We start from the raw sequence: 72,089 nt of genomic DNA, 5'->3' as shown, positions 1-72,089 counted from the left end.
AATAAAAGTCAACACGAGACCTCAAATGTTTGAACGTCATTTTTTACATTTCAGAAAACTGCAAATTGAAGATCGGAAATATCTGTTATATTTTCGTGATACAAAGAGTCAACTACGACAAAGCAGTTGATATTTGCAAGGAACGTAACGCAAATGTTGGTTTGATTCGAGATGAGGAATCTCACAATGCGATTATGAAATATTTGAGTGTGAATATGCTAAAAGAAAATGAGTGGATCACTATATGGACTGGAATCCGCTTTGATCCAATGGTTTGTGTCCTATGTCTGTTCTATTTATACTCGTAAAATATAGGAATCTGTTATTAGACGGGTAAAGTATGAGCATGCCCAGATCCAATCCAACGACAAAAACTTGAAATTTAGCAAAGGGCAAAATAGACATGTCTTTGTATACATTATTCAGTTGAAATGACTCATCTGTCCAGAAGATTGTGATGAAATTATGTGAGCCAGTTGAATTAGGAATATGCTAAATGTCTGGTCCTTAATGTTCAATACCGCGGGTTGCATCTATTAAAAGGCGGGACACTTTGGTAATCGCCGTGCTTTTAAAACGCCCATACAGAGATATATCCCATTTATAGTTTTGTTTTATAATGAATGTATAGTTTCGGAGAAGCCAATCACAATTTGCTTCACAGCATATGAGAGACGAGTGAGAGTTACAGTTGATCAAGCATAACCCAATGATAATCTTCATGTCATCGTATTTATATTTTGTTCTCAGACCCGTGACGTCACACCTGCTGATTCATTCATTAAATGGGATCAAGGTATTCAATTAACTGGAATTGATTTTAAAGATCACACAAATGTTTATCTTTCTCTCAGTGCTAATTTAAAGGTGATATATCAAGGGATGGAGAATGCGCTTCCTAGAATGATAAGTCATGGGGTTCTTTGTGAGATCCTGATCTAATGAAACTTCTGCCTAGTTGTGTTTTATTTCTCTGGATCTGTCATCAGTGAAAATATAAATCTTTGATTTTATTTTGAAATTCATTTCAATTATCCACTTCAATTACATTGAATTGTTGTTGAAAATTTATTGAGAGTTAGATTAACAATATCAACATTCTGAACAGTCATTCGTCTAATTATTATGTCTTTGTAAATCTACTTTGTTGAATTACGTTATTTTGGAAATTTCAAAAATAAAAATATTACGAACTTGCCTCATGAACTCGAAATAAATTTAGCGTCCATGTGATATACTTACTCTTAGTCGTTTCTACTTCTGTTTTTAAAAAAATGAGCAAGAAATAGTTTCGACATTCGATTGAGATAACTTATCACATGATAATACAGGTGAATCTGTGTCTTTTCGCAAAGATTAGACAATGGCCAATAATTATTTAATATTATTGGGAAAGTGTTTAATACATGGCCACGATAGGAAACTTATGGCAGGATATTGTTTGCTATCGATGAGTAAATAATTGGGGCGCCCATGCAGAATTTAGCTCGAATCCTTTGTATGAATTTCAGATCGATATACTAAGAGTCACGTATTGGAGCGCGAGACGAAAGTAAATCACTGAGATTCGTTAAACATTTTTCCACGAGTGGCCAAATTTTTGATTTATTCAAAATAGTGAGCAATCGTATCGATTCAGCAGTCAATGGTAACAATTCATACTCTCATTCTACAAGAAATGACATATTCATTGAATCGTTGGTACTAAGTATGATAATGTATTGAGTTAAACATTTAGACTTTTGAGGCTACACCCAGTCCCTCCTGGGTGTGACATATTCCAGCATAGTTCCCACGTAAATTACTTTCGCGAAAGTGAGAGCGTGTCTTAGATCCGTATTAAAAGCCATTGTATGGGAATTTTTTAATTTGTGCTTCAAAAAGTGAAAGTCTTGTAAGAAAGGTGGGGCACGTTAGAACATGGGGCACAGTGGAAAATCATCTCTCACACTGATACTTTATCCGCAATCCTGTCCGCGGTTTGATGTTTCAATCCGCCATTCGGTGAGTTACAATGTCCCCGCGAACGGACAACGGACGGGTAGAGCGACGCAAGCTATGAGGTGAAATTGGTTTCGGGAGGTTGACACTAAAATTTCACCGTTCCAGTTTTTCTTTTTTCTACTTTAGCCTGTCCAACATGACAAACCACCGTCTGATATTTTTCAGCTTTAGTCCACTGTAAAGTATTCATAACGTTGGCGAGATGATGTGCCTTCCGAATTTCGCCGCGGGATGGTCTGAAAATATTTGTTTCCTATGGTAACAATGGACCGAGGTTCAGTGGGGCATGCCCTACAGGGCACAATTCGAGAGTGTTTGATACAATGGGTCAGTGGCGGCGCGTGGTCATTTTGACAACCGGGGCAAGCTACTGCGGGACCAAGTCACCCCCATCTACGGGGACAGGATGAGCGCTGTAAGTTCTCCCATCATTTTATGAGAATAAAAACCATTCCATCGGTAACAACCAATCGGCAAAAGCGACAATTTTTAACGATAAGAAAGTGTCTTTAAAACCGGTCCAAGTCAAGGGATTAATAAATATAGTCATAGTTTATTTTGAAACCTCTTTCAAAAGGAAAGGCAATATTTACCCAGATAAATACAATGACATATTAACAGAAACTTCGGGAAAGCAGACAAAACCTAAAATAAGGTTTAAAACGTTACTATGAAGAAAGGAAAGGTAATGCAAAGATAAGGACATGCGTCGGTCACTCATAGATATATATGCTGCTAGACTTCTACTGCTTGAACATATATGCAACACGCCGCGGTTTCTTGGAAGCAAAATGCTCAATAACGCGCTGATTAAAGTCATGCATCCCAGAAATAACGTCTCTGTGAATGGATAAACAGCCAAGGAATTTAATCTATCTTGCTTCATTGTGTTTCTGAGATATGTTTTAATACGCTTCAGCGTGCTGATGTAACTTCTGCTGTCTTTGCTTTCTAATTAAGCGAATTAGATAAGTATCTGACTCCAAAAACAGAATATATAGTAGGTTATGTGTTCAAATTGAGATATCTGTTAATTTTATATAACAGTAAGGATCTGACCAATTTGCCTGTAAAGATTTTTATTTCCACGGATAATATATCACAATAAATTTACTTACAATAAAACACACTCACAATCGTGAAAACCAAGTCGGTGATGAATCAGCATTGTTGTATAGCACGAATTGAAATAAAAAAGCCGTGAAAACCACGATCAAATGTCTATTTAAACGGTAACATCTTTTTCATCTCGCTCGCCAAAAACGGTACCTTTCTTTATTATCCAAAAATCTCGTTTCCCACGGAGCAATTTTTGCTCATATCTAGAATGTTCGGTACCCTTCTTACAATAATTACACTTGTTTATAGGTTACCTGACATGGGAAAATATCCATTTTCTCATACACGAGAAAGATCTAGACTCAATATTTCGAATGATCTAGAAAGATCTCTTCAATATTTCGGTTGTTTATGGGTCACCCGACATGGGAAAATTTCCATTTTCTCATACACGAGAAAGACTAGAAAGATCTCTTCAATATTTCGATTACGTCAATTATTATATAGAATTTGACTTCCATTATCCAAATTATTGGTTAATTTGTTACACATTCCTGGCACCACAAGTGAAATATTTTAAAAGCACATATTAAAAATTAACCGATAATTGTAGAAATATAAGAATGAAATCGAAATTATCATGACAGTAATCAAATCTCGTAACTTTTGAAGATGGCAATTTGAAATGTCAAAGTAATTTGTTTGAAAACTGTCGGATGAAGAGCAAAACATCCACTACGAAGAGCAAGAAAAAATGGTCGAGTGTAATTAATCAATAAGACATAAGACTCAGAAACGACAAGACAAATTCCTTAATTTTGGTTATTTAAAATGGCAATTGAAAGATTTATATACAAGAAGAAAAACATGAAATTTGAGCACTAATTATACATGCAAGAATTAAAAACATACAACTTAAGAACTCATTGTAGCCCCATTTATTATGATTCTGACTTGGGGTCTTTTCAAATTATAAGGATGAGACATTTGTATTGTGAAGGCATTTGAATTGTGCAATTCAGTGCAACAGTAATGGTATTATTATACCTTCTTCTCACTTACACGACTTTCAAAATTGTGAGCACTTGTTTAATGTACGATTTACTATTAGATAAATTAGGCGATAATGACTTTAAAAAATGAAGAAAAGATGGTTTATTGATTCCCAAAAACAATAAAAATCTTACAATATGACTGTATTGTAGGTCTTTACGTTATCAGTGTTAAACCTTATTAAACATAAGGCTTTTTGGTAGGTCGTTACGTTTCAGTGATTGCAACTAGGTAGGTCTTTACGTTTCAGTGATTGCAACTAGTATTGTTACTACTCATTCTACATTTAATTGTCTGTACCATTTGCAATAAAAATGGGGGGGGGGAAAGATTTAGATGTAAAACACAATAATTTGTCATGAAATTTGAAAAATACAACAAATAGACGAGCGTTGTAAAACCAATAAAAGAATGCAACAATAAAATTAATTTTGAGACATCGGTACCGTGATATTTCCTATTAATCTCATAAATTCAATAAACTGCAGAAAGAATTAAGATAACTTTTGTGAAAACTTTGTGCACTTTATTTGGAGATAAAACTTGGTGGAGAAAACAAAAAATGATTGGAGTACTCCATTTGGGGAATCATTGGTTGAAAAAAATGATTGAGGGAAAAAAAAATAAGGCTTAAAAAACTTGTGAGCCTTTGGATCCAAAAAAAAAATGTTAAAAAAAGGTATTTATTTTCTTGATTATAATTTCTTGATTATGTAACCTGTCATTGTCTTTTATCAGGTCATAAGTTTTGTTTATCGCCGCGAGCGCTATAAATTTTTATTTATTCGCTTCCGCTATCCGACACGAGATTTATGACCTCGACATTTCCACCATTGCTTCTGAGGTGTTGCATAGCATTGGCCCTCTCGTTTGCTGGGGGAGCTCTTTGCACCGGTGCCATAGGACGAGCTGTGGATGATTGGCCGATGGGGGTTCAGCTTCTGGCTCCGCCACGGGACGACCAGAGACGGTCCCATCTATCCCTTACTGGGGTACGCGTGACTCTCGGTTGGTGGTGGACATGCGTACGTCTGGAATGATTTCCGTTCGGTTCACGGGAGCGGGTACGTCGATATCTGGGGCCTTCCTGTTCTCTCGGAGTGCTTGTACGTCGGTCGGGAGGAGAGGGACGCCTCCCAAAGATTCTATCCCTTATTCCTCTCCCGACAGAACTTCGGATTCCACTTCCAGCCAAAGTTACAGTCCTGCCGTAAGCAAAAATAATAGACAGAATTAGCCCGATCAGTATTACAATGGCAAGGAATTTATTGCCTATTCCACTAAGAAAAGATATCAATATTTTTTTAATATGTTTAGCTAGTATTTTCAGGGGAAGTGCAGGATTAGCACTAGTTGTTTCCTGTTCGTCATTAAAAGAATTGGCATAGTCAATTAGACTTTTAGTAAATATGGAATTCTGGCTTATGGACATTAGCATTGAATCTATGTCGTTAGAACGCGGTACGTCGTTCTTGAAAAATTTTGACAATGAAGTAAGATAATTTGTATTGTAGGATTTATTTTCTTAGTTGTTAGGTAAGGGTGAATTTTCTTTGGGTTTGTGGTTTTGTTTTGTAGAATTCCCTTTTGATAGCTATAATAAGTGTTATTCATTTTAAAGGTAACGTTTATACCTGGAAGAATTCTTCCCGAAGACAAGTATTGGGCGATAACTGTAGTGTTAGTGTTATCAGTATAGTTAACTAAGGGACGAGTAGAATATAACTCGTTAGGTAATATTAGACTATTTAAGAGACTCGCTTTTATGGGTTGACACAAAAGGGTGCCCAGCACGTCGCCTCTGTTAACCGCAAAGAGATTATTTGTTCCCAAAATTTCGTTCAACACATCCGACGGGTACGTTTTCGCTAAAACTCTATAAATTTTAGATAATATTCGTTCGGTCTCACATTCCAATTTAAAGATTTGGCTCTGTAATTTCGCGGACAGAGCGGTTTGTGAGTCTGCGACATTTTGTATCATCAACGTTAATGCCGTCGAAATGTCTGCGTGATCAGCAAACTTACGTAACACGTTGACTTTCTTTAATAAACTACAATTCTTGACTTGAACCAAAAGTTCGTTTTCAAGGCAGAAAATACTGCCAAAGCAATCAGTCGTTAATTCGTTACACACTGAAAAGGAATGAAAGGTCATATGTAAATCGTTTAGTTCTACCGCATATATGTAATTAGTGTTGTTTACATGTGCAGTTAGCGAAGAGTTTATTTCCTCCGCTTTGTTTGGACATTTTTCGAATTTTGCATCGTCAAATAAAAGTGTTTAACTACCAATTTGGCAGGAAGATTGATTTACAGAGCAATTTGCGCTGTCAGCTAGAGGAAAAACAATTTTTGAGTTTAGATGGTCATACATTACATAGGATGTTATTAGGGCAATATTTTCAGTTGTTCCGGAATCAGTTGTGGGCCATTTATAGTTGATAACCGGTTTATTCTCGGTTACCCATAGATCATTGGTTTTCTGAACAAACTTACCGAATTGATTCGATTCGTGAGTATTAAACCAGTTTCTGCAATTTTGTTCGGACGAAGGTACTCCTGATTTTATTTTAGTAAAGCGAGTCTTAGCTCCAAAGAAATAAAAGTGACTTTTCCATTCAGTTATACTAGTTTGGCAAGCTCTAATTGGAATTTTAGTATGCAATTTAGGTGCGTGATAGACTTTAGCTTGACATTTCACTATATGTTCGGATCTGTGCTGTTTGCAAGACTTATCATCCGATATGTCGTACTCTTGATTGAGTTTGTCATTTTGGCAGATATAGCCATGAACCTCTGGATTTCCAAAACATAGCCATGGTAATTGCATAAAAACTAGAAGTAATAGTATAATGGATAAATACCTGAATTCTTGATAAAATTCTTGTCCCACCATCCTGCCACGTTTCAAATAAATGATTTCTCTATCGGATTTGTCGGTCCGGGTTATTTCGTCATTGTCCGAATTTTCCTCTTCCTTTTCCTCTAGACTTCCGTCTCTGCCTGTCCATACCGGTCTGGCGGACGTACTGTCCGGCCGTATCTGGTCTTGGGCTGGTTCTCCTTCTTCCATAGGATGTCCTTTGTCGTTGGATTCGTGAATTCTGAAATAAAAGGTTCATTGTTATTCTTGGGAGTAATTACTGTTTTTATTGGTGGTTTTTCAATTTCAGTGAGAAAATTTTGGTTTTCCACGCCATGTTTTTGTTCAGGACGTTCTTCCTTATCTGTTTCAAAGATAGTAATTTCAGCAGGTTTTAATTGGTTAATAGAAACTTGTTCTATACCCTTATTTTTTTTTATAGTGAAAGCAGTCTTATTTCGAAATATCACTTCATATGGCCCCTGATAGTTGGGTTGCAAAGACTTTTTTACGTGATCTATTCGTTGAAACACATGACTACAAGTGAACAACTTTGGTGGAATATATACATTAGACCTTAATTTCTTTCTTGTTGGAAGAGCTTTAAAATTTCCAAAAAAACGTTTTAATTTAGAAACATAACTGTAAGGGTCAAAATCTTGGGTTATGTCAGAACTTTCCACTAATTCTCCAGGGAGTCTCAGTGTTCTCCCATATGCAAGTTCGGACAATGAAAATCCGTTTAATTTCGGAATGGACCTCAAACCTAAAAGGACGTATCCCAAGTTTGATGACCATTCACTAGGGTTTTCCTGACACTTCAAACCAAGTTTTAATTCTCTATGAATTCGTTCTATTTGTCCGTTTCCCTGCGGCATATATGGCAATGAAAATTTATGTTTTATTCCTAAAAAATTCATAAATTGAGCCCAATTTTTACTTCTGAAAGAGGAGTAATTGTCACTCTTAAGGAGAGTTGGACACCCAAATCTGGCAACCCAATGCAATAAAAATGTATCTATAAGAGTTGAGGCGGTCAGATCACATATCGGGATCGCCTCTATCCAACGTGTGGTACGGTCAATTATAGTAAAAATATAAGTAAAACCTTTGCTTGGTACAAATGGTCCAACAATATCTATTTGAACCTCTGAAAATCTTTCATTAGGAATAGGAATAGATGACAGTTGAGATACAGTGTGTCTAAAGATCCTGTTTTTTTGACATTTCAAACAAGATTTCACATAATTTGTAATATCTACATGCATTTGTGGCCATACGTAACGTTCTGAAATTAAATTATTGGTGCTTTTAATACCTGGATGACAAAGGTCATGTATTTTGTCGAAAATTCTCCTACGTAAAATCTTGGGTATTATAGGTCTAGCTTTCTTATGTTCCAAGGATACGTCACATAGAATAACTCCACCCATGTTGTCTATGGCTATTTCTGCAAGCTTGAGTGAATGGCCAGAGTTTGCTTTTAAACTTTGTATTTCTTTACAGTTTTCTTGCTCTTTAGCTATTTCCGTTAAAGGAATGGCATCTTGTTGTTGATAAATAATATTTACAGTTTTATTTTCTAGAACATTTCCATTTTCTATCACAGATTTATTCTCTACTCCACACGTATTATCAGTTCCGCGGTTACGTTGCTCAGATGGCGTTATGTCAGACATCGCGTCAACGGTTTTACACGCTTCACGGGTTCCTTGCGTCTGCTGTCTGCTTGCGTCGGCTGACGTTACGTGCGTCTGTGGTTCGGATGACGTTATACGCTTCGCTGCGTCGTTGTCCTTGACGACCGCTGTTTTTGCTTCGCGCGTCTCTATTTCGTCCATTGTATTAGCTTTTTCTGTATTAATTTTATCATTACTTTGGCTATCATTATTTACATAGCGAGAAATAAAATCGGCTACTGGATTACTTGACCCCGGTATGTGAGAAAACGAGTTTGTCATACTTGTGATGTAATCCAGTTGACGATTTTCTCTGTCGCTGGGTCTATTTGTCGGATTATTTAGTGCCTGAATTAACGCTTTGTTATCGGATGATAATTGAAATTGTCGACCGATTAAAAGATTTTTAAAGTACTTAATGGCTAAGTAACAAGCCATTAGTTCTTTGGAGAAAATAGTATAGTTTTTCTCTCGCTTGTATAGAGTTTTTGAAAAGAACCCCAAGGGCTGGTTTATTCCGTCAACATATTGTGTTACGGCCCCTGCAATAGCAGACGAACTTGCATCACATATTACCGTTATTGGCACATCAATTCTTGGGTGTGCTATCATGCATGCGTTAACCAAACACTCTTTGATTTTATGAAAGGCAGCATCACATTCTGCTGTCCAAATTGGTTTTTGACGTTTGCGGTTTTTATCTGAGACTAATTGAGTAATCGGATAAATTATCTCAGAATATCTGGCTATATGTTTCCTATAAAAATTGCACATGCCTATGAATTTGCGACATTCTGTAATTGTTTGTGGTACTCGAAATTTTTTAATAACCTCGACTTTGTCTCTGATTGGTTTTATTCCATTTTCATCAAGTTCGTAGCCTAGATAAGAAAGATTTGACTTTCCAAACTCGCATTTTTTTAGATTTAGTGTTAAACCATAGTGGTTTAGTCGTTTAAATACTTGATCGGTTACTTTCAAGTTTTCCTCTTTTGTTTTAGTGTAAATTAGTAAATCATCAAGATAGACAAAAACATTTTTCAACCCAAACAAAACTTTACTCATGAAGTTAGAGAAGGAACTGGGTGCGGAAGCAATGCCAAATGGCATCATAATGGGAATATACTGAGCATTCGCGACGCTAAATGCACACTTATGTCTATGTAACGGATTAAGTTTGATATTTGAGTAAGCCGATTCAAGGTCGAGTTTAGTAAAGATTGTACATCCGGCGAGTTCCGACGTAAAATCTTCAAGTCTCGGCAATGGGAATCTTGGGATTCTTGTAATCAGATTCAAACGTCTATAATCAAAAGTCAAACGAATTGAATTGTCCTTTTTAGGAACTACGTTCAGCGGGCTACAATACGGGCTAACTCCGCGAATTATATCTCCGTTTTCTAATAATTTATTTATCTCGTCGTCTACTTGCTTCTTATATTTGAACGGAACCGGTCGGTCTTTTGTATAAACTGGAGGTCCAAAAGTTATAATATCGTGTTGATAATTATGATTAATTCCTCGAAATTTTGCATGTTTCCGGATTAAAATTTCTGGATATTTTTGCAATAATAATTGGTATTCCTTATCTATTGTTTCCGGTATTAAGGTTAATATTGGCGCACCACTTAACGTATTATGACACGGAATCGAAAAATCGTCTGCTCTATTAGTTAAACAATTGTTTGCTAAGTCTATTACCAGTTTATTTTTAACAAGAAAGTCTGTTCCAAGTATACCATCAAATTCTATGTTTGCTAACACACAATTATGTGTATATTTCACCTTATCTGCCAAGCAAATTTCAATTTCGGTATTGCCCACTACGGTTAATTTTGTGCCATTTGCCGTAATCAGAGGTTCATATTTTCGGTCACGAATAATATGTGTACCGGGATTATCTTCGGAAAGATTTTTTATGGTTTTAAATTGATGTAACTTTTTGGCATTTAAAATACTATAAGTTGATCCAGTATCAACTAAAAGTCGATTTTTAGAAAGGGAATCATATACAAAAAATAATTTATTGTTGCTTGACAGAGACGGTAAATTATTTTTATTTAAATTTTCACAATTCTTAAATTTATGTACAGCATTTGTTTTACGAGAGGGTAGACCTTCCGGGCTGTTAAAACCAGAAAAGTCTACCCTTCGGCTAAAAAATTCTTCTTTCTAGGAAAGCTGCAAGGGGCATTACATTTGACTGCGTTTTCTCCAAATTTATTATGGAAATAGCAGAAATTTACATCACAATTCCGTCTCCAGTTATAATTGTTCGAATTGAAAGTATTCCTAGGATAACCTCTAGCAAACTTCCTCGTTTCAAATTGACGCCTATCTTGAGAATTGTACTGTCTCGCTTGATGCTGCGGAGGGGCATTGTATCGATGAACCGGGTTAAATTTTGGTTCGAATCTTGGGCTGTTTATTGCTTTGATTTGGGTATTCAAATTATCAACATTTTTAGCCAGAGACGTTACCAGATCTGTTAATTGCTCCAGTTTATTTTGTCCAGAATTGTCTTTTTGATAGGAACTTGTAACATGGTTCGAATTATTATCTGAGGAATCATAAATTTGCATCGCGCGAGCCAGCAATTTCTCGCATGAATATTTTGCTATATCTGAGTATAAGACGTTGGCTATGTAAGCTGGTAACAATGCTACAAACACTTTCTTTATTAGATTTTGAACTTCTATACTGTTTCTATGTCCCCCAATAAAGGAATCTTTCAAATATTTAAGAATAATATCTGGCCTTTCATTTTGTAATTGCCCAGAAAATATTTTCTGTAATTTTTCTCGAGAATCCGGTGCAAAAATGTCCAACAAAATTTGTTTCAGTTTTTCATAATTATTATTATGTTCATCGAGCGGCATCCTTGCCCTGACAAGATCCAGTTGTGGAGAATTTAAACACCTTAGTATATAGTTTTTCTTTTGCGAATCGCTGACTATTTGATTTTCAGCGAATTCGTTTTCCGTTAAAAAGATCCAATTTTTCACCGAATTTTCCCAAAGTGGTCTCGTGGGAATTCTATGCTTTTCATACAATATTGTTCTAGGTTCAGTTATCTGAGAGATTCTGGAATTTATGCCGTAATTCGGTCCGGAATCTTCTACTCTATCTTTATTGGTCAAAAATGGGTTGTTTGTGTCATTAAATTTCCTAACCGACGGCAATTGAAAAGTTATTCTCTGTCCAGAATCACCTCCCAAATCCTCGCACTGCGTAAGCTCCATATCAACAACAGGTTTTGTTTCCCTTGGGGACAAACTTTGCCAATTACAATTGTCATCTTCACGTTCAATTAAATTTGATTCAGAAATATTCAAATTTTCAAGTCCAAATTCTGTTTCGTCTTCAATATCTCGACGTTTTGGTATTTCAGGCGTAATATGTGTTAATTGATATGGATTTACACCTGATTGTTCTGATTTACGAGCTTTGCTTCGCGTAAACATTTTTTGTAATTTGGACATTTATTTACCCAATAATCAATATACCATACAACCTTATACACACTTAAGTAAAACCAGGTACAAAATTACAACAACAATATTTTATTACTACTATCGATAACAGGTACAAAATTGTAAGGAGATATTACAAACCAGGTCAAACAGTTGATAAATCACACAGAATAGTTAATAGAATAAAATGACTTACGATTGTTGACGATCCATAATAATCTCGACATCGGGGTCACCAATGTAACTTCTGCTGTCTTTGCTTTCTAATTAAGCGAATTAGATAAGTATCTGACTCCAAAAACAGAATATATAGTAGATTACGTGTTCAAATTGAGATATCTGTTAATTTTATATAACAGTAAGGATCTGACCAATTTGCCTGTAAAGATTTTTATTTCCACGGATAATATATCACAATAAATTTACTTACAATAAAACACACTCACAATCGTGAAAACCAAGTCGGTGATGAATCAGCATTGTTGTATAGCACGAATTGAAATAAAAAAGCCGTGAAAACCACGATCAAATGTCTATTTAAACGGTAACATCTTTTTCATCTCGCTCGCCAAAAACGGTACCTTTCTTTATTATCCAAAAATCTCGTTTCCCACGGAGCAATTTTTGCTCATATCTAGAATGTTCGGTACCCTTCTTACAATAATTACACTTGTTTATAGGTTACCTGACATGGGAAATATCCATTTTCTCATACACGAGAAAGATCTAGACTCAATATTTCGAATGATCTAGAAAGATCTCTTCAATATTTCGGTTGTTTATGGGTCACCCGACATGGGAAAATATCCATTTTCTCATACACGAGAAAGACTAGAAAGATCTCTTCAATATTTCGATTACGTCAATTATTATATAGAATTTGACTTCCATTATCCAAATTATTGGTTAATTTGTTACACTGAATGTTCGCTCTGCGTCGGCGGAAGAAATAGGCGTCGTCAAAATGATGTCCAGAAATTTTGCAGACGCCACAAAGGTAGTTACTAGAGTGTTATCTATGAGGAACTCATAGAGCGCGCAAGTTGATGTGATGTTCAAAAAAGTTTGATTGGTGTATATACATCGCAATTCATTTTCCAATTTACCCATGTTTATCATGGGGTAAAATTTGGAGACAGTAGCCAACAAATGGATGGGAAATTGACGTGCAAATTTTGAAAAAATTTTGGGGTTCATCAAAGAGAACGCGGCAAGGTGTTCAGTGCGCAGACGATCGCCTATTTGATTCACCAGAATGTCACAGCATTCCTTTGCAGACAAAATCAAACGCTGCGTTGTTTGCCCGCGGCGTAGAGAAGCACTCCATGTGTCGTCGTATTTTATTGTTTCCCGAATACGAGATACAGCATCGCAGAAGTCTGAAATACACGACTGCACAGACGCTCCATTCATTAGCCTTGATCGCAATGCGCCGTATAATACATCCACGTGATAGAATATTGTGGAGAAAAAATGAAAACTCACCATCTTCTAGCAGACGCTTTAGACCTGCCGCCTCCCTCACAGAGCGTTCGTCCCAAACCGGAGAGCTCTGAATGCCATTGAAACACTCAATGAGCTCAGACCTAATTTCGGACACGCCCTGCACCACGCGTGATTGGAAGTTCCAACGTGTTGGTGCACAAGCTGGGAGACGGCGGCTACATATCTGGCGAAGGAGGTCAGAGCGCTTCGGCGAAACGGAAAAAAATGAAGAAAACCCCGAAACATTTGCAAAAAATATACGGACGAGAGGGGTATCAAGACACATATTTTCAATAACGAGGTTAAATTGGTGTGCATAACAATGTAAAAAATGCGCATGAGGAAAATCTTCTTTTATATAAACTTGAATACCATGTTTCGACCCATTCATGACTGTCGCGCCGTCAGAAGTTTGAGCTATCAATTTTGACTTCGCGTTGTAAGGCTGTAACACTTCTTTCAGTACAGCCGATATCCCGCAAGCCGTGCGATCAACGATTGGTACAAAGCTGTGAAATCTCTCGGTAGGTTTACCATCTTTCACAAATCGAAAAATCACAGCCAGTTGGGAAGGAAACGCACGTGATGTCAGTTGTCTCGTCAGTCTGAATCGAAAGTAACTGGCAATCCTCAATTTCCAGAACCAAATGTTGTAAATAAATTTTATACATTGAGTCGAGCAAATCATTTTGGATATCCTTAGATGTCCCTTTCGAAACAGTTGCGGCATCAAGATGATCTCTCAATACTGTATCTAGGGATGCGGTGTATTCCACCATATTCAAAAATATCCCTCTATTAGAAGAGCCAGCCCGTTCATCGTGCCCGCGGAGGGACAGCTCGTGACGACCAATGAACTTCTAAACATCTATCAATCGACCGAGAACATGGCGGTTTTTCTCGACGTTTTGGTTGTGCCGACGAATAGAAACCGCGCGTCCTTCATCCAACTGTGCTGCAATATTAACATTTCCGAATGTTCGGTATTTTACTGCATTGTCCAGATGCTCCATAGATGATTGATGATCCCTGGCACGCTCGGAAAGATGTTTAAGATCTCTAAAACCAAATTTACACCAACGTGAGTCACGGGCGGTAGCAAAAAGTAGGCAATAAAAACAAAAAAGTGCATTTTTGTCCTCGCTGTAACACAACCATTCGTGTTTTTTATACCAAGTTTCTGCGCAGAATGTACGCCGACGCTTTCCTCCGTCATGGGATTGTTCCAGTGAACAATTTTTTGGTTGACAAGGCCCAAGACGTTGTACCTCTAATTTTTGTTCCAGCGGCAGCTGCGAAAACGGAGTGCGAAGTAGTGCATCAACCTTATTCATTATGAGGTCTAAGGCTAAGAAATGCGAAGCCGGAAAGAAGTGAGGAGCTCAAAAGGAATGTGGAAAATCGAAAGCAAATGGACCAAAGGTCTCTAACTGATTCAAATAGCGAAACAAGCGACAAAAAAGAAGGCGAGGAAACTATCAACTCTTCAAGCAACCAACGAACGAGAAGGAATGCGTGAATATGTTAACACGTTGTTGTAAGAAACGTCGGCATTGTGTCGTCATAATTTCGGGGCTAGCCCCGATGATTTAGTAAAAGAAACAGAAAACAAACGCGGCGAGTGGAAGATAAAAGAGAGAATACGATATACAATGAGCAACCGGGGCAAAATCGGCGTCGCCCCGTCGACGTTCGGCGAAGGCTTTGCGAGCGAAAAATGACCATGTCGGGAGAATATGGCTAGTGTAGACAGTCTGTGCAACCGATATTGAGGTATTTTTCGAATATTTTTTATTATACCGAAAAAACAACCGGGGCATTGCCCCGGTTGGCCCTATTGACGCGTCGCCACTGCTATTTTGAATTATTTTTGATGGAGATAATTTTTTTATTTATTTTACCCCCCCTTTTTATTTTTTGGGTTCTTGCATTGACAAGTTCGTTATTTTTATTGGTTTGTTACTGTGTTTATCCTTTCAATTGTTTTTGGAAGTCAAGCAAACCTTTCTTGTTTTTTGAAAATCATTTTCCTTGTTATCGATATAACAAGTCCATTTGCTCCATTTTCAACAACAATATTTAGTCCATTTGCTTTCGATTTTCCACATTCCTTTTGAGCTCCTCACTTCTTTCCGGCTTCGCATTTCTTAGCCTTAGACCTCATAATGAATAAGGTTGATGCACTACTTCGCACTCCGTTTACGCAGCTGCCGCTGGAACAAAAATTAGAGGTACAACGTCTTGGGCCTTATCAACCAAAAAATTGTTCACTGGAACAATCCCATGACGGAGGAAAGCGTCGGCGTAGATTCTGCGCAGAAACTTGGTATAAAAAACACGAATGGTTGTGTTACAGCGAGGACAAAAATGCACTTTTTTGTTTTTATTGCCTACTTTTTGCTACCGCCCGTGACTCACGTTGGTGTACATTTGGTTTTTAGAGATCTTAAACATCTTTCCGAGCGTGCCAGGGATCATCAATCTTCTATGGAGCATCTGGACAATGCAGTAAAATACCGAACATTCGGAAATGTTAAGGAAGGACGCGCGGTTTCTATTTGTCGGCACAACCAAAACGTCGAGAAAAACCGCAATGTTCTCGGTCGATTGATAGATGTTTTGAAGTTCATTGGTTGTCACGAGCTGTCCCTCCGTGGGCACGATGAACGGGCTGGCTCTTCTAATAGAGGGTTTTTTGGATATGGTGGAATACACCGCATCCCTAGATACAGTATTGAGAGATCATCTTGATGCCGCAACTGTTTCGAAAGGGACATCTAAGGATATCCAAAATTATTTGCTCGACTCAATGTATAAAATTTATTTACAACATTTGGCTCTGGAAATTGAGAATTGCCAGTTCCTTTCGATTTAGTCTGACGAGACAACTGACATCACGTGCGTTTCCCAACTGGCTGTGATTTTTCGGTTTGTGAAAGATGGTAAACCTACCGAGAGATTTCACAGCTTTGTACCAATCGTTGATTGCACGGCTTGCGGGATATCGGCTGTACTGAAAGAAGTGTTACAGCCTTACAACGCGAAGTCAAAATTGATAGCTCAAACTTATGACGGCGCGGCAGTCATGAGTGGGTCGAAACATGGTGTTCAAGTTTATATAAAAGAAGATTTTCCTCATGCGCATTTTTTACATTGTTGTGCACACCAATTTAACCTCGTTATTAAAAATATGTGTCTTGATACCCCTCTCGTCCGTATATTTTTTGCAAATGTTTCGGGGTTTTCTTCATTTTTTTTCCGTCTCGCCGAAGCGCTCTGACCTCATTCGCCAGATATGTAGCCGCCGTCTCCCAGCTTGTGCACCAACACGTTGGAACTTCCAATCACGCGTGGTGCAGGGCGTGTCCGAAATTAGGTCTGAGCTCATTGAGTGTTTCAATGGCATTCAGAGCTCTCCGGTTTGGGACGAACGCTCTGTGAGGGAGGCGGCAGGTCTAAAGCGTCTGCTAGAAGATGGTGAGTTTTCATTTTTTCTCGCTTTTTTCTCCCCAATATTCTATCACGTGGATGTATTATACAGCGCATTGCAGTCAAGGCTAATGGATGGAGCGTCTGTGCAGTCGTGTATTTCAGACTTCTGCGATGCTGTATCTCGTATCCGGGAAACAATAAAATACGACGACACATGGAGTGCTTCTTTACGCCGCGGGCAAACAACGCAGCGTTTGATTTTGTCTGCAAAGGAATGCTGTGACATTATGGTGAATCAAATAGGCGATCGTCTGCGCACTGAACACCTTGCCGCGTTCTCTTTGATGAACCCCAAAAATTTTTCAAAATTTGCACGTCAATTTCCCATCCATTTGTTGACTACCGTCTCCAAATTTAACCCCATGATAAACGTGGGTAAATTGGAAAATGAATTGCGATGTATATACACCAATCAAACTTTTTTGAACATCACATCAACTTGCGCGCTCTATGAGTTCCTCATAGATAACACTCTAGTAACTACCTTTGCGGCGTCTGCAAAATTTCTGGACATCATTTTGACGACGCCTATTTCTTCCGCCGACGCAGAGCGAACATTCAGCACGCTGAAGCGTATTAAAACGTATCTCAGAAACACAATGGAGCAAGATAGATTAAATTCCTTGGCTGTTTTATCCATTCACAGAGACGTTATTTCTGGGATGCATGACTTTAATCAGCGCGTTATTGAGCATTTTGCTTCCAAGAAACCGCGGCGTGTTGCATATATGTTCAAGCAGTAGAAGTCTAGCAGCATATATATCTATGAGTGAGCGACGCATGTCCTTATCTTTGCATTAATTTTCCTTTCTTCATAGTAACGTTTTAAACCTTATTTTAGGTTTTGTCTGCTTTCCCGAAGTTTCTGTTAATATGTCATTGTATTTATCTGGGTAAATATTGCCTTTCCTTTTGAAAGAGGTTTCAAAATAAACTATGTCTATATTTATTTTTCCCTTGACTTGGACCGGTTTTAAAGACACTTTCTTATCGTTAAAAATTGTCGCTTTTGCCGATTGGTTGTTACCGATGGGATGGTTTTTATACTCATAAAATGATGGGAGAACTTACAGCGCTCATCCTGTCCCCGTAGATGGGGTGACTTGGTCCCGTAGTAGCTTGCCCCGGTTGTCAAAATGACCACGCGCCGCCACTGATCGCCACAATAGGAAACTTAGAGAAGAAATTAAGTAAATGGCTTCTCGGTTGATCATCAGACTACTTAGACGACAAAGCACGTTAATAGCCGTGGAACGATTTTGAAGCAAGAAAACAGAATGAATTATGTTGAGCATACAGGCGACCGTGTCAAAATTCCATGGAAACAAATTATACTCGATGAAGAAGCAATGGCTTACTCAATAAATCGGTATTACTAAGTATGTTTACTTCATGGAGTCAAAGATGTAGAGTGCAAGCTTTCACCGAGTCTATAATATCATAGATCCCACACTATACTACTGACTTCAGGTAGATCTCAGGCTAGAATACTAATTGCGATAGACCTCATCCTATAGTGCTAGCTTAACAATACTTAACCTAACTTCATAGCTTGAGATGGACCTCACGCTATAATGTTAGCTTGGGGTAGATCTCATGATATAGTCGCAGAGTGGTCCAAAGCCAGGCCCGCGGACCAAATGTGGCCCGCCGCTTAATTATCTGTGGCCCTCGTCACATCCGGAGAGTAATCAAAAAACGCATTTTGTGTTGTTCCGTCATAAAATTAATCAGAAAAATCTTTTGGCATATTGTCATCACTAATGTCACTGAATTAAATAGTGTTATGGCTAGCTGGGGAAACTAGAGAATTTAAATGATGTGCTTGACAGTCTAAATTGTTATCTAGCTTTATAAATTTTTGGTCGGGAATATATGCTAACAATATAGGCATCATACAAAACTAAAAATCGAATGCGGATTCTATCAGCCTAGGATGGCTATGCCTGATAACTATGTGTTTGTACAATAAAGGTGTTTGTTTTGTATTACACTGTTTACCTATTCTTGGCACTATTGTGGCCCGCTAATAATGCAAAAATTATTTTGTGGCCCGCGGAGCCGACAACCTTGGACCACGCTGATATGGTCTATGAAACCTCACGTTATAGTACTAAGATGTACTAGCATGAGGTACATCTTCTGCTATGGTGTGGTAGTCTTCACGCGATACTACTTGCTTGAGGAAGATCCACGTTATGGTGCGGTAGATATCACGCTATAGCAGGGCTACTCAAATGGCGGACGCGGTCCGAATCCGGACCTTTCGGGTATTCGATTCGGACCGCGCATAATTCTTTATTTTGGATCATTAGCCCCACCTTCGAAGTTTACTTTTATAAAATCACTATTATGGATTTAAAAATATATATGAAAAGAACTATAACGCCATAACAAACAATTTTGATTAGCTATTAATCATTAGTCAGCTGAGGAATTGCATGTTTAAGGATGCCGAAAATAATGTCTGGAAAGTCCGGTCCCAAATATTTTTGAAGTTTTGTAAGCGGACCTTCGATAAAAATAGTTGAGTAGCTCTGCGCTATAGTACTAGCATGGGGTAGATTTCACAACTATTTTTTCTGGCACTTCAACGACTATCATCCTAGTTTAAATACGCTGATGTTTCTGGGACTGAAAACACGAATGTAACAACTTGAAAATACTACCAGTCTAAGATTGAGATTCTTTAGGATTGTGTGTCTCTTGCTACCGGTTGTTTTGCATTCCGCATGCGGTTTAGATTTATGCTCGACTGGTGCAATTTCACCAAAAAGGTAACGTTGGTGGTATAAAGCAAGTCTGCCTTTTAGTTTAAATTCTACAAATTTCTGATTAATTTCTAAATGTTGAATTTTTATAAAAATCAAAATGTTCGTTATTGCTGGAATCAAAAACGATATTAAGTAGTTACAGCGCAATGTACATTTGTGATAAGTGTGGTCGAAATAATATACAAAGATATAATCGTATGTTGGCATAAGTATGTTATTCAGCAATTTATTGAAATTGGGCACCGCCCCCCGGCTTTTCTAACTCGATCTACCCCATATCCCCTTCAGCCCTCTTATCCACGACTCACTCGTCTATCCCTCAGCCTTTCTATTCCCAACCCACTGCCCAGTCCTCCCATCCTCGACCCACTGCCCTATCCCCTCATTCTTGAACCACTTTCCTAAACTCCCTCATTCTACCTATTATCGACCCACTGTTCTCAGTCTCTCACCCTCGACCCAATGCCTCATGTCTCTCAGCCTTCCTATCCTGGACCCAATGTCCCGTCTTTCTCAGCTACCCTATTTTCGACCTACCGCCCTATCTTTGCACCCGACTGCCCACATCTAATCCAACTGGTTGCTTTGCACGGTTACCACGGTTCACCGCGATGTTACCTTTCAGCCCACCTTAAGCCTTCCTATCCCATTGTTACCACAGGACCCGTTCTGAATCTAGATGCGCCTTGTCTTCAAAAACAACCTTCCCTGTTAGAGATTGTCAATACTTTCAGGCTCCAAACGCCTCAACAATGCCAAAAAGATTTCGTCGTAAAAACATGCCAATAAGATTGACTAAAACAAATTTATAGATCCAGTGAGTGTGAAACGATGATAAAATATTCGAAATATTAAAATGGCGTCTTGATTACATCATATTCCAACCTATTCAATCTAGGCTTTATTGTTTGGAATCTCAAATGGTAATCGACCATTATAATTGGTAGCTTTGAAAATGCGCTACTTTTACTTTACTAGGTTGCCATATTTACCACTCGTTCCACCATGTGTAGCCGAATATAATAATGTGTAACCGAAGTGTGAAAAAATTAAGCGGGTAGATAAGCGTCGCAAGAACTCACAGCAATCCGGATGTGGGGAAAACTGCTCCATGTTTAGGTGTAAGTAGTCTAGTGGTGCCCTAATCTACACATCCGTCAAATAGATAAGGCTGTTTGGTTTAAGAGAATGTAAGCATCTGTGATAAGTAATGATACGATAAGGATGAATAATGTTGTAAAGAGATAGAAAATAAATATAAGTAAATTGATACATATATTATAAAATAGATGTAAGTCATCTATCGGCTTGCGTAACGTCTCCAAAATATACTACCAGTACCAATGGACAACTACCAGGTTCAAAAATACCGTTTACAAAATGGAGAAGTGTAAATGAATTTGTGTACATTTTTAGCAAAAAGAAAAGCAGTTCATTTTTTAAAAGTTAATATCCGTGTGGATAATTCCCTGACCCTTGAACGCTGAAAAATAGAGTAGCTAATGACGTTTGCAATTGCATTTTATTTAAATATCCGATTGTTTTCGTCAGCGTGACATGTTATTTAAGCCTTAAAAATCTTTATTTCGATGTTTATTCTCCCTATATTACAAATTTCCTTAAGTATATGTTTTGTGTCGCGAATCGGAAGATAATTATTTTTTGTACTTGCGTGGAACCATGACACCTGTGGGAAAATCGAAGTTGGTTTTTATTACATAATCATCAGCGACGAGATTTTGAAGATAGAATAAAGAAGTGAATCCGCAACCAAAAATTTTCTAATTGAAAAAGCGGCATTATAAAATACTAAAAATAAAACGGGAAACGCCTTGAGTTTGTTTCGGATGGACCGCGACAGATTAAAACACTTTCTTAAACATTGCAAACCTCATAAATTCCTTGTGCCTGCGTCACACATGTAGTGTTTTAGAACTATCGACTTAAAATAAATTTTATTGCAAACTTGGGAATTTCTCTAACAGTGATATATATTCAGTGGCGTAGTCGGGGGGGGGGGGGGGGGGGGGGGGGGGGGGGGTTTGCGGGTCGAACCCCCCCTTTCGAAATGTAAATTATAATCAATTTTCTGTATCATAGATAGCATCCGTAGCTTTTAAATGCTTTTTAGACCCTCAAGACTCATAAAAACAATCGTTATTTCAGCGTTCGAGCAGACCCGCAAGCTGATTCAATCTAACTTGGCAAAAAAAAATCAGAACCCCGCTTTGAAAATTTCTGGCTACGTCCTTGTATATCCAGTAATCAATCATTTGCAGCATTGCGATGGAGCGGAGTAAGAGTTGCAGGGACAGCTCATATTGGTCTGGTTTGCAAGAATATGAATGAGAAAAAAGCAATCGGGCAGTTCAAAACACATTTTTATGTCCGCGGATTGTCGTGGTATTTCGAAGCAATGGTGCTTTTATTTTATCGATGCAATCGCGAATTTAATTTATCACAATTAAATAAATAAATAAACCAATTGGAATATGTATATCGGCCATTTTATTCAACCATTGCATATCCGTTGAAAAAGTCGGCTCTTTTAACGACTGGCGTCTGGCGACTGCTAATAAAATCTCGAGTATGGCTGTTCATATTCTCATTATTACAAACTTTCTTTCAACTTGCAGAACTCCTCGTCATTTTAATTTATCTCGGCTATTCGATTTATTTCTTGTATATTCGTATTCGGTTATATCTGCTTTTACAATGCAATTACTCGGACTTGAGATGTGATTGTAAATGAAAACGAGTTTTTGACAGAATCGCTTAGTCAATTTTTTTATTATAAGAAATTCAAAGCACTTTGCAAAATAGCATTTTGTGCTGAACTTTAGAAAATATGTCACTGAAATGTGATGAAAAAAACACACTCCAAACTATTCTATTTTGGTGAAATTGCACACGCTAAACCTCGTGTAGTATGAATTTTTCATCCTCCGAATCAATTAAAAGACGCATTCGGGTTGACTAAAATTTTGACTGCGATTTCAATACTGTAATTTCAATACAATAATTTCACGGTAGGTTCAGAAACTTTGGAATTGAAATCTCCGTGAAGTCTCGTTCCGGTGACTTACTAGTTAACTTAACGCTGCGATTTACACAGAGAGTTCAAAAGCAACTATAGAATTGAAATGATATATTACCTAAAAATTTGTGTAATTAAATTTAATCAATAAAGTCATGGTCACAAACTATAGCCAAACTAGCCATTTATGTCTGATTTGGCAGTATACGTCAGCTTGTATAAACAACATTTTCCATTCTCTCTAAACTTGGAATTTTTTGTTGAGTTTCAATAGCACACGTGAACTTCTATTTTTAAACTCATTGCGATTTAAATAAAAATAATATATTGCAAAATGCTAACGTTAATTCGGCGATGTCATCGTTTACTATATAATGAAGTCACGCCTAACCGCTAATCCGATTAGAATCTGAAACTGCGTCACTACCCGATTGCGGTAAATTACAGGCATAAAAGCGAGGCGACGAAAAAATATCGGTATACTTTGATATCGATTGCATAGAATCAAATATCCAATAAAATAGTTAGCTGAATTTTCAGAGTTTGAAAGAATTATTGAAAGATTTATTCTACGTGATTAGACATTTCTCATAGCAGAATTGTAGCTGTTTTATTTGATCAGCTAATTTCAAAGCGTAAAAGACTGAATTAAGAGTTTATATATAGCATATATGCTATACAAAAATATGAGACAATAAGAATAGACAAACTTGGTTAAAAATTCAGACCAAAAATTGGAAAGAGCCGTAGCGTTTTTTATTTCCTATCTTATTTGGCGTTTGCATAAGGCGACGACGTCGAACGAAACGATCGGCGTCGTGGTGTACGGCAAAGATAGACAGCTGTTTCAATTTATCATTGCTCACATGGCCAGGCCTATAAATGGTCAGGGCCGGCCTTAATAAAAGCGAAACACCATGTACGATACGAATTGTTTTTTACCTAAATACAAAATTACAATGAAACATACTTCCCTCCTCCACGAGTCTAGTTATTATCAGTATAAGAAGGTAAACCCATATGAATATGACAGCAAAAGTTTGAAATTGTTAAACAAGCGATATTAAAAGGACTGAACGATGAAAAACACCTGCTCAAAAGTTTGTCATGGAATTATTAGAGCCAATAGAATTAGGAGTATGCTGAATGTATGGTTTCTTCTTGTTCATTAATGTAGGTTTTATCTATTAACATCAGAATTCTGTGGTAATTGCCGTACGCATAAATATATATATTCCATTCATACATTAGTTTTATAATAAATAAGTCGCGGTCCAGCAAATCCCCAGCGGGGCAACATGGAATTTTACTCGACAGCAAATGAATTTTAAAATACAAGTTTACATATACTATAAAAATAAACGCAGGGTGGTTCACGTAAGCGCTTGTCGTTTATGGCTTCCTCCGCTATCAAGTCCATGCATTTATTTTTGAAAACAAATAGGCCTACCTGGCTAATTCCATAACCCGACTTGAACTGGTTTTCTGGACGAAAGGCCGTGGTTCGCCATATGATTAAGCCATCTTATTGGCTTTCCTCTGTCTGGGATAGGTAAAACTACTGAAAGATATTAGCTCTGACAAGTCTAACTCTTCTTACTACTGTACTAAGTAGTCCCTGATCTATTAATAAAGATTTATAATAAATAGGAGCAGTTTATATGCGGGTAGAAGAGTTTCAAAATATCTAAGGTGGAGTAGCCTATGTCTCAAAAACACACTTCCAGACTGTTTCTTTGCTTTTCTTCAGACTAATGTATTTATATAACATTACGCTATCTCACGCTATATTACTAGCTTGAGTTAGATCTCATTCTATAGTGCGGTAGATCTCACGATTCAGTACCAGCTTATCGTAGACATCACGCTATACCAGCACTATGGCTGTTTGCACTGAGTTTTTTGGGGAGGTGCAGAATACTATACAGTTTTAAAATATCTGAATGATATGCTACGAATGATAGTTTAAGTAATTACAATGTAGACATTTGGAAGTATTTGGCACACGTTTTTATAAACAACAGTTTCCATCGTATTTTGAATTCCAGATAATTCCGATTACATTTACTGTCGACTTTTAATAGCTTATATAAACTTATATTCTATAATTCATTACGATTTCTCTATAAATAGAATATTGCAAAAAAACTAAAATTAATTCCGCGATGTCATTGTTTATCCAATAATGAACGTCACGCGACATCGCTAATCCGATTAAGATTTGAAACTACGTTACTGCATAACAAGCGTCTGCTTCTATAAATATCCGAATGCGGTAAATTCTCAAGCATAAATGCGATGCGACGAAAACATATTAGTATAGTTTGATATCGATTTTCTAATGGGAGAGTTTGCTGAATTTCCAAAGGTTTTTGAAAAAGAAGTTTTAAACCTTGTAATTTATGGACGTGATTCAATACGATAAGACATTTCTTGAAGCATAATTGTAGCTGTTTAATTTATTCGGCTAATTTCAAAGCGTAAAAGATCGAACTATTTTTTTTATATATGTTCTACATATGTATGCTACAGCAAGAATGTGAGACAAAAAGAATAGTTTAACTTGGTTAAAAATTTAGTCCATAACTCAGAAAGAGCCGTAGCGTTTTTTATTATGTTTTTTTTTTTGGGCCTTTGCCTCAGGCGACGACGTCAAATGAAGCCTCGTGGTGTGGTGTACGGTAAAGATAAACGGCTGTTTTAATTTATCATTGCTTACATGGCCTGGCCTATGAATTGTCAGGGCCGGTCTTAACAAAAGCGAGACATCTTGTACGATTCGGATTGCTTTTTACCAAAATACTAAATTACAATGGAACATACTTTCTTCTACGAGTCTAGTATGACAGTAAAAGTTGATAATCAAGCGTTATTAAGAGGACTGACTGAAGAAAACCACCTGGCCAAAAGTTTGTCATGAAATTATGTGAGCCAATTGAATCAGGAGTATGCTAACTGTATGGTTTCTTCTTGTTCATTAATATAGGTTCCATCTATTAACATCGGAGTTTTGTGGCATTTGCCGTAAATTTGAAAAGTCCAAACAGAGATATATTCCCTGCCTACATCAGTTGTATACCCGACTCGAACTGGTAACCCGACGAAAGGCCGTGGCTCGCCATATGATTAAGCTAACTTATAGGCTTCCCACTGTACGGGATAAATACCTAAACCCTATCCCATTACTAAATAGTCCCTTATCTATTAATAAACATTTACAACTAATAAAAGCAGTTTTTTTGCATTGGTTAGGGGGGGGGGGGGGGGTCGGTACAAGGGTTTTAAAATACCTAAGAGGAAGTAGGCTATGTATCAAAATCACACTTCAAGACTGTTTCTTTTCTTTTTTATCAGACGAATTTATTTATATAACATTATAGTATATTAGCATAATATACCATAAATACGGGAGTCAAAATCATTTCAACCTCAGTTTTTTCATCAAAGAAGATTTATTGACTTGGCTGGAGTTATCAAGCAAATTTGGATTTATTTGTGAAATTAGTAAAATGCTTCTCAATAAGAAGATTGTAGCTGTAGTTATACTGATATGTGGTGAGTGTTCTGTTTTATAATATAACCACAATCTATTACTTAACATTCCAAGCAACTGTGGAATCTAATTAATTTTGTTAAAAGTGTAGTGACAGTAATTGTTTTATGTTTTTTTATGGAAAAGATCCTTGAATTTCATTGTACTGCATTTATTTCACCGAAAAACTAAAATTTTACCCATTTATTGGGTGATTTACCCGAAGTGGTTTGAAGTGTAGAAATATAATGTGATCGACATGTTTTGTAATGACTCATTGCCGGGTACACTTGTTTAATTTTAAATAGACGCACTGGACTTGCTACATCGCAGTGTAGGCAATTTAAAATTATTTTTAATTATCTTGTCATCTTTTTCTGGTCTTGAATAGCATCAATGAAAATTGCCCTGTAGTGTCATAAAAAGTGGTTTGTTTTAGTTTTAGAAATGTAGACTTCAGCAGTATTTTACAAAAAAAATTTGGTATGTCAAATTTACCGTTCACCTTCGTTGTGTGTCAGGCAACCTAATTATCTTTGCTCATCAGTTTAATATTTACTGACATTGCAAATTTGTACCGCAGAGTCGCACTTTTGAATATGCCGACTTGTCCCGTAGATTCATCAAAATCCAGGAACTGTAATTTTCAGTTCTAGATGCTTCTGTACAAAATGTTCGATAAGGAAATAGACTGCAGTATTTAGAACTGCAATTATGGAATGCTTGTAGCAGTATAACAGCATTTTTGTGGTGTCATATCTTGCACAGGTGTAATTAATTGATTTTGTACTTTTGTAGTTTATATTGTCACATCCTGTGTAATATTGTGATTGCTTTTAGATTAGTTTACTTCAGTAAACATGGAATACTTGTCTGATTCCAAGACTGTCGTGGTATATAAGTATAATAAAAACACACTTCACACCTCTAAAACGACGGGCTTACCCATGCTAAAAAAATTCGAATTTACTGCAACCTTAGTTGTGAATCTTCACTGTTTAGCGTTCTGTAACCTGATATACCAGCATGCCACTTCTGAACGGCAGATCGGTGGAAGTCAACTAAGAAAAAAATTTTGTGTTTCCGTCTCGTTATTTGAAGTTCCGCACTAACGCAATTGGCAGGGCACCGCCGATAACAACGACGAATGAACATTCAATGTTTTTTTGCTGGATATCGCTATCTTTTTCTGGATCGCGTAAATCTGATTCGAATTGCTTTGAATAAGATTCGATTCCTAAATCCAAAAGTGTCATCCCTAATACCAGCATAGAAGAAAATTTACAACGCTTTGACCCCTAGGCCATCACGAACTGGACCCCTGGAACATCACGATTTTGCGTTAAACTATGAGTGTGGTGGACATGGTGTTTGAATCCAAGATGTTTGAACCACGTTGGCAAATTTAAGTCCAATTCTTCAACCACTAGGCCATCGTGTTTACTTTAGTAAATTCACCTTTTTTTTATTCAAAGTCGTTTGCCTGGCAACTTCTCAAGATTGTCAAGCAAGGTATGAGGTCGCGGCGAAGTGGGAAGATCCGACGAGAGTGTGCAGAAAAGGTTGTGTAAATGATGCAGATTGTTCGAATGCTAACCATTCTTGCCTGTGTGATGATCTATGTGGATTGTCTTGTTTTAACCCTGGTAGGTAATAGGTATACTTAAATTATGAATCGGTGCTACTGTAGCGTGAACTGCTCCCCAAATTTTCTGAAATATAAATTTTGTCTCTCGACCAATGGCTCAAATTCTAAATGGGATGTCGTATGCTACTTGTCCGAAATTGGATGACTAATATAAAACAATGTGAGAAAGCTGCGCAAGTTTTCTCTCAGCAAGGTTTTGGATTACAACTTCACTTCAATGCGACCGCAGTCGAACATTCTTTTTCCAACTTTCTCTTTCATCCATTTCACTGGCAGGATTCGCCCCTGATATTCCCTTGTCCTGTTGAAGTTGATTAAAGTATGTACGTCGCTGTCTGCCCACGTTTCGTTCCCCATGTTTTGGTTCCCATAGGATCAGTCCATGTACGATTTCTTTCTCGTTTCTATAGCAGTGGCCATTGAATCTAAAGCGTCTCTTCTTTATTATGGTTGTGATGCTTGGTAATTTACCATATAGTGTTTTGTTTGGAATTTTGTCCTGCCATGTTACTCTTTCAACTATTCTAGGCATTTTTGTGTATGCGCCGTTCAGCTTATTGCATGCTGCCTTTGTCAGAGTCCACGTTTCTGATCCATATAAGAGGACAGTTTTTACTGCAACTCTGAAAAACATTATCTTTATTTCTTCCTTCAATCCTGATTTCCAAATTTTTTCTAGTTTGGACAGTGCTGACCAGGCCGTTCCAATTCTGGTATTTATATCCTTTGAGCAGGTATTTACCCATCCTCCCAAATATGGAATACAAAACAAAATAATTGCTGCAACATTTTACGCTGTGATACAATTATTATTGAGCAATACTTTAATATCAAATGACAAGCAAACAATAGCATTAATTAGAAAACGAAATTAGTAACTTTCATGTTTTTGTTGAAAAAACAAGCGAATAATTTAGCGACTCGTGAGTTCAGTGTCAAAGCAAATTGTGGTAGGACACAAATATTGGATATTCAATATTTTGGATATTCAAACAGTAAAATATTTTTAGCATGCTTCATAATTCGATTGTTATTCTCTGTTCTATACGTTATTTAATAGTATATTTTCATTTTTTCAGATGATGAATGTCCCGACTTAACCGGCACCTTGGCTAATGGAGTAGTATGGATGCCAGATGGCCGCAAATATTATGCTAAGGCCAAGCATACTTGCAATGATGGATATTACAGAGTAGGGATAGAAAAGAGAATTTGTAGATCTACAAGGAAATGGAGCCACGTTCAAACTAATTGCACAAGTGAGTATTTTTTGTGTAAATTGAACTACCGTGTATCCTCGCATATAAGCCGACCGTTAAAACGATCAATTTATGAAAATGTGCATATGAGCCGACCCTAGAAATTGCAACATGTCGACTTAGTTGTAGCTTTTGGAATTAAGATAGCATAATGTGGTTTTGTTCAAGTGCGATCAGAGTTATGCGTGTATATACCAAATTTTTAGTTTGATCAGAGTTATGTGCGTATAAGCAGACCACTTCGTTTGTCTTTTATCAGTTTCCAACTCGTCTTACATGCCAGAATTTACAATAACTTATTCCTTCAATAAAATATAGGTTGTTGTACTCTGTTGGCTTTAATCGTGCTAAGCGTTAGGAAAACTCTTGCCACCGGGAAGTGTTGAATGAGTTATATTTTCACTGTTGTATCTATCTTATTATAATGACTAACGATGTGCAAAACGAATTGAAAATTTGTCATCCTAGGCTTTGACATCTGATGTTCAGACATAAAATGTACTCAATAAAAATAAATTAGTAGTCATAACATTGTTTATCTCAAACTATTCAATTTGAGTGAGTTTAAAACATTTTTGTTGATAATGGAAAATTTGTAAAACGACTTCTGAATAAATTTACTCACCAGGTATAAAACCTCTGCGACTAATTTTGCTAAGTTAGAATAAAACTCGCTTAACGATGAATGCCAGGAAATTATTATCTCTGTTGTAACATGTATATTCAAGCAGGCTGCCGAATAGAAATTTATTAATTTTTTTTTTTGTTATTTCCATTTCTTGTCCAGGTGAAGTTTGTCTGTATAGTATATACCTTCAAAAAACTGTGCAACTGGCAGTACAAAGTCAATTAAACAACAGTAGCCGTGTCTTTGCGTCGAATACATTATTAATTATATCAACCAAGATAAATAGTAATCACAAATCATGTTTGAGAAGACTCATGTGGAAAAATAAGCCACCCCTAAAAAATCAAACAAATATAGCCGCCCAGCAAGACTTCCCTCCCCCCAGATAAGTTCGGTCTAGAAAAGCAATTATTCATCTGTAACTGATGACATCACTGGTCATGCTCAGCCATCTGGGAAAATCCAAGTTGTCAGGAATCTAAAAAATTACAGTTAGCAGCGGGTACTTCATATATTGACGTGTTTTAAAGGCACTAATTATATGGGCCACATGTTTTACTGTGTAATTTGGGCTATTGGTACAATGGCCATTGGTTTGCTGACCACTGCTTCAAATCAAAGGTGTGCAACCTTTAAATACAAGAGGCACAAATTATACAGGTTTCAGCGTGTATTTTGGCCTATTGGTATACAACTGCCGAACACTGATTTAGATTTTAAAACGCTTGCTGGTTGAAACCGAAAGTTGGTTGAACTTTTGATGCAGTTGAGAAAACAACGATGACTTTGCGTTTTATGGATAGTAGAAACAGTAATATGATTGATAGTAAATGGACATTCAGCCATGGTGGAGGAGAAAAGCACATATTTAACAAGATTCTGATTGTTATATAGGAGTGTATATGCCCGATGGTGGTATCATTTCTTTATTGAGGGAAAATGTAATTGCTGTGAAAAGATTTTGGCCTACAGGACCGGGATATTCATGTCCTTATTGTAATTTTGTAAAGAGTTTTTGTACATTTGAAACAATGGCTCAATTGCTTCTTCCAAGTTGTGCATATCTTTCTATATATAGATTATTATGTAATTTGATATCTCCTGCCCAGATGAAGTTTGTATGTAATGGACATTTGAAATGACTTTTTTATGGTGTTTTATGGATAGTAATACCAAGAATATGTTTGATAAAAAATGGGCATTCAGCCATGAGGGGACAAGAAAACTTTTTTCTCTGTGCTGGAAATAGGGAATTTCTCTTCAATTTATCAAAAAAATCGTCAATTTACCTGAGTTAAAGTGTGATTTAAGCAAGAAATCATCATTAGCGCCCGACCGAGAATTTTGCGTTTTTCTTGCAAAAGAAATGAAAAATATAACAAAATCTTAAAATCATGCAATGATGACAAAAAATTGCATAAAAAGTACAGTTACACCTTTTCTTGTGCATCACTGAGGTATTTTAAGAATAGCGATTTTCAACGTCTCATATTAGAAATTAACAGTGTCAAGCCACATAGCTGAAGAAAAGTGTGTGCATGGTAAGAAAGAACACTTATTGTAAAGGCCGAAGCTTATGGATATCAATAGCTCCAGTTCAACAGTCTCTGCATTCTGCATTGACTCTAATCATACTTGCTCTTGTGTTTTGCTTTTAGACGGCTCTACAAATTACTGGTGTTTTTATTTTTTAAATCGACGGAACCTTGACTTAATAATGATGAACATATTTTACAAATTACGTATTCCCATACTTTGCTCTCACCGCTAAAACCAGCCATCTATAACATATCAATACATTTAGTTAAATCGCACCTTCAACTACTAAAGCGTGTTGGAAATCAAACGTCGCAAAAGTACCGGTAAAGAATTTTAGCCTAGTCTATCACAGCTATTTCTACACTAATTTTTTATTACTGCAGTTAAACTGAAACTTCTAGGTCTAGGAAGACAAATTGATCATTGAATTATTTGATTTCTCTTCAAATGTCCGAAACATAACTTAAAACGAACAAATATAAATTAAAAATGCGAAAACGAGGCATTGTTTACGACCACGCGACCAAATCTAGTGAGAAAAGTGTCTGGGCGAATGCGTTTGGCAGTCACGTAACTGGCTGATAACTATCGGTAAAATTATCCAATACCGATAGATCAAAAAAAAAAAGGCCGATATATCTGTGGGGTCCTAATCATCGTCATACCAAACATAAATCCCACTGAGAATATGTATGTGTAAAATGGTTGCTGTACTTTTCAATGTGTTATGGTGGTTCACGTAACAGCTCGTCAATTAAGGCTTCCTCAACAATCAAGTTCATTCATCTGAAATGAGTAACTGGTTAACTAATCTCATAAACGACATGAACTTTTAATTAAAGATACCGGGGTTCACCATATGATCGTCGACTTTCTATACCTAGGAATCATTTCGATTCGGCATTGCCTATACACTATATTATACCCTGAGTGAGGTGGTGAGCATAGGATTCTAACCAGTATGTTATTTTATTATTCAGGAGGCTGTGCACCACCTCCAACTGCCAGTGGCGCCTATGCTGACACAGATCCTGACATCCTCGGCTATCAACCTGGGGAAACGGTGACGTACGTTTGTAACACAGGTACATATTTTGAGTTTTTATTCTTATTTGGAGATTAACTTCAAGAGGGAAACTTATCTTTGAGTAAAGAGCGTAAAGGCATTCCAGAAATATGTGTACCATATGGGGGTAACTGATTTTGTTTGCCTACTTGATACATGAAATTGTGTGAAGGGACGGAAGCTAATGGACATTGGTATATTCACTTAGCTTACACAGACTACGGGAGTACCGATGAATCTTCGACAGTATCAAGATTTATCGATGACTTTGTGCCTTCTCCAGATGGAGGTTGGAAATACTCAATATTATACCAGCTTCTGTACTTTCCAGTTGCTTTACCAACTCCCCAAGGTACTTTTGCAACTTTCATGTGACCGATTTTGTCTTCCTTGAACTCAATATTTAACGTTTAAGAGCTTTCGTTGCAACAGATGAAACCGATAGTCCAACGTTATACTCTAAAGATTCACTATTTTGATCAGTGTGTTTATAATCTTCCTCCTCATCATCATAAAACTTTTCTTCAGCCCCTGCAGTTTCACAGTTGACATCTGCTCAAAACTTGTTCATTTTGAACTTCTTTTTGTTTACCAAGTCTGCATGCATGTACAGGTATCACCATTCCAAGGTCTGAGACATCCATTGGCACAAATAACTTATGCCAGACCTCTCAATTGTTCTGAATATGCTTGAACTGAACTTGCTTGTAATATGCTGTGTTACCACTCTCCTAATTTTCATTGCTACGGGTTCCTCTACGCGCTACGGGTTAATTTTTGCTTATACAATGCTCTTTGAATTCAAAATTTTGGAAGATCTCTTTCAGTGAAAACTTCATCGTTTTCTCTTGCAGCGTTCGAATTCCCAGTCTTATATGAATCATTATTATAATGTGAAAGACTGATGCAGTGATGCTTCATATTTTTTAAGGTCTTCACTAATTTGTAATACATTACTACTCAGTTATCTCCAAAGTTTATCACAGTGTTTGCTTTTGTCATGGAATCTTTACTTCAATGAAAATGGTATGTTTTTATTGACCACATCACAAGGTATTTTAACTTTGGTTTCCCCAATTTGAAGCTTTGAATTTCGTCCATCACCAAACTTAAAAAATTTTCTCTTTTTTTTCTGATTGATAAGTCTTTGCAAATGATCAGCAATCCAATTTTTTCCGCATACGGAACCAGTAGATGCTGAATCTAATATTGCATATTCAAATATATCTTTGGTATCCATGTCATTTACCCCTGACATCATACTCTTCAGTAACAAGATTAACTTTACTTTCTTGATGCGAGCAGAACTTTTTAGAATGCATCTTCGAATCACAGATCTGACATCTTGTTGTGGCATGTTTTTATCTTTAGGACAATTTCTCACCCAATGGTGAATTAAACCACAAATAGCACACTCACTGATGGAACCACCTTTTCTCAGTTGATTGTTACCATCTCGACTGTCATAATTGTGCCAAAATTTATTAGAGAAAAATGCCATTTCTTGTTTGACTTCTACAGAAGACGTTGATGCTCCTTCATCCAATCTTTCTTTAACGCTGACTTGTATTCGAGCTTACCCACAGCGAGGACTAATTGTATTTTTTAGTGGCAATATTTGTTACTTTGAGTAATATACATGTCATTACAGTGTCTGGTAATTTCATACCAATTTCCTCATCTTGGAGTCCACAATCAAATCTTGCCAAGTAATCTCCTACAGATTCATTTACAGTTCTTAATAAAAATTCTCAATTTCAGTGTATGCCCCATATGTTTTATCAGCAGTCTCACTTTCAAACACACCATCTAATTCAACAAGTAATGTTGGCATTCCATCATCTTTGTTGAATTCATCGGAGCTTGTTTCTAGGGCATCTTCACTAGTTTTTCCACATAAGCTTGCTTTTTCTTTTCAAGATCTGTAACTTCTTAAGATTCCATTGGTCGTATGGCTTCTCTTCTGTCAACAAAGAAGAATTCTTGTATTCTTGAGAAGTTATTGCGCATCGTCTGCCATCATTTTTTAACTCAGTATAAACGTATAATTAGTAAATGCCGATATATAAACATAAATAACCAAACCAAACCAACGTAACCCCAAGATAAACCAACAGGAATGAGCTCTCAAGTACATATAGCACATGGCTACTTCACCGTCACAGCTGGTTGGTCATAATCAGCCATCTGTGACTAATGCCATCACAGGTCATGCTCAGTCATCTGTGGAAATGCTGGTAGCCAGAAATACAGTAAAGATATAGTTACATCTATTACTAAATTACTCTCTTTTAAAAGGTTTCGAGGGTGCAGGAGATTTTAATGTCACTTGTCAAGCTGATTATGAGTGGTCGACTGTCCAGTTTTATTGCTCAGAAAAGAATTGTGGGGTCCCTCCTACTATTTATAACGGTGGATACAGAGGAACAAGTTTCTTATTCGGCAATACTATTTATTATTATTGTAACACAGGTGAGAGCGCATCTTATTTCACCACATTATCAGATTTTTTATGAACTTTTGAAGTTACAATCGACTACTGAAATGCCAATAGCGTACTGAGACTCATGAACCAAGGGATCAAAATTACATAATTATCCTTGGGGGAGAAGAAAACCAATAAGAGGGGTTAATCATAAGGCGAATCACTACATCCTGTCCGGTTACCAGTCCATGTCGGGTATGGGATTAGTTAGCCAGTTATTTGGTTTGGGAAGCATGGACTTGATTGTGGAATAAGCCGCAAGCAACCAGCGGTTATGCGAACCACTCTACGGTGGCGAGGAGTCCAGCAATCCTCTCGCACATTATTATTCTAACATGGGATTCAAACCTACAACTCACACAGGGTAATCAGAGGTGCGGGGGCGAGCTTATTCCTAACGCTCAGCACGATGCGCCAAATCACCGAACATTAGGATCAAGTGATCATTGAAATTTTTCACAGAAAGGCCGCTGGAACTTACCTATAAATGTATTGAACACTAACAAAAAGGATTTCCATGTGGAAAATTAATGAAAGCTATAAATTCGATAGAAACTATTTATTGTTATTGAGAAGCAATCGATCCACAGACCATGGAAGTTTCAGAACTGCATGATTAGAAACTAGATAAGATATGTTATCTTTCGATATATTTTTATTCATACAAAACCTATTTTTCAGGTTATGATATCTCGGGCACAGCGGTTCGGAGATGCATGGCTGATGGAATATGGATACCCGAAGAAGCCGCGCCAACTTGCATGAGTGAGTAGCTTTGTGTGTAGCAGTGGCGGCGCGTCAATAGGGCCAATTTCTCGGTATAATAAAAAATATTCAAAAAATACCTCAATATCGGTTGCACAGACTGTCTACACTAGCCATATTCTCCCGACATGATTCATTTTTCGCTCGCAAAGCCTTCGCCGAACGTCGACGGGGCGACGCCGATTTTGCCCCGGTTGCTCATTGTATATCGTATTCTCTCTTTTATCTTCCACTCGCCGCGTTTGTCTCCTTTGTTTTCTGTTTCTTTTACTAAATCATCGGGGCCGATCGGGGCTAGCCCCGAAATTATGACGACACAATGCCGATGTTTCTTACAACAACGTGTTGACATATTCACGCATTCCTTCTCGTTCGTTGGTTGCTTGAAGAGTTGATAGTTTCCTCGCCTTCGTTTTTGTCGCTTGTTTCGCTATTTGAATTAGTTAGAGACCTTTAGTCCATTTGCTTTCGATTTTCCACATTCCTTTTAAGCTCCTCACTTCTTTCTGGCTTTGCATTTCTTAGCCTTAGACCTCATATTGAATAAGTATGATGGCCCATCGTTGTCACGCGTAAAATTGAAAATAAAAATAAAAAACTGAAAATAAAAAAATTGTAAAAAAACATAAAAATAATTTAAAAAAAAAAATGAAAATTAAAGAAAAAAAATTAATAAAAACGAAAAAAAAACAAATAAAAAAATTAAAAAAAAAAAAAAAATTAAAAAAAAAAATAAATTTGAATAAAAAGAAAATTTGAATAAAAAGAAAATAAAAAGGTTGACAACGATGGTCCGCCTCGTGGCCCATCGTTGTCACGCGTTTTTATTTTTAGAAAATTTGCTTCTGCTTGGGACCAACGTTGTCAGGCATAATCCTACGCGCACAAATGTGTTCCCTGGGTTTCAAACTCACTACAGATTTTCTTGAGCAATATTCAATATGAAAATGTTCTATAAATTCTCCATGCTACAAGTTCAACAAGAAGTAAAATTTTTATAATAATGATAAGAGAATATAGAATTGAATACAAAAGTTCGGAAAATTTGTTTTTACGTGTATAAGGTAATTTAATTGGAGAATGCTGCTTAACTACTCAGTTGTCGCGATGCCGGTACCGTACCGTCTTACGAAATACCGATAGTCGGTTATAGTCGCCCTGCCCCATACCGTACAGCCGTAACGTACCGATCCAGACAAATAATAAATCGCCCGTGCTCAACCATTTATTTCAATCGTTACCTCTCCTCACTATATTCTACTAGGATCGAGGTATGGATTGAAATAAATGGTTGAGCACGGGCGATTTATCATTTGTCTGGATCGGTACGTTACGGCTGTACGGTATGGGGCAGGCGCAGAGAGTGTTTCAGTAGACTATATTCTACGAGACTATCCGTATCTCCCATTCTTTCACGAGTGATTGCATGGTTACCGGTACGGTCAGACGGTACCGTACCGGCATCGCACGAGTGTCTGAGCAGTTAAGCAGCATTTTCCAATTAAATTACCTTCTACACGTAAAAACAAATTTTCGTATCCAATTCTATATTCTCTTATCACTATTATAAATATATTGCTTGTGGTTGAACTTGTAGCATGGAGAATTTATAGAACATTTTCATGTTGAACTTATTGGATATTGCTCATGAAAATCAGTAGTGAGTTAGAAACCCAGGAAACACGTTTGTGCGTGTAGGATTAAGCCTGACAACGTTGGTCCCAAGTCTTGAATCACTTAGTATTTTTTTATTTTCGCTTTTTCATTTTTTTATTTTTTTATTTTACACATGACAACGATGGGCCACCATAAATAAGGTTGATGCACTACTTCGCACTCCGTTTTCGCAGCTGCAGCTGGAACAAAAATTAGAGGTACAACGTCTTGGGCCTTATCAACAAAAAAATTGTTCACTGGAACAATCCCATGACGGAGGAAAGCGTCGGCGTACATTCTGCGCAGAAACTTGGTATAAAAAACACGAATGGTTGTGTTACAGCGAGGACAAAAATGCACTTTTTTGTTTTTATTGCTTACTTTTTGCTACCGCCCGTGACTCTCACGTTGGTGTAAATTTGGTTTTAGAGATCTTAAACATCTTTCCGAGCGTGCCAGGGATCATCAATCTTCTATGGAGCATCTGGACAATGCAGTAAAATACCGAACATTCGGAAATGTTAATATTGCAGCACAGTTGGATGAAGGACGCGCGGTTTCTATTCGTCGGCACAAACAAAACGTCGAGAAAAACCGCCATGTTCTCGGTCGATTGATAGATGTTTTGAAGTTCATTGGTTGTCACGAGCTGTCCTTCCGTGGGCACGATGAACGGGCTGGCTCTTCTAATAGAGGGGTATTTTTGGATATGGTGGAATACACCGCATCCCTAGATACAGTATTGAGAGATCATCTTGATGCCGCAACTGTTTCGAAAGGGACATCTAAGGATTTCCAAAATGATTTGCTCGACTCAATGTATAAAATTTATTTACAACATTTGGCTCTGGAAATTGAGAATTGCCAGTTCCTTTCGATTCAGTCTGACGAGACAACTGACATCACGTGCGTTTCCCAACTGGCTGTGATTTTTCGGTTTGTGAAAGATGGTAAACCTACCGAGAGATTTCACAGCTTTGTACCAATGATCGCACGGCTTGCGAGATATCGGCTGTACTGAAAGAAGTGTTACAGCCTTACAACGCGAAGTCGAAATTGATAGCTCAAACTTATGACGACGCGGCAGTCATGAGTGGGTCGAAACATGGTGTTCAAGTTTATATAAAAGAAGATTTTCCTCATGCGCATTTTTTACATTGTTATGCACACCAATTTAACCTCGTTATTAAAAATATGTGTATGTGTCTTGATACCCCTCTCGTCCGTATATTTTTTGCAAATGTTTCGGGGTTTTCTTCATTTTTTTCCGTTTCGCCGAAGCGCTCTGACCTCTTCGCCAGATATGTAGCCGCCGTCTCCCAGCTTGTGCACCAACACGTTGGAACTTCCAATCACGCGTGGTGCAGGGCGTGTCCGAAATTAGGTCTGAGCTCATTGAGTGTTTCAATGGCATTCAGAGCACTCCGGTTTGGGACGAACGCTCTGTGAGGGAGGCGGCAGGTCTAAAGCGTCTGCTAGAAGATGGTGAGTTTTCATTTTTTCTCCCTTTTTTTTCCACAATATTCTATCACGTGTATGTATTATACGGCACATTGCAGTCAAGGCTAATGGATGGAGCGTCTGTGCAGTCGTGTATTTCAGACTTCTGCGATGCTTTATCTCGTATCTGGGATACAATAAAATACGACGACACATGGAGTGCTTCTTTACGCTGCGGGCAAACAACGCAGCGTTTGATTTTGTCTGCAAAGGAATGCTGTAACATTCTGGTGAATCAAATAGGCGATCGTCTGCGCACTGAACACCTTGCCGCGTTCTCTTTGATGAACCCCAAAAATTTTTCAAAATTTGCACGTCAATTTCCCATCCATTTGTTGACTACTGTCTCCAAATTTTACCCCATGATAAACGTGGGTAAATTGGGAAATGAACTGCGATGTATATACACCAATCAAACTTTTTTGAACATCACAGCAACTTGCGCGCTCTATGGGTGCCTCATAGATAACACTCTAGTAACTACATTTGCGGCGTCTGCAAAATTTCTGGACATCATTTTGACGACGCCTATTTCTTCCGCCGACGCAGAGCAAACATTCAGCACGCTGAAGCGTATTAAAACGTATCTCAGAAACACAATGAAGCAAGATAGATTAAATTCCTTGGCTGTTTTATCCATTCACAGAGACGTTATTTCTGGGATGCATGACTTTAACCAGCGCGTTATTGAGCATTTTGCTTCCAAGAAACCGCGGCGTGTCGCATATATGTTCAAGCAGTAGAAGTCTAGCAGCATATATATCTATGAGTGAGCGACGCATGTCCTTATCTTCGCATTAACTTTCTTTTCTTCATAGTAACGTTTTAAACCTTATTTTAGGTTTTGTCTGCTTTCCCGAAGTTTCTGTTAATATGTCATTGTAATATTGCCTTTCCTTTTGAAAGAGGTTTCAAAATAAACTATGTCTATATTTATCAATTCCTTGACTTGGACCGGTTTTAAAGACACTTTCTTATCGTTAAAAATTGTCGCTTTTGCCGATTGGTTGTTACCGATGGAATGGTTTTTATACTCATAAAATGATGGGAGAACTTACAGCGCTCATCCTGTCCCCGTAGATGGGGGTGACTTGGTCCCGCAGTAGCTTGCCCCGGTTGTCAAAATGACCACGCGCCGCCACTGGTGTGTAGTGTAGGTCTTTTTGAAACTACCAGGATAAATTAAATGGAATGTTCATAGTTAAATACTATTAAATATTTCAACCAGTGTTCACTCTAAGGAAATTATGAGTGCGAAGGTGTTTCGCAGTTGAAAAATAAGTATGTCGATGGTTCTGGTCGATTTTTACGAGTTATGTGCCATGGCTTCTGTTTCAACTTTTTCAAATATACTAATATACTTTAGTACCTAAATATACTTTCAGGTACTAAAAAAGTGATTATATCTAGGGGTGTCCAATAGAGTCCCAAATTATTCGGTTAATTTAAGAACAATCGATGCGTATGAAAATATAAAATAAACAAACCACACTCTGCAAAAATTTTCAAATCCACTTTTCGTGTGTGAATAACGCTCGTCCTGTGCATAGCTGGTTTCCCGATATTCTTCTCGCCTTTATTTTCAGCGTGAAAACTTTATGTTGCAATCGCCTAATGCCCGATGGTATGATATTAGCCGTATCATATATACTTCTAACTTAAAGGTTATCATCGGAAATCAAGAATTGAAATTACATTTTCGAGGCAATTTAGTGTCGTCAGAAAATGATCGTTCAATCCGTAGTTGTTCAATTAGTAGTCTTTACTTAGTTAGAATCAACTTTCATCTTCGACAATTATACACCCAATACATTTTGATGGTTGTTGCGCTGCAATAATAAGGATGATCATGAAACATACCTTACAATCAATCTACAACCACCATACATACAATTTTAAATTCCTCGCCAACGGTTTTAGGTATCATAATAATTTTGGAATCATTTTGTTACAAAATTTCCTTTTGTCATACGTCTTCAAAGTATATTTTGCATGCCTAATTTTAAATTAGTTGGCAGTAACCATATCGCACTATCCGACATGCTGCATACCCAGTATGAAAAATATTTGCATCCCGATGACACTTGCTGCTTTTCCATATATCACATCCATTTGAGATATAATCGATTATGCATGAAAGCAATCTCACATGTGGCATCGGTTAGATGTGTATGAAATGTAAAACACCTATTTTTGTATTTCAATATTAATAAAATTGAATTTCCTTTTCCGTCCCTTTATACTCCTATTATAATATTAATAGTGATTGCGTCTTGAGTTTGTGAAATTCAGAAATTTAAATGTTATATGTTCTATATGCATATAACACTTCTTTGGAGTGGCCAAAGAAAACAACACGTAACCGCTTTTCGGCGTCATGGTTAAATTCGTTTTATGAGTGTTTTAAAAAGAGGAAAAAACTGGATCACAGTCTACAATTTACATACTTTTTGCTGATTATGCAATCGTTATTATTGAAGGTTTTTTTCGACCGAAAAATATATAGGCGTGCTGTGATGGATTTTTAGGGCACATTTTTCTGATTTTTTCACAATTAGCAATTTCTTCAGAAAAAGTTCATACACAAAAACGAATGAGTACTGAATATGCAGATACTGCACGCACGCGTACAAAAAATTTCAATCTTTCAATGAGCTCGGCTCTGTAGCGACACAAAAAATTGTATTTTTCATGTTTCATTCAATTTTGTAATTTGATTATATAATTGTACCCGGGGTAAATTTTCACAATTTAGTCAAATTTCGTCCGTATCATACAATACAGATCTAAGCCTGCCAAAATTTTAATCGCAAGTGTTACAATATACACAAAAACCTTGCCAAGCATCTGGGCGTTCATAACCGAATAGTTGTATAATTCTATCTCGCGATTGGTCTCGAACATTTTCGAATCATTTTTAGATCCCGAATTGCTTAATTGAACAGGAAGTTTATCTATTGATTTAGACCAAGGGTCTCCAACACGCGGCCCGCGGGCCGCATGCGGCCCACCAGCAAATTTTTTGCGGCTCGCGTCATGGTTGGGATTTTTCCACAAAAAAACTAAAATAGTACGATGTCAACTATTAGTAGGTTTTATCGTGTCATTTATCATCAAGAGTCCGGTCCGACAAACTGTAAAAAGTCAAGCAAAATTCCCCCCTGTTGTCCACGTTCATGTTTTATTATATTGATATAATGCAATTATAAATGCGATAATTTCTTTCCGCATGTTCATTGTGACGAAATAAACAAGTTTCGGTCAGTCCATTGTACCCGAAGAAAGGTTTCCAAAGCTAATTGCACATTTACTTTGCATACCTGCTATTTTCGGCAGTCCTTATATTTGCGAGCATTTTTTTTTCTTCGACTATGAAAGTTAGCAAGTCAGCCCTCCGCACACGACTAACGGACGAGTATTTGCGTCTTGTCCTGAGACTAGCACACCAACGCAAAATAAGGCCAGACACCGAGACTAAATATCCAGCACATGTGAATGAATATGTTTCATGTCTCGTTTGCTGTAAGATTCAAGTGTAATTTCAACACAATACATTCAGATAGCCATTTTTCTACCTAATTTCTTGGTTTGCGGCCCGCGTGGTCAATAAATTTCAAAAAGTGGCCCGCGGCATGTTTTGAGTTGGAGACACCTGATTTAGACGAAGCTTTGATATCTGTTGATAAATGGGATCAGAGTTTGATAAACATTCATTTTCAAATTTCCAGTAGTCTAGGGTTATTCCTGCCAGAGAGCTGTTCAGAAAATCAGCGAACTCATTTATTTCATCAGAAAATTGTGAATGTATCAAATTCGAACAATCTGCAAGATACACAGACCTTCGTGACAGCGATCTTCAACATTCTCGGCAAATTAATGAGTTGATTGGAAAGTATGAAAAGCAATCTACTGAGATTGGTGAACTTTGGAAGATAAATGCAGAGCAATCATCTGAGATCAGAGAGTTAAAGAAAGGTTGATAAATGTTGTAATGTTGTTTAATATGAAAATACTTAGAATAGAATTTTGACATTAAATTATTGGATTGTGACTCAATGGCCATCTTTTACATGTGTCAAATTTCAAAAACACTGCTGTATCCACATCTAGTTATGTCCTGTTTCATACTTTGTACTGATGATTGGTGCAAGGGTGACTCGAAACACTTTTTAAATTTTTCACAAGAGATTAAATAAAATGTTTCAAGGATTAATGCAGCTAAACCTGATATTTTTATTACTGTACTAGATTTGATTGAAGTTCAAGAAAGAAATGATGAGTTGGAGGGAAAATTGAATGAACAAAATAAAACAAATATTGAGATGAAGAATGGTAATAACTGTGTTACTTGGTATATTTGAAGCATTTCTCGGCGTCGAATAAACGTTGGAATTACAAAATGCTAATGCAAAGTTACAATATTATGAGCTTGGATACCTGAATAATCAGTAAAATATTAATGTTTGTTTGCCATTTAAAATGACTACACGAGTATGCATAGTCGTCGTTACAGAAGTTACTTAAATTTTTGGATACAATTAAATGCGGACATAATTTCGAGTGCTTAATTTGTTTTAAATTTCGTAGAAGTTATTAAGGAATTTCTTGATTTTGTGTCACTCTGTATTATTAGAATGTGAACAAAGACGAGGTGAACATTTTGACATTGTAAAGTTGAAATGCAAAATAAACTATACCCAACCATTCATCCGATTATTGTTATATTCAGCGATATCTCGAATTGAACAAAAAATGGTTGAAACGGAGAAGTCTTCGCATCTTCGAACTCCATCAAGACAGATCCCCAAAACAACAACAATCACTCAAACAACATTGAGGACAACTTTTCCCCCAGGTAAAATATAGGTTCAGTATATCCGAGTAATAATAGATACTGTTAAAGGTTTCAATGTTCCGAAATATTCTTCTTCATAAATGCATATCATGTTATACCTCAAGTTTGCAAGTATCAACCCAACTGATCAAGAAAATTTTTATTTCTAAATATCGGAGTAACAAGGTGAGGCTCAGTGCTTCCTGGACAAAGAATAATTTACCCTTATTTTTGAATAGCTTCCTAATGTAATTTCATGCCAAAATATCATTCGATCCATTTCAGAAAATTGCGAATTGAAGATTGAAAATATCTGTTATTTCGCTGTGCTGAACCCAACTCAAAGAATTAACTACAGCGAAGCATTTAAGATTTGTAAGAAACGTAACGCAGATGTTGGTTCGATTCGAGATGAAGGATCAAACAATGCGATTATGGATTACTTGAGAAGGAATATCCCTACTGTAAATAGGTTGCTCTATATATGGACTGGAATCCACTTTGATCCCATGGTTAGTGTTCTAAAGATGTTCTATTCATACTCGTAAAATATAGGAATCTGTTATTGGCCGGATAAAGTACGAGCATGCCCAGATCCAATGCTACGACAGCCCTTTGAAATTTGAAAAAAAAACAGACATTTTTAACTGTCTTTGTATACATTAGTACACTCGAAATGACTCATCTGTCCTGAAGGTTGCAATGAAATCATGTGGGCCAGTTTAAATAGGAGTATGCTAAATGTCGGATCCTTCTTGTTTAATACTGCTGGTTGCATTTATTAACACATCAATTACGGCGGAACACTGTGGTTATTGCCGTGTTTTCAAAACGCCCATACGTTCATGCAGAAATATATTCCATAAGTTAAATTCATAATGAATGTGTAGTTTTGGAGAAACCAATCATTGTAAGCTCGAACATGGAGATTTACTTCACGGCATATGAGAGTTGAACAAACGTAACCCAGTGATAGTCTTATATTCATTTTTTGTTTGTTCTTAGACCCGTGACGTCACTCCGGCTGATTCATTCATACAATGGTATTCAAGTTATCCAAACATGGGAATCGATCATAGAGATTTCTCAAACGTTTACCTTTCCATACATGTCCTCCCGACTTTCTTACATCAGGGAATGGGGAATACTCGTCCTACCCGGAAAATGCAAGGAGTTATTTGTGAGATCCTGATCCAATGAGACGTCTGCCAGGTTGTATTTTGCTCTTCTGGATCTATCATCATTAAAATAAAAATCATTGAATCCCGGTGAAGTCTTTACAATTGACATTTCAATTAGATTAAACTGTTGACAAGAATTTATATCAATATTTTAAACAGTCATTCAACTGTTAGATTATTTTGTCTTTGTACATCAACTTTTTTGAATTATGAAAGTATAAATGTGAAATTCAGTTATTCAAAAGTTTAATTTGGATAATTATAATTTACAAAATTTGGAATAGAAAAAATTACGAACCTGCTTTTTCGATTCGAAATAAATTTAGTTTTCATGTGATATACTTTTTGTTGATCTCTCGTCGGTTTTTCAAAGAAACCAGGATAAGCTAAACAATAGTTCAGACTCGTTGAATTAAGACAGCTTATCATTGATTATACACATAGGAGGTAGGCTGATAAGTTTTCTTTTCATAATAATTGAATAAATGGACAATGTATTATGACGCCTATCCGCTAAGAATGTTTGACTTTCGCACAAGTTAGCTTACATTGGAAGCCAGCAAAGACACCTCGTTCACACAATGAGTTTGCAGGACTTTTCGCTGTTACATCACGGTTTACTTGTCACTACGAAAAAAAACGGGTTCGTATGGGAAGATTGCTGCAATCTTAACTGGGCACCGGGTCGAGGATAGGAAGATTGAGGGAGATAGGGCAGTTGGTCGAGGGTAAAAAGGCTGAGGGATATAGAACATTGGCTCAAAGACAGGAAGGCTGAGGAAGATGGGCATAGGGTCGAAGATGTGAAGATATAGGAAAATAGGGTAGAGGGTCGAAGACAGGAAGGCTGACGGAGGTGTACTGGGTAGAAAATGAAAAGTCTGATTTGAAGACTGAAGGAGATTGGGTAGTGGTTCGAAGGTTTGAGGACAAAACGGTTAGGGGAAATAGGGCAGTCGGTCGAGAGTAAGAAGGCTGAGGGAGATAGAGCAGTCGGTCGAGGACGAGAAGGCTGAGGGAAATTAGATAGGTCCGGGGATAGGAAGGCTGTTGAAGAATGTTTGACTTTCGCACAAGTTAGCTTACATTGGAAGCCAGCAAAGACACCTCGTTCACACAATGAGTTTGCAGGACTTTTCGCTGTTACATCACGGTTTACTTGTCACTACGAAAAAAAACGGGTTCGTATGGGAAGATTGTTGCAATCTTAACTGGGCACCGGGTCGAGGATAGGAAGATTGAGGGAGATAGGGCAGTTGGTCGAGGGTAAAAAGGCTGAGGGATATAGAACATTGGCTCAAAGACAGGAAGGCTGAGGAAGATGGGCATAGGGTCGAAGATGTGAAGATATAGGAAAATAGGGTAGAGGGTCGAAGACAGGAAGGCTGACGGAGGTGTACTGGGTAGAAAATGAAAAGTCTGATTTGAAGACTGAAGGAGATTGGGTAGTGGTTCGAAGGTTTGAGGACAAAACGGTTAGGGGAAATAGGGCAGTCGGTCGAGAGTAAGAAGGCTGAGGGAGATAGAGCAGTCGGTCGAGGACGAGAAGGCTGAGGGAAATTAGATAGGTCCGGGGATAGGAAGGCTGTTGAAGATAGGCAGTGGGTCGAGAAGGTGAAGGCCGAGGGAGATAGGTCAGTGGGTCCAGGACAGGGTGAGATAGAGCAGAGTGATAGGGCACTCGGTCGAGGACAGTAAGGCTTAGAGAGATAGAGCAGTGGGCCGAGGATTGGACAGTTGGGAAAGATAGAGGACTCGGTTGAGGATAGGGAGGCCGAGAGAGATAGGGCAGTGGGTTGAGGATAGGAAGGACGAGAAAGATAGGGCTGTGGTTTGAGCATGAGAAAGCGTGGGCTGATAGAGATAGGGTACTGGGTCAGGGATAGGAAGGCTGAGAAAGATAAGACAGGGACTGGGTCGAGGGCTGTTCATATTGGGGACCTCCGGAAGTATGCGCACCAAGATGGCGCACAACCTGAACTCAGGTTGTGTACCAGGTTAGGGTTCAGGTTATGCGACATCTTGGTGCGCATACTTCAGGAGCACCCAATAGTATTACAAACTTGTAGCCAATAAAACTAATGCATCATCTTAAAATATCACCGCTATTCGATTTATTTCTTGTATATACATATTCAAATAAATCTGCTTTTGCAATGTAATCACTGGCACTTCAGAGGTGATTTTAATCAAAAACGAATTTTTGACAGACTTGCGTAGACAATTTTATTTTTATTATAAAAAATGCAAAGCACTTTGCAAAATAGCATTTCGTTCTGAAATATGTCACTGAAATGCAATGAAAAAAATAGCACTTCAAACTGTGCTGAGGTAGAAAATCGAACACATTAATCCAGTCAAAGAAATTAACTACCATCCAAGTCAATTTAAAGACAACCCTGGGTAAACGAAAATTTCAAATTCGACTCCAGTATAAAGAATATTTTGGATCTAAAAGAAACGAGCGGTCAGAGCAAAAACTTAGAATTGTTATCTCCGTTGCTGCTGCCTCGCTGTTTCCGTCGGCTACATTTCTTTCTTTTTTGTAACTAACTACGTCTAAGTTGCAATTTACACACAGCTTCAGGGCTTCTTGTTTACAAAATTAACTACAAAATTTAAAATGATATATTACCTAAAAGATTGGGTATATTTAATGTCTGCTTTGGCAGTATATGCCCTCTTGTATATTTAAATACCTTTGCGTTAAATTTTAATACTATATGTAAACCTATACTCTAAATTTATTGCGTTTTTTTTTTTCAAAAATAGAATATTGCTAAAACGTAAAATTAATTCAGCGTTTATCTTTCAATGAACGTCACGCAATATTATTTATCTTATAAAGATCCGAAACTGCGTCACGACATAAATGCGCGTATGCTTCTTAGTATTTGCTTCTATATATATATCCGAGCGCGGGAATTTTTAGGCATAAAAGCGAGGCGACGAATACGTATCAGTATAGTTTGATATCGATTGCATAAAGACAAGTAGCTGATGTGATAGATAAATGAATTTTCGAAGTTTTGAATAAAGGGTTTTGAACTTGGTAATTTCTAGACGTAATTGAAGGACATTTTTAAAAGTAGAATTGATCCTGAAACCGTTTTCCAATACGGATTGTATTTCAACTGAATACAAATTATAATAAATCTTACTTTGCCTTATGAGTCCAGGTATACAGTATAAAAAAGTTGACCTATATGAATATAATTTATAAAAAGTAAATTTATTAGGTTACCGATTAAATTAGTGCGGGACGGTTGTTGTAGCGGCCTCAGATTGGCACTGTAAAGGTTATATAAACATATGCGGAGTTGAGGAGATTCGTAGGATAGGATTTAAATATTTATACCGGGGGAGAGGAAAGCCCATTAGACGGTTTAATCATATGGCGAACCACGGCCTCTCGTCCGGTTACCACTCCAGGTCGGGTATGGGATTAGTTAGCCAGATATTTTTTTCTATACTCTATGTCAGGGGTGGCCAACCTTTCACATACCATGCGCCACGTTTTAAACATAATATTTCAGATGCGTCGTAAATCTCTTGTATTCCCACGCCTAATGTCCTCTTCTTGTTGAAATTATATAAATTTATAATACACACACATATATACACACGTATATGTAGTTTTTACAATTTACAACTTCACATGAATAAAAATTAAGCAAGGAAGTATAATAAATAAAACTGATCAATTTTATTTAAGTACCGCCTTTATGAGACTTTTGCTGCTGTACACAACTGCAAATGTTTACAAACAAAAATCAACCTTAATACACGCCTTTACACACACAAGAAGAATCTTTACCAATTAAGTTTACAGAAAACCACTCATTTGGAGAATCACCGAATCACTGAATTAAACACTGAATGAATGAATCTCAATGACAGCCGCATATATATAGTTAACCCAACGAAAATTTGAGCAATTTACGATAAACAGATTACGATTGATTACGAAGAGGGAACCATTGTGACGCCATGCTTCAAGTAAAAACTACAGCCTTTCTGAAAGTAGGAGTTGTTTTTTCGGTATAATAAAAAATATTCGAAAAATACCTCAATATCGGTTGCACAGACTGTCTACACTAGCCATATTCTCCCGACATGGTTCCTTTTACGCTCGAAAAGCCTTCGCCGAACGTCGACGGGGCGACGCCGATTTTGCCCCGGTTGCTCATTGTATATCGTATTCTCTCTTTTATCTTCCACTCGCCGCGTTTGTCTCGTTTGTTTTCTGTTTCTTTTACTAAATCATCGGGGCCGGTCGGGGCTAGCCCCGAAATTATGACGACACAATGCCGACGTTTCTTACAACACATATTCACGCATTCCTTCTCGTTCGTTGGTTGCTTGAAGAGTTGATAGTTTCCTCGCCTTCGTTTTTGTCGCTTGTTTCGCTATTTGAATCAGTTAGAGACCTTTAGTCCATTTGCTTTCGATTTTCCACATTCCTTTTGAGCTCCTCACTTCTTTCCGGCTTCGCATTTCTTAGCCTTAGACCTCATAATGAATAAGGTTGATGCACTACTTCGCACTCCGTTTTCGCAGCTGCCGCTGGAACAAAAATTAGAGGTACAACGTCTTGGGCCTTATCAACCAAAAAATTGTTCACTGGAACAATCCCATGACGGAGGAAAGCGTCGGCGTACATTATGCGCAGAAACTTGGTATAAAAAACACGAATGGTTGTGTTACAGCGAAGACAAAAATGCACTTTTTTGTTTTTATTGCCTACTTTTCGCTACCGCCCGTGACTCACGTTGGTGTAAATTTGGTTTTAGAGATCTTAAACATCTTTCCGAGCGTGCCAGGGATCATCAATCTTCTATGGAGCATCTGGATAATGCAGTAAAATACCGAACATTCGGAAATGTTAATATTGCAGCACAGTTGGATGAAGGACGCGCGGTTTCTATTCGTCGGCACAACCAAAACGTCGAGAAAAACCGCCATGTTCTCGGTCGATTGATAGATGTTTTGAAGTTCATTGGTTGTCACGAGCTGTCCCTCCGTGGGCACGATGAACGGGCTCTTCTAATAGAGGGGTATTTTTGGATATGGTGGAATACACCGCATCCCTAGATACAGTATTGAGATATCATCTTAATGCCGCAACTGTTTCGAAAGGGACATCTAAGGATATCCAAAATGATTTGCTCGACTCAATGTATAAAATTTATTTACAACATTCGGCTCTGGAAATTGAGAATTGCCAGTTCCTTTCGATTCAGTCTAACGAGACAACTGACATCACGTGCGTTTCCCAACTAGCTGTGATTTTTCGGTTTGTGAAAAATGGTAAACCTACCGAGAGATTTCACAGCTTTGTACCAATCGTTGATCGCACGGCTTGCGGGATATCGGCTGTACTGAAAGAAGTGTTACAGCCTTACAACGCGAAGTCAAAATTGATAGCTCAAACTTATGACGGCGCGGCAGTCATGAGTGGGTCGAAACATGGTGTTCAAGTTTATATAAAAGAAGGTTTTCCTCATGCGCATTTTTTACATTGTTATGCACACCAATTTAACCTCGTTATTAAAAATATGTGTCTTGATACCCCTCTCGTCCGTATACATTTTGCAAATGTTTCGGGGTTTTCTTCATTATTTTCCGTTTCGCTGAAGCGCTCTGACCTCCTTCGCCAGATATGTAGCCGCCGTCTCCCAGCTTGTGCACCAACACGTTGGAACTTCCAATCACGCGTGGTGCAGGGCGTGTCCAAAATTAGGTCTGAGCTCATTGAGTGTTTCAATGGCATTCAGAGCTCTCCGGTTTGGGACGAACGCTCTGTGAGGGAGGCGGCAGATTTAAAGCGTCTGCTAGAAGATGGTGAGTTTTCATTTTTTCTCGCTTTTTTCTCCACAATATTCTATCACGTGGATGTATTATACGGCGCATTGCAGTCAAGGCTAATGGATGGAGCGTCTGTGCAGTCGTGTATTTCAGACTTCTGCGATGCTGTATCTCGTATCCGGGAAACAATAAAATACGACGACACACGGAGTGCTTCTTTACGCCGCGGGCAAACAACGCAGCGTTTGATTTTGTCTGCAAAGGAATGCTGTGACATTCTGGTGAATCAAATAGGCGATCGTCTGCGCACTGAACACCTTTCCTCGTTCTCTTTGATGAACCCCAAAAATTTTTCAAAATTTGCACGTCAATTTCCCATCCATTTGTTGGCTACTGTCTCCAAATTTTACCCCATGATAAACGTGGGTATATTGGAAAATGAATTGCGATGTATATACACCAATCAAACTTTTTTGAACATCACATCAAATTGCGCGCTCTATGGGTTCCTCATAGATAACACTCTAGTAACTACCTTTGCGGAATCTGCAAAATTTCTGGACATCATTCTGACGACGCATATTTCTTCCGCCGACGCAGAGCGAACATTCAGCACGCTGAAGCGTATTAAAACGTATCTCAGAAACACAATGAAGCAAGATAGATTAAATTCCTTGGCTGTTTTATCCATTCACAGAGTCGTTATTTCTGGGATGCATGACTTTAATCATCGCGTTATTGAGCATTTTGCTTCCAAGAAACCGCGGCGTGTTGCATATATGTTCAAGCAGTAGAAGTCTAGCAGCATATATATCTATGAGTGAGCGACGCATGTCCTTATCTTTGCATTATCTTCCCTTTCTTCATAGTAACGTTTTAAACCTTATTTTAGGTTTTGTCTGCTTTCCCGAAGTTTCTGTTAATATGTCATTGTATTTATCTGGGTAAATATTGCCTTTCCTTTTGAAAGAGGTTTCAAAATAAACTATGTCTATATTTATTAATCCCTTGACTTGGACCGGTTTTAAAGACACTTTCTTATCGTTAAAAATTGTCGCTTTTGCCGATTGGTTGTTACCGATGGAATGATTTTCATACACATAAAATGATGGGAGAACTTACAGCGCTCATCCTGTCCCAGTAGATGGGGAGACGCAGTAGCTTGCCCCGGTTGTCAAAATGACCACGCGCCGCCACTGCTTATGAGCATTACGCAATAAAGCTGTTTTTAACAACGAAGAGAAAAAGGTAGGATTAAGAAGTAAAGTTAGGCCTAATATTGTGACAACAGGCCTTTAGTATCAATATCTACTCTACTCTACCCTCGATTCTAATTGGCTTTTGCTATTGCTAATCAGCTGTTTGGCCTAGCGTCGCGTGATACTCCAGGCTTCTTCGAGATTAGTACTTGCGTCACAGCAAGCGATTTCAGTAATCAGTAATCAGTAGTTTATTTCTCACCATACTTAAAATAGGCACAAACATACAAATTGCAATAAATTAAATTATAAATTGGCCATATTTCAGGGTGAAGGAGACGCGAGAAACCAATACTGGTTATCGAGCAGCGGCACCTATAAAATAAGTCTAACACTATAATTTAAAAAACAAAAAAACGAACTAAGTTTAAATAAATTGAGGAAAAAAATACATAAAATATCTCGAGACGATCTGCTGTAACCAGCAATCGCTCGCTTCAACCAAAGTGACTATAATAGTCACTTAGGCTTCAACAAAAGAAAAGACAACTCCGAACACCACTGATTCGGTAGCCATGGAGATGGCGTTAGTGGATTGTATCACAACAATGCTATTGTGATGCCCATTAGCTAACAATGGGCAATAAATGTCAAATTCTGATGGCGCATGGTTATTGGTTACAGTGGAACCCATGGTTTGCTGAGGGCGACAACAGGATCAGCAACGAATAAACCATACCTTTATGCTAGAAAGGAATTGAGGTACCTGTTAATGGGATCTAGTGATTGGCAGCTGGAGTCAGGGCTTCACATAACGTTACAGGAAATATAAAATCAGGGAAGACATGAAATATCAAAATGTGAAAGATATTCCATAACAGTCATTCAAAACGAATGTAACCTAGTATCAACATTCACAGTGGGAAACTAGATAGACTACAAGACATGAAACAGCAAAACTAAGAAGAGTCAAGTACCGTAGTCTAATAGTTGAGTGAACCAATGAAGCAAAGTTTAAAAGTACATAAAAAAATATTATTTATCAGGTAATACTTTTACAATGTTATATAAGAGTATAATGACAATCAGATAAACAATTTAGGCTTTACTGACTGCAAGAGAAAACAAGTCACAATGTTATGCTAATTAACCAAGATCTTGAGCAGATGGGCTTAGAATTTCAATGTAGTTAAATTCGTACAAAGCTTCATGAACCATCTCAAACATAAGAAAAGTAGTTTACTATATTGTGCAGGTTACGAACAAATACAGGTCATGCAATTAGCATGGCACACTTTACATAATTCAAATCACTGGCAAGAATGCAATAAGATAAGGACATGAAAAAATTGAAAAAAAAAAAAAGTATTATTATTACAGGTATAGGCCTAGCGGAGCAAGCGGGAAAGAGTGCCGAGGCCACATCATTTGGATGCAATCACAGCAGACTGGTAAGGTGACAGCAAGAATTTTTTATATTTTGTTTTGAAAGTTTCATAAGAAGAGTCACGTAAGATTTGGGGAATACTATTCCAAATTACAACACCCTTATACTTCAAGGAGTTTTGGGACTTGCTTAGCGAAAATCTGGGAACAAAAAAATTCGATTTTGTCGAAGAGCGTGTGTTATGCTCATGCACATTACTGAGAACAGTGAAATAATCAGCGAAAGCTGCAGGCAATTGGTTGTTGTGGAACTGGTGCATAATCTTAGAAATTTCTAATTTATAGATGTCAGACAATTTTAGCACCCTGGCTTTATGATATAGGGTGTTTATGATTGAACGAACTGGTGCTCCGGAGAGAATTTTAACAGCCCTATTTTGTAAAATCTCTAATTTACGCAAGCTAGTTTGAGTAGCGGAGCCCCATGCAGCTAAGGCGTATTGGATATGTGATTGAAAAAGAGCAAAGTAAATAGTCCGCAGAGTTGGGCTCGGCACATAATACTTGAGTTTTCCCAGAATCCCTACTGATCTGGAGAGTTACTTGTACATTTCAGTGATGTGGCTGTTCCATTTGAGTTGATGGTCAATATGAAGCCCAAGATATCTATAAGACTGGACGATTTCTAGTGGAATACCATTAATTTTAATTGAAAGACTTGAATTTCTAGTCCGGCTTTTAGGGCTGAATAACATGACTTTGGATTTTTCCACATTTACAGTGAGTTTATTGCATATCATCCACTCATATACTTTATTAATTCCAGTGTTCACTTTGGCTTGGAGTGTGATCAAATCCTTCGCACTATCGAGAAGGCAGGCATCATCGGCAAACAATTTTGTCAGGAAATTAGAGCTGTTCGATAAATCGTTTATAAAAAGTAAGAAACCAAGAGGTCCTAATACACTACCCTGTGGAATTCCATACTGGATGGGCAACATTGGAGATTTATGAGAATTGACCTCTACATATTGGTACCGACAAGACAGGTAATCAGTTAATAAGTTGCCTGAAACACCTCGAAAGCCATAATGTCTTAGTTTATGAGAAAGAATATGATGATCGACAGTATCAAAGGCTTTTTTTAAATCTAGAAAAGTACAACAAACAAATTCCCCCTTGTCAAGTTTGTCATAAATGGACGAAATTAAATCTAGAATAGCATGGTTGGTAGAGTGTTTGGTCTGAAATCCAAATTGGCACTTGTCGATCAAGTTAAATTTTGAACAAAAATTAATCATTCTCTTATACAATAATTTTTCTAGAATAATGCCGATTGCTGGTAGAATGGAAATTGGTCGGTAATTAGATGGATCATTTCTTTTGCCATTTTTAAATATAGGGATCACTCTAGCTATCTTAAGTGAGGAGGGAAAAATACCTAATCTAAATGAAGAGTTGAAAAAATGGCTTAGCGCTGGGGATATGATGTCTGCGACTATTTTTAAGAAGTGAGATGGAATACCATCAGGACCAACTGCTTTACCCTTTTTCAGATTCGAGATTATTTGAAGAATCTCTGTGGTTGACGTCGACTCAAGATAGAAAGAGTTTCCTAGGGGAACACCCAAGAAATCTGTGATTGTATTAGAGCTCTGAGAGATTTTTCTTGCAAGTCTCTCACCAACTGTTGAGAAGAATTTATTGAATTCATTGGCCACCAAGACAGGATCTGACACTGAGGTACCATTTTCAAGTTTTAATTCTAAGATGGAAATATCATCTCTGGACTTGATCTTAATAATGTCGTTAATAGTTTTCCATGTGCGTTTAACATCTCCTCGGTTATTCTCAAGGACGTTTTGGTAATATAATTGTTTTGATTTTCTCTGCAAGTGAGTAAGGATATTTTTATACTTTTTAAAATGGGAGCGCTGGTTTAAATTGCCCTGCAAGTACATTTTTTTGAACATATTGTTCTTGTGCCGAATTGACCTACGAATTCCTCTAGTGATCCACGGCTTGGAAAATAATTTATTTTCTTTACGTGATAAAGGACGTAAGGGGGCGTGTTTATTTATTAACCATTTTAAATGGCCAATGAAGGAGTCAAGAGAGAGATTGAAATTTTCTTTAGTTAGAGAAACACCCATATAATTATCACACATCGACTCAATTTCCGATCTGAAAGAGTCGCTACAAAAGTTTTTCATATCGCGCCTCATTCTGATTTTTGTTTTGGGGCCAACATTCATGCCCGAAATAGTACACATTACTGGAAAGTGGTCAGTTATATCGCTAAGCAAAATAAAGGTAGAGGAGAGAAGATTTATGGTATTTGTGTAAATATGATCTATGAGGGTGTGGGAGGATGGAGTGACTCTAGTTGGTTTTGTTATTACTGGCATTACAAAGTGGGATATTAGCATGTTGAAATAGTTGGTAGTGGAATTGTCGCAGGTGTCAAGTAAGTTGATATTGAAGTCACCTAACAGTACAAATTTCTTTTTCGCCACTGCCAGCTTCTCAAATACACCAGCCATTGCTTTAGTGAATGATGGAGTACTACATTTGGGATGTTTGTAAATCACACCGATTACAAGGCTCTGGTTGTTGGAATTTAGCCTTGTCTCAATCCACAAATCCTCACAATTTGGCAAAGTTAGATCAAATTCTTGGATCACTTGATATTCTAAATTGTTTCTTATATAAAATCCAACGCCACCTGCCATGGTTGGAGTGGGGACATGAAAAAATGCGTAACCAGGGATGTCTATATTGGTAACCGAAGACCCATCTTTTAATCTGGTTTCACTGAGAGCGATTATATGCGGAAGGACATAAAAATAAGATGCCAATTCAATAAGGCTATCAACATATTTTGACAGAGATCTGATATTAAGATGCATTAAAATTAACTCTGATGGTAGGAACTTAGATGAAGTCTCATTTATCTCACTTATTTGGAGATATTGACACTGTGTTAAGCTAAAATGACTGTTAAGATTGGCAGATTCCCAGTTTATATTTGGGGGGTAGGAGGTTAAATTATTTACAGGCAACATTGATAATTGGACTTGGGATAATAAAAGTGCATATAAGCAATCGATTATGGGTCAGTAAATAAAACTTCAATGTAGAAGGGCCACAAGCAGTTACTCCACATATAAAATGACAAGCAGTAATGGATATTAGACTTTGAGTGAGGTCTGAGACAAGTGAAAAATGGCTTGAATTAGCCATAAATAGACAAATGGTTGAGACAATGAAGGCACTTATCTGATTTTTTTTAAGTCTTCTTCGTCAGATATTGATAGGGGACTGGTGTCCTTGTTTTTTTTCACTAGCACTCTTCCATTAGAAGTCCAAAGAAAAGCGTATCCGCATTGCTTTTTGAGGATTTTAGCTTGATAGAAAAGATTTTTGTTTTTTTCAGTTAGGTTTTCCACAATAAAAGCTTTTGATAAGTTTTTTGTTAATGGTCTATTGGCAGCAGTTCTGATAAGGTGCCGATTTTTCAGAATTTTGCTCCGTATTTTTCTGTTAGTAAACTTGACTATAATAGGTTTGTGAATATTAGTATTGTGAGTTGGACTACGGTGAGTGACAGAGATGTCTGAGGGTTTGATATCGACATGGATGGATTTGCCAATCTCCATTATTATTTTGTCTGTGTCTTCATTCACTGTAGGAGGAAGACCGTGAAACTCAAGGTTGTCGAGTCTGGATCGCCTTTCTTGTTCCTCGAGTTTTTCGGTGACAAAATAAAGATCTTCTTCGAGATCATATACTAATTCTTCAAGTTCGCGTATTCTTTTACTGCATGTTGTTAATTTAACATCCATTGATTTTTGTTTTGCAGAGAGATCATCATACATATCTGAATGAAAACTCTGAGATTCCTTGATTGATGTGATGTCATGTTTCAACTCGTTTATGGACAGCGTTTGCTCTTCCATACACTCTTTAAGCCCAGGGCTCAATGGTATGTAATCCGAAGTAAGGTTTGCCGGGTTAAATTTATCTTCGAGACACTTGGCAATTAAAGCTGGAAGCTGGATCTCGATTTGTCTCTGAATTACTTCTTGCAGGTTCAGTTGAAAATTAGCAGATCCCTCAATCTAATGGTGAATGGGACCGATAGGAGAGAGGCCAGGATCTGGAAGGCTTCTGCTCATCCGTGGTTTCGGCTTTGGTGTTACGGTGTTGTTGAAAGTATTGTTCGTTTTGGTGTTCGACATGTTGCTGATTTAACCAAGATGTTGAGCTGGCAGCAATGTTTGTTAGGTTAGACTATTGCTATTTATTGGTAGATTTTAAACCTTAATCAAATTTGTTGACAACGGTCATTTGAAGTTTGGATGAAAAAGGTGGTATTTAGGGGTCATTTTCAGCATGTTGTGGGTTGATTTATTATAATTTTTTTAGGCTTGGGCAATTCAACTGGTTGTTCAATGGTTATTGGGAGATATTTGGGAAGTCTGGGCAATGGAAAATCCATGTTTCAAGCTGATAAATGACGATTTTCTATTTTTCCAGAAGTTCTGAACTTTTCACTTCAGTATGGGAAAAATAGTAAATTTTACTAATTTTTGCTAAAAGTCTAGAATGAATGTCATACCGTCCGTCCAAACGTCGATAATCGCCTGTTGTTTCTAATTCCAACAAGCCGTAAGTGGGCGACGTGGAGTAAGGAGAATAGATTTTAGGTACAATCAAAAGTCACCATGAAATCGCAAAAAAAACGGCTTGGCGTGGAGAAGCCAAGTGCAATTAACAATTTTGGCATGAAAAGGGTTAAAGATGCAATGCGCCACCTCTAATCATACAATGCGCCACGTTTGGTGCATGCGCCATAGGTTGGCCACCCCTGTTCTATGTCCTATATGGAGATAAATTCTAATAAGTAAATTTAATGATTTACACGTGAAATTAGTGCGGACCCTATGGTCAATTGATGACGCACATGGCTTAAGGCCTTGTTTGTAAATGTTTTTTAAAACATACGCAAATTTCACGAAACTCCAATTTCAATTTCCAAAATTGCGATTCATGGACACGGGCACTGACATGCTTGGGAAGACTGAAAAAAAAACTAAGGATCTGCATGACAAAGGATCTGCATGACAGGATCTGCATGACAAAGGCTCGGTGATTTGAATACGCTCGCCACCGCATATCTGATTACTTTGCGTGGGTTCGCAGGTTTAAATCCCATGCGCGGATTGCTATGTGCGAAATAATTTCTGGGCAATTCGCCACCGTAGGGTGGTTCAAGTACCGCCGATAGGTTACCGCTTTCACTACCATCAAGTCCATGCTTCCAAAAAAACTAAATGAATAATCAAAATTTTAGCTCTCAGATTTCATCCGTAATTGTTCGTTCCACTATTATATTATCTCAGTGGCCCATGGCACTTCAACGGTCGCCGCAATTCTGCTTAGAGATCAGTTACCTTTGTTTTTGAAAGAAATATCTCGTTAGCTTGATTTTGCAAGTGTTTTTCAGAAAATGCAGAATAATAGCATTTCGTGCTTAAACTTTAGGGAAATGATCACTGAAAAAACTATCCTATCGTAGTAAATTTGCATAAACTACCTGTAGTCAAAAAAAATTTGCCACCCTCCTAGCAAATAAAAAGAAGGCTCCAATGAGACTAAAATTTTGAGTGCGACTCCAGTATAAAGATAATTTTGGGTCGAACTCTAAGAAAAACGAGGGGTAAAAAATTTTTTAAAATGGATTCCTCGGTAATCATCTGTATTAAATGCTGAAACAAAAACTTTGTAATCTTCACCAATTATCTGTAGAAATAGGTTTTTACTTGTTACTACCTCGGAGTTTCTGACAACTACATTTCTCTCCTTTCAGCAACTAACTACCTCTAAGTTGCCATTCACACAGATGTTCGAAACTCCTTGTTCACCAAATTAACTACAGAAATAATAAATGATATATTACCTAAAAGTTTGGGTATTTTTAATGTCTGCTATAGTAGTATATGCCTGCTTGTCTAAATACCTTTTACATTCTCTCTTAACTTACAGATAATTTTGTATAACTTTGCGCTGGATTTTAATAGATTAGGTAAGTTTATATTTTAAATTCATCGCGATTTCTTTAAAAATAGAATATTGCAAATGACTAAAACTAACTCTGCGTTGTCATTGTTTATCTCATGATGATCACGCGACATCGCTAATCCAAAACTGCGTCACGACATAAGTGCGCGTATTATATCCGAACGCGTAAATTTTTAAGCATAAAAGCGAGTCGACAAAAACACATCAGTATAGTTTGATATCGATTGCATAGAGACAAGTAGCTGATAGAAGAGTTTGCCGACTTTTCAAACTTCGAAAGAAAAAGTTTGAACTTTGTAGAGACATTTTTGAAAGTAGAATCGTTGTCATTCGACCACTTTCGAAGCGTAAAAGATTAAACTATGTGGATATATAAATATTATAAATGTTATAACAAGAATGTGAGACGAGAAGAATAGTCTAACTTAGTTAAAAATTCAGACTCAAACTTTAAAAATAGCGTCAGGTAAGAATTAGTAAGAGTGCTATTTCTAGTCTTATGTTGCGTTTCCCTCAGGCGATGAAGTCAAACGGTCGACGTCGCGCAGTGTACTTTAAAGATAGGCGGCTGTTTTAATTTATCATTGCTAACATGGCCTCGTCTAGAAATGGTTAGGGCCTTGTTTGTAAATGTTTTATGAACATACGCGAACTTCACGAAACTCAAATGTTAATTTCCAAAATTGCGATTCACGGACACGGGCACTACCCTGGGAAGAATAAATAATTACCTAAGGATCTGCATGACAAAGGCTCGGTGATTCGAATACGCTCGCCACCGGATTTCTGATTACCCTGTGCGTGTTTCCAGGTTCGAATCCCATGCAGGGATGGTTATGGACAAGATAATGTCTGGAATCATTGCCTGCCCCGTAGGGTGGTTCACGTAACTGATGGTCTGTTACGGCTTTCTCTACAATCAAGTCCATGTTTCCGAAAATAAATACCTGTCTAATTAATCCCATACCCGACCTGGGGCCCCATTCGCCAAACTTCGTAAAAAGCCGCGTTTACGAGCACGTAACCTTGTCTCTCAAAAACGCAGTTACGAAATCTCGTTAAGTGCGATTCACGAAACATCTTGTAAAAACTTTACGCACGGTCACGCAAGTTCTCTCGAAATCCAACGCACGGTCGTCGTTGAACAACAACCGGGGCTCCGAAGTATGCGAACCGAGATGGCGGACATCGGAATGTAATATGTGTACTAGGTTAGGGTTAGGCCATAATTTTAGGTATAAATACTACGAGAGGCTCTTGGCTCGTCTTCGAACTGATAATAGGACTAAAATAAGGAAAATTGGAAAAAAATTATCGCCTAACCCTAACCTGTTACGTTCCGATGTCCGCCATCTTGGTTCGCATACTTCGGGAGCACCCAAAAACCACTGTATGATCACTCAACCGTATCACTCACTGCCGCTAGCCGCCCGGCGCGGATAATCCTATTTTGCAAATGATCTCTGTTTTACTTTTTGCAGCCTGTGATTTAAAGTTTGGGGAATACAGCAGTAATCTATGAATGAATGAAATAAATTTTGAGATACATATTGTTAAACTACTTCTGTAACAGACAACAATATAGATGAATATGTAATCCCATATTTGATGAAGGCACGCTGTTAGTTGGCATATATAGGTGGGTCCACAGCTACTAGATTACAGTCACTCTTACCTAAGTTAGGCATTTAGAAATTTTTGATACCAATTTTTGTGTGCAAACACAACAGCATTTGTTGGGGTGCATGTCGCACATACTTGTCTTGGGTCAGTAGGGTATTGAACGTGTATCCCGTCTTAGTTATACCGTTTATTATTATGTAGATACTGTTACAAATAAACACACATACATTCTACCTTTTCAATGCTAAAAACAGGCCAGACTACTGTTAACGAGTAAAATGTTCCTCTCGTTAGTTTGCGAGCACTCCGACGCGTTGAAGAACTATGGTGAATACGATTATCGGGAAAATGAGAGAAGAAGGCATTTTACGAGACGCCTGTTTTGGCGCGCAAAAAATTCTCTCGAATGTTAACGACACTTCGAGAATACCATTTTTGCCTTTTACGGGAAAATTGGTGCTTTACTAACACGTTAAACGATAAAGAAGTTTGGCGAATGGCGCCCCTGGACTGGTACCCGGACGAGAGGCCGTGGTTCGCCATATTCTTAAGTCGTTTCATCTGCTTCAATCTCTCCCATGGGTAACAATGTAAATCCAATCCAACTAGGCAAAACAATCCAATCAACACATATACCTTGAACCACGTTATCGACAGGTAAATGTAACATCAAATTGCGATAAAGCCAATTAGAAATGAATTCGTATCATTGGATATTAACAGAACGAAAGTTTACTTGAAATAGTAGCAATACATACATTTTGAAACATTTAGCCTTCAAACACAGATTTCATCGTAATTGTTTGCTCAACTATTTTATCATCTCAGTGACCCCTGGCACTTCAACGGTCGCACGCAATTTTGCTTAGAGATTTGTAAACTTTGCTTTCGAAAGTAATCTCGTGAGCTTTATTTGAGCAAAATTTCCTAAAAATGTTTTTTAAGTTTTAGAACAACTAAAGAGTTAACGAGTATCGTCATTTAAAACAGCAGCAAGCTCATAGTTTGAACAAAACTTGCTGCATTTCCTGTCATATTCCAGAGTTATAAGTTGAAATAAACACAAACAATTTGAATCATTCAGTTATAACGTAAATACCTTAAAACCTCGATATGAAAACATCAGTCATTTTCATCTTAATCTACGTCATCAATAAATCCTGGTGTCAGGATGAAACAGTGTTTCACTGCTCTCCCAAGCCTGGTTGCCAGATCGCACAATGTGATCCTGTTGCTGTAGGTTGGGACAGACCAGGCTTCAACATTAATGAACATCTACATGACAAGGAATTCCCCATTACATGCAAATCAAAGAAAACGACAAAGTCCGGAAATAATAAAGACTTGCTTCCAATTATATCTAGAAATACTTCAGGCAAGTAGTTCTCACTCATGATAAAGCCTTGTTAAGTGTCCTTGCAAATATCCTAGGCCGCCAACCATGACTGTTAATAACTACATAGAATGCCATGCTCAGTAAATCCAATCAAAAAAAGGACACGCTGACGAAAGATCTGACTATTTTGGTTAAATAAAACGTTTTCTATTACTGAAAAAATTCTTATTGTGTAACTTTATTTTTATGAAAAAAGACGATGGCTAAGGAATAAATAGCGTTTGGATAGGAATACGCTCGCCACCGCACCTCGTATTACCATTCGTCGGTTCTAATTCAATGGGGAGATAGCTATGTGCGAGAGGATTGTAGGACTCTTCTTCCTCGTAGGGTGTTTCACGTAACCGCTAGTCGGTTACGACTTCCTCCACTATCAAGTCCATGCATCCAAAAACAAACAACTAGGTAACTTATTTCATACTCTACATGGACTTGGTACTAGACGAAAGGTCGTGGTTCGGAATGTTTTTAATCTGTTTCATCGGCTTTCCTCTCCCTTGGAAATTTCGGGATGATTATGTAATCCCATGTTACCATTGACTACTTGAGCGAAAAAAATACGGATGTCACAACCACTAAAATTATATCAAAACATGCCAAACTTATCATAAACTACCATGAAGCGTAAATGCCCATCGCCAAAATTCTGAATTAATCTGGTATTCATTCGAGCAATTGAAAATTTGTCAATATGTTAAATTTATTTTACTTCATTTCACTCAGATATTAGCAACGTCAAATCAGAATTCAAAGAGTTGGAAGAAAACGTAGAAGTGAAAATGAAAAGCATTCGGAGCTTTGCGAAAGAAATTTCAAGTTAGTATTAATGACACAAATAGTCGTTATCGGACTTTCTTCAATGGAGTATGCTCCTCACCAAAGTTGGCATAGGAACATTAGGGTAAGAGGTTGGATTTGAAAAATCTACTTGAAATCTTGTTTTAATGCTTAGTTTTTACTGACAAGATTATTTATTTTTACCTATATATACCACGCAGAAATTCGCGAGATACAGAATGAAAATACAGAGCAATCTGCCGAAATCGTGGATTTGAAAAAAGGTTTGTGCAATGTTTTTTAATATGACATTTGATCCCGTGTAATTGTAATTCTTTTTCACTGTTGTAAACGTGTTCTATGGGTTTGACATACAAACTCGAAAAATCCGCAGTCGAGACCAACACTAGGAACAGTACCAAGCTACACAGGATTCCAAATCTGTATAACGAATGAATCCGAGTTGAATTAGAAAATGTGATTATCAGGTAAGTAGGATTTGCATTCACAGACATCCAACGCTTTATGTGACCTTTTTTTATTAGATTTGGTCAGACTTGAAACGATGAACAACCAGCTTTCGGAAAAATTGGACGAACAGAAGCAAACAAACAATGAGATGAAAAAAGGTAAATCACGCAGATATAGCTCAGCAAATGTACCTTAGCTGATAAAATAAAATCATGCTAAGAATTCCAAATTAATAATTCAAAGTTTTACAACATAATGGCGCACCGGATGTCCCTAATGTTAGTACAGATGGACCCTAAAACTTGTGCTAAAGTTGGCTACAAGTTCCTGCAACCAAATTGGCCATTGTGCCACTGACAACATTTTGTTTTCGGTAATGCTTGACATAGACGCTGTTCTAAGTTACGTATATTCTTCTCTTCAGCAATGGAGCGGATTGAACAAAAAATCTCTGCAATGGAGAAGCCTCAACAGGTTCGATCTAGAAACCAACAGAGACCAACGACAACAACTAAAACAACATTGAAACAGACCCCGTCTCCAGGTAAACCTTCATAGTCAGTGGCGCAGTGAAGATCTCATTCAGAAATTTAAAGTCGACCTCGATTCCACTGGAGCCAGGGCTCGATGAAAAATTTTAAACTATCAGCGTTCCCCAAATTCGGGATCAGAAATTCTATGCTCAAAGTCAAATATTTTTTGACCCTGCAGTCGATTGTGAATTTTCTTACCTGCACATCCCTGTTCAGAATACCACAGTAACACCAACTTCATAACTGTCGTAAGAGTTTGTCTATAGTTGGCAAAATTAATTTACTTTTTCCAAAACGTAGCGATCTGTGCTCTAAGAAGAGGTCTGAGCAGACACCTATTGTGAAGTCTGGTGAAATTCACAATGTGTAAATTAGATATGGAAAGTATTTATAGTGGCAAAAACTGCACGTTCATCGGTGCCGGCAAAATATTTGCTTTTGTAAAACTGCAAATAAAATTTCTTGCGTTTTAGAAAACTGCGAGTTGAAGATCGGAAATATCTGTTATTCTGCTTTGATACAAATTAAATTGAACGTCGACTACAACAAAGCAGTTGATATTTGTAAGAAACGTAACGCGGATGTTGGTTCGATCCGAAATGAAGAATCTTACAATGCGATTATGAAATACTTGAAGAAGAAGATTCCAAAAAGACTATCACATATTAGTATATGGACAGGAATTCATTTTGATCCAATGGTTAGTGTCTTATGGCTGTCTATTCATACTCGTATAAATATAGGGATCTGTAAACAAACGGGTGAAGTGTAGGACACCCATTGACATTATTACCAGTCGCAGTCTTTGTGCGCATCAATACAGTTTGAGTAAAGGTCTTTCTCTTCTCGAGGTTGTAATGAAATTATGTGAGCCAAATAAAGTAGGTAAATGCTAAATACATTTGACGAACTTCTAAATGCAGTTGAAGTGCGTCTACAAAGTGGTAACGAATATCCCAATCAGACTTTAGTTTTTACAATAATTGCGAAACCCCACGAACATGAAGCTTGAAAGCACATAAATGACAAACTAATGAGAGTTGATCAAGCATAATCCAATAATAATCTTCATGTAAACATTTTTATTCTTTGTTTTCAGACCCGTGACGTCACACCTGCAGATTCATTCATTAAATGGCAAGGCTTTCCACTCATTGGAATTGATTATAAAGATTACACAAATGTTTATCTCTATGTTGATTCTAACTCGAGATTGCAAGGGATGGAGAATACTTATCCTACCTGGGGGCATGTTAGAGTTCCCCTCCGGCGATTTCATGGAGTTATATGTGAGATCCAGATCTAATAAACGTCTGTCTGGTTGTATTTCTATCATCAGTGAAATATAAATCATTGAATCCCAATTTGAAATTGATGTCGAAAATTTATCAAGAGTTTGAATAAAAATAGCGAACATTCTACAACAATAAAGTTCAGTTGTTTACATAGTTTTATCTGTCAGATTGTTTCGTTTTACCAGTTGATTACTTTGCATTATGAAAATATGGTGGTGAAATTCAGAGATTTTGATGTTTGATTAACGCTATTCTAAAAACTCGAAAAGGAAAAATATAACAAAATAAATTTAGCCTCCACGTCTGTTTCTCAAATGAATCGAGCTGAGCAAAGCCTGTAAGAAGGTTGAGGTGGTATAGGATAGGAAGACTGAGGGAGATAGGGCCTGCGTAGACAATTTTGTTTTGTTTTCATTATAAAAAAATACGAAGCACTTAGCAAAATAGAATTTAGTGTTGAACTTCAGAAAATAAGTCACTGAAATGAGATGGAAGAAAAAACACTTTTTTTAAACTATTCTATTGTTGTAAAATAACACACACTAAACCATGCGCAATCAAAGTAATTTGCCACGCTCCGAGCGAATCGAAAGACGACTCAGATAAGACTAAAATTTAAGTGCGACTCCAGTATAAAGATAATTTTGATAACCCTAAGGAAACCTAGCCAGGGAAACTTGGAAGTTTAAATCTTCGTGAATTATCCGTAGCTACTTTTTATTTTTTTTTGCATTGTTATGTATTATAAGCAATTCGCAATGAATGCATTTCGTGCAGAACAATGTAATATTCACACTTTACATAAATATAAGTTAGTACATTTATCATCAAATATACAGCACAAATATGATTTCAAAATTATGCACCGCAAGAGGGTTCTATGTGTGCAGTTACAAGTGGTTACCATGGAGGCGACCTATGTCACAGGTGATAACTTTGGTCGGAAGGTAAGTACCGGTATCGTAATGCTGAGTGAAAATACGAGCACTGTAATAAACAAGAGAGCTATTCTCAAATATATGAACAAGTAGCGCCACCCAATGGCAATATTTTTGATGACGTCATAGCGGAAAAAAAAGTAATAGCCTTCTGGAGAAAAATTTTATCTTTAACCACTGAACATTTCAAAGTAATTGGTCCAGTATTGGAAGAGAAAAGCGATTTTTTAAAAATGATAGAGACAAATAATAACAATAACAAGAGAGATACGCCCAAATATATGGACACGTCTGTTCGCAGTACAGTACGGTTTACCGTACCGTCGATCAGCGTAAGGAAAAAATCGTAGCAAAGTACCGTAAGGACTTCGTTACGAACCATCGACGTTCGATGGCACGTGATCAAAAAGAAGAGGAGTGTCGGCTATGCGTCCGCAGAACGTTCGGTGACGTCATAGCAAACTAAAAACAAATCTCACAGAGCTAACAGAAATATTTGAAATAAATAAAAGTAATAGCCTTCTGGAGAAAAATTTCATCTTTAACCAGTAAAAATTTCGAAGCAATCGGTCCAGCAATGAAAGAGAAAAGCGGTTTTTTAGATTTTGCACTAGATGTTCAAAAAGTGTCAAAGAACAACAACAACAAGACCAACATAATATTGAAACGATCGTTATGTCCACTACGTGTCCAACAAGAGAGCTAAGCCCAAATATATGGACACGTCTGTTCGCAGTACAGTACGGTGTACCGTACCGTCAGATCACAGTCTAAAAATATATTCACACCAAGCGCAGCAGTACAGTAGGACACAAAATGGCGTCCGATGTCCGCAGAACGTTTAATGACGTCATAGCAAACAAAAACAAATCTCACAGAGCTAACAGAAATATTTAAACTGAATAAAAGTAATAGCCTTCTGGGGAAAAATTTTATCTTCAACCACTGAAAATTTCAAAGCAATTGGTCCAGTATTCGAAGAGAAAAGCGGTTTTTTAATATTTCCACTAGGTGTGTTATTCTGTGTCAAATAACAACAAGAACAACATAATATTGAAACGATCGTTATGTCCACTACGTGTCCAACAACATAATATTGAAACGATCGTTATGTCCACTAAACGTGTCCAATAAAACAAAGTATGGATTCCAAACGTTACAACCGACGACTCGCACCTTGTATGGAGAGTAAGTAGCCCATGATTTTTTTTTTCGGATCAGAGTACGTTCTGTCTCGGATCAGTAGCACAACGATACGTCATGTCCGAGGCATTGCGGTATTACGCTTCATAAGCATATTGTTGCATACGCAACATTCATAAATTTACCTGGGGGACTGCTATGTCAGTTTTTTATTTTTTATTTTTTGTTGGCGGATCAGAAGTTTTCCAGACTCGGATCAGTGTCTTGAAGACACGTCATATCCGAGTTTTATTGGTCAATCGCTTCATAAGCATTCTACTGCATGCAGTAGTCATACACTTCCGGGGGCCTCAGTATCTGCCGCGCATCTGCAAAGCACAGACTTCCACCACAGGCTTCTACGTATGCAATGCATATTTTTCAACGTGGGGCTTCCGTCCATGCCATGCACGGCAGGGCACAGCTTCGGCCACCCCAGCTTCCGTACATACCGCGTATAACGCAGCACGACATTCACCGAGAAGCTCCCGATTCATCACTTCTGCTGTATCGGATGGTATCCTCGAGGTAAAAAAATTGTGTTTTTCTGGCCGTTTTGGTTATTGATTCGGGCTACCACTTATGGTAGTTGGAGATGATATTGCTATTACCTAGTTTCGAACAATGAAGTTAATATTTTGTTGCATAACCGTTTAAAATGTGTTTCCAGTTGTCTACCAGTTCCAAAAAATGTACATCGCCAAATTTATATCCCATAATTGTGATAAATTCTGTAATGTTTCTTATTGTAGTGGCCAAAATTGTGTCCTCTTCGGGGTCCATGTATTTGTCTTTTATCTCCATCTTTATTTTTTCTTGTATTACGTTTTTTTTTCAGTAGCACAAAAGATTTTGTTACCATAAGTTGATGGGGCCCTTGATATCCATTATACACTATTTCTTTCGGGGTTATTATGATATTTTTACGACAAATTTGGTTTAAGGCTTCAGTGATGTCCGAGATATATTTGGCTATTTTAACGCAGGAGAGGAAGATGTGTTTAGTGTTGTCTGTATTAATCTTGCAAAATTTCCAACTTAATATCCTTAAGTCCCATTGTCCGCATTTTGTCTCCAAAGATGTACCCGTTAATTGAAATCCGGTATGAAAATACTCTTTCGATATTTGAAAATTTGGTCCTATATGTGTTCGTAAGCAAATGAATTTCTTTCCAGTTTAGGTCCGATTGTTGTTGGTCTGGGTGTTTCTTCTTCAGTCTCGCGTACAGGCGTCCCTGTGGCGAGCCGTCTCCCATTCCGCTTGCGTATAATTGACCTCTTTAAATACCTCGAGTATTGTACCACATTTTTGGGACATCGCTGCTGTGCGGCATCGAGTTGGTATATAGATGTTTGTTTACCGCATTTATTTTCGAACCCAGGGCGTATAGGGCCTCAAAGTGCCAAAACTGAGTTGGCGTTGTTCTGCTTATGAGGTCCCGAATCCTTTCAACTAGGCATGCTTCAATCTTTGCCTGGAGATCAAACATGTTTGTCCCCCCGTTTTCCCAACTATTCCGTAGGGTCTTTCTACCCACCGCTTCTATTCGTTGTGGATGCCATAAAAATTTATAACATGCGCTATGGATTCTAGTTATTATTCTACTAGGGATACACTTGATTCGGGCATGGAAAATTATAATAGACATGACTAACGCATTGATTACGATTAATTTTCCAAACTAGGTAAGGCTCCGCAATTTTACGTGATTAAAATTCCTTGTAGCCTGTATTCGATATCTTGCCAAATTTTTTCTTGTCCCTTATCTCCAAAATTTATGCCAAGTATCCGGGTGTTGTTTTTTATGTAATTTTGGTATGTCGAATTATTTATGGAATCATGCGCGGTTTTTGTAATACAAAGTATTTTTCAGTTTTATCAATATTAATTTTCTGCCCAGCTGCCAATTTAAAATTATTTAGTTCTCGAAATATTTCCGGTATTGATTACTGGTCCCTGATTGTTTATAGTGATATCGTCGGCATACTGATCAATTTTATATTCATATTTACCTAGTCTTATCCCTCTCATGTTGCCGTTTCGATGTACCGATCTTGCCAACGGTTCCGAATTCAGTGCATAGAGCAACATGCTCAAGGGGCATCCTTGTCTTATGCCTTGCTCTATGCCTACTTCGTTTGACAGCCTTTCATTCACGTCTATGACGCTTTTTATGCCGCCATACATGTCTCTTTTTACATTTAAAAATCTTTGTCCGAGTCCTATCCGCTGAAGTAATTTGAACAAGAAGTTGTGATTGACCCTATCAAATGCCTTTAGATTGTCGATAAGTACTATTGCCCCTGAGATGTTTTTTGTTTAACCTTGGTTCCAATCTTTCAATGAGAATTTCAGATACAATTTTGTAATCTACGTTCAATGTAGTGATGGGCCTCCAATTTTTGAGATACGTTTTGTCACCCTTCTTATATAATAACTTAACCTTTGCTGTGATTGCAGATTTGGGAAGTTGCCGAAATTAAATATGTGGTTGATCATTTGAGTAAATTCCTTTTTTATGCAGTTCCAAAAAGTCAAATAAAATTTTTTACCTAATCCAACCATTCCCGGAGATTTATTATTTTTCATGTATTTTATTGCCCTATGTATTTCACCCTGTGTGATATTTTGTTCTAGAATGAGATTTTCTTCCTCCGTAACAATTATAGAGTCCATCAAAGATAGGTAGTAATTTTGGTTTTTTCTCGTATCAAATTTTCCTCCCCCCATAAATCGGCATAAAAATTTTCCACCAAAGTCATAATTTCCCCTTCCTCGGTTACCATGCAATCGTTATCGTCCCTGAGTTTTTCGATGGTGGTTTGTTTTGCTCTTTGTCGAATTTCGTCGTGAAATGTTTTAGTCGGGTTTTCACCTTGTTCAAGGTTCTCCATGTTAGCCGTTATAATATCCCGTTCGTTCTGTTCTTCTTGATATATCATAAGTTGAGATTTTAATCTTTTAATTTCTACCAAATTTTCTTTCTTTCCCTCATTTATTAATTTGTCCAGATGTTTCCGTAATCAAATCGAATTGTTCATTTTGTTTCTTTTTAGGGTTTTCGAATATTCTATAGTTTGTTTTTTGATCCTGCTTTTCACCATGTCCCATCATTCTTGTATGTAACTAAATTTTTCCATATCCATTATTGCCTCCTGGTAAGTGTTTTCTATTATTTTTATGTAATTTTTATCTCTGTATAGGGAGGTGTTGCTTTTCCATGTTCCTCGGCCCCATCGAACTTTTTTAATTTTCTCTAAGGATATTTGGGGGCAAAGTATATTATCCGAGATAGTATTCGGGACGTGAGTTAATTCGGAAATTACGTCTTCTAAATTATATGAGTGGTATATCTGGTCAATCCTACGGCCTTGCTTGTTACGATGATACGTAAAAATTTGTTTAAACGGATACTTTTTTCTAAAGGTGTCTAATATATTATGGCGCTGAATAAAGTTCTTAAAAAGTTTCCCAGGGGGTTGCAATTTGAAGTTTTTATCGTTTATTACATCAATAATTTCCAATACTATATTGAAATATTCGACAATTATTATTTCAGCCGAATCACAGTAATTGGTTAAAATGTTAGTTAGGTGTTTGAAAAAGTCCGTCATTTGGGGTCCATTATTTGCTGGGGCGTACACGTTGAAGATCTTAATTATGCGATTGTCCAGCTCCACCTCAATACTATCACATCTATGCTGGATGTGTATTGTAAATGGGGATGGTGGTGTTGCGATTTCGTGCTTTATGAGGATTGCGGTCCCTTGCCTAAACTGTGAGGAGTGCTTGTCCTCCCTATTCAGGGTATTACAATGGATATGACATTCCGGTCATGTGCCCACCGCCATACAAAGGTCTTATCAGCTCTATGAGCTTCCTGGATACACAGTACATCAGGGTTTCCATGTCTTAAAAAGTTACCAACCCTATTTAGTTGGTGTTGTGCAATTCATTGACATTTAGGGAAATTATCTTTAAGCCAGCCATCATGGAAAACTGCAGTTATTAGGGGATTTATACTAGGAGTTGTGGTAAGCGTTTTGGTATTACCAGTTTTCTAATAATTTCATCACGAGTCTAAAGTTTTACTGTTCGAAAAGAGGTTACTCACGTATGTTCTTTTTTTTACCAGGTGTTTTGTTTCTTTCTTTTCTTTCTGGGTTGACGTGGAGGCTTCGGATGAGAAGGTGTCCTGCCTATTTCTTTTGTTTGTGCATTCCAAGTTTTCCAATGCTATATCCGATAGATCCGAGTTTTATTTTGATGCCAAATCTGCTGGGTCCGAAGTTATTTCTCTTTGTGTTTCAATGCGGCGGGAGGGTCTCCCCCAAACTAGACGGACTGCAGCGGGGTTTTGACGCCCAAAACGACACCAGCTG

General features: G+C 37.5%; 5 protein-coding genes across 7 annotated transcripts in view; 4 read left to right on the top strand and 1 right to left on the bottom strand.

Annotated features, from left to right (window-relative positions):
- The window catches only part of LOC120325488 (uncharacterized), a 4,149-nt gene extending 2,945 nt beyond the window's left edge, over positions 1-1,204 (top strand). The window contains exons 6-7 of the mRNA XM_039391601.2: positions 55-272; positions 751-1,204. Coding sequence (XP_039247535.2) covers positions 55-272; positions 751-942 — 410 coding nt within the window. The 3' untranslated portion in view covers positions 943-1,204. The remainder of the gene's footprint in view (positions 1-54; positions 273-750) is intronic.
- A 2,936-nt stretch (positions 1,205-4,140) lies between these two features.
- On the bottom strand, positions 4,141-13,049 carry LOC144425788 (uncharacterized). 2 transcript variants are annotated; one of them, XM_078115434.1, is made up of 4 exons: positions 12,330-13,049; positions 6,983-7,222; positions 6,408-6,452; positions 5,296-5,321 (listed from the first exon to the last, which is right to left on the bottom strand). In XM_078115434.1, the coding sequence occupies exons 1-3, from the start codon at positions 12,344-12,346 to the stop codon at positions 6,449-6,451; spliced, it is 261 nt and encodes an 86-aa protein (XP_077971560.1). In that variant the 5' UTR covers positions 12,347-13,049; the 3' UTR covers positions 5,296-5,321; positions 6,408-6,448. The 2 variants fall into 2 exon arrangements, with proteins under 2 accessions (XP_077971558.1, XP_077971560.1); XM_078115432.1 differs by lacking the exon at positions 6,408-6,452 and having other exon boundaries at positions 4,141-5,321.
- Positions 13,050-26,281: 13,232 nt separating this feature from the next.
- Positions 26,282-45,514, top strand: LOC120346317 (uncharacterized). The gene is made up of 11 exons (XM_039416027.2): positions 26,282-26,476; positions 27,929-28,099; positions 29,181-29,360; positions 32,508-32,612; positions 34,892-35,065; positions 35,760-35,843; positions 42,792-42,974; positions 43,248-43,331; positions 43,729-43,854; positions 44,119-44,345; positions 44,839-45,514. Exons 1-11 carry the CDS (start codon positions 26,431-26,433, stop codon positions 45,031-45,033), a joined length of 1,575 nt encoding a protein of 524 aa, XP_039271961.2. The 5' UTR covers positions 26,282-26,430; the 3' UTR covers positions 45,034-45,514.
- Positions 45,515-52,655: 7,141 nt separating this feature from the next.
- Positions 52,656-57,529, top strand: LOC144425821 (uncharacterized). 2 transcript variants are annotated; one of them, XR_013477677.1, is made up of 6 exons: positions 52,656-53,067; positions 53,402-53,472; positions 54,234-54,456; positions 54,964-55,150; positions 57,270-57,392; positions 57,499-57,529. XR_013477677.1 is itself a non-coding variant. In XM_078115525.1 (3 exons), exons 1-3 carry the CDS (start codon positions 53,024-53,026, stop codon positions 54,419-54,421), a joined length of 303 nt encoding a protein of 100 aa, XP_077971651.1. In that variant the 5' UTR covers positions 52,656-53,023; the 3' UTR covers positions 54,422-54,533. The 2 variants fall into 2 exon arrangements, 1 of the variants encoding a protein (XP_077971651.1); XM_078115525.1 differs by lacking the exons at positions 54,964-55,150; positions 57,270-57,392; positions 57,499-57,529 and having other exon boundaries at positions 54,234-54,533.
- A 5,685-nt stretch (positions 57,530-63,214) lies between these two features.
- Positions 63,215-65,853, top strand: LOC120346319 (uncharacterized). The gene is made up of 6 exons (XM_078115673.1): positions 63,215-63,326; positions 63,509-63,571; positions 63,833-63,916; positions 64,183-64,302; positions 64,765-64,991; positions 65,391-65,853. The coding sequence occupies exons 1-6, from the start codon at positions 63,290-63,292 to the stop codon at positions 65,595-65,597; spliced, it is 738 nt and encodes a 245-aa protein (XP_077971799.1). The 5' UTR covers positions 63,215-63,289; the 3' UTR covers positions 65,598-65,853.
- The last annotated feature ends 6,236 nt before the right edge of the window (positions 65,854-72,089 follow it).

This window comes from Styela clava, chromosome 8 (genome assembly GCF_964204865.1).
Source record: "Styela clava chromosome 8, kaStyClav1.hap1.2, whole genome shotgun sequence".
NCBI classification, from domain to species: Eukaryota; Metazoa; Chordata; class Ascidiacea; order Stolidobranchia; family Styelidae; genus Styela; species Styela clava.
The sequence above is the reverse complement of the archived record's forward strand: the minus strand, read 5'-3'. Positions and strand labels throughout refer to the sequence as shown.

Excerpts from the sequence above, each read along its gene's own strand:
- LOC120346319 (XM_078115673.1), top strand. The coding sequence starts at position 63,290 with ATGAAAAGCATTCGGAGCTTTGCGAAAGAAATTTCAA. Across the intron at positions 63,572-63,832 it reads AATCGTGGATTTGAAAAAAG|ATTTGGTCAGACTTGAAACG; the intron begins GTTTGTGCAATG and ends TTTTTTTATTAG. Across the intron at positions 64,992-65,390 it reads GAATTCATTTTGATCCAATG|ACCCGTGACGTCACACCTGC; the intron begins GTTAGTGTCTTA and ends CTTTGTTTTCAG.
- LOC144425788 (XM_078115432.1), bottom strand. Across the intron at positions 5,322-6,982 it reads GAATTTTATCAAGAATTCAG|GACTGTAACTTTGGCTGGAA; the intron begins GTATTTATCCAT and ends TGCTTACGGCAG.
- LOC144425821 (XM_078115525.1), top strand. The coding sequence starts at position 53,024 with ATGAAGCAAAGTTTAAAAGTACATAAAAAAATATTATTTATCAG. Across the intron at positions 53,068-53,401 it reads AAAAAAATATTATTTATCAG|GTATAGGCCTAGCGGAGCAA; the intron begins GTAATACTTTTA and ends TTATTATTACAG. Across the intron at positions 53,473-54,233 it reads GATGCAATCACAGCAGACTG|TGTTCACTTTGGCTTGGAGT; the intron begins GTAAGGTGACAG and ends TATTAATTCCAG.
- LOC120346317 (XM_039416027.2), top strand. The coding sequence starts at position 26,431 with ATGCTTCTCAATAAGAAGATTGTAGCTGTAGTTATACTGATATGTG. Across the intron at positions 32,613-34,891 it reads GACGTACGTTTGTAACACAG|GTTTCGAGGGTGCAGGAGAT; the intron begins GTACATATTTTG and ends CTCTTTTAAAAG. Across the intron at positions 44,346-44,838 it reads GAATCCACTTTGATCCCATG|ACCCGTGACGTCACTCCGGC; the intron begins GTTAGTGTTCTA and ends GTTTGTTCTTAG.